This window comes from Charadrius vociferus, unplaced genomic scaffold, assembly GCF_000708025.1.
Source record: "Charadrius vociferus isolate BGI_N301 unplaced genomic scaffold, ASM70802v2 scaffold261, whole genome shotgun sequence".
NCBI lineage: Eukaryota > Metazoa > Chordata > Aves > Charadriiformes > Charadriidae > Charadrius > Charadrius vociferus.
The window spans coordinates 1114908-1177695 of NW_009646856.1; the positions used below are offsets into that span (position 1 = coordinate 1114908).

General features: G+C 38.8%; 1 protein-coding gene across 1 annotated transcript; it reads right to left on the reverse strand.

The window, feature by feature from the left end:
* Nucleotides 1–21812: 21812 nt before the first annotated feature.
* DISP1 (dispatched homolog 1 (Drosophila)) lies at nt 21813–55428 on the reverse strand. The gene is made up of 7 exons (XM_009894297.1): nt 54923–55428; nt 38705–38734; nt 34574–34697; nt 33184–33311; nt 32660–32757; nt 30490–30587; nt 21813–25462 (listed from the first exon to the last, which is right to left on the reverse strand). Exons 1-7 carry the CDS (start codon nt 55426–55428, stop codon nt 21818–21820), a joined length of 4629 nt encoding a protein of 1542 aa, XP_009892599.1. The 3' UTR covers nt 21813–21817.
* Nucleotides 55429–62788: the final 7360 nt, after the last annotated feature.

Consider the following 62788-nt stretch of genomic DNA (forward strand, 5'->3'; position numbering starts at 1 on the left):
CCTGCAAGCTAAGAGATAAAGAGGAAGGCCTATAAAATGCTTGAGAGTAGCTGTAGTAAATAATTTGGGGAAGATCCACCCAGTCGGCCAAGAATCTGACCCTGAAGAGAGAGGCAGGCCAGGCTGCAGCTGGCCAACCGCAACGCACGTGCTGGGGACCCATGCACTGCTCTGCCACCTGTGCTGTGCCCTGCCAGGAGGAAGGGTCAGCGTATACAGAAAATGTTAGTGTGTCTGAAGGATGGGTTATGACATAATTTGGTATTAGCTGAAGGGACAGAACTACGCTATCTTACTCGTGTTACAGCGCTATAAAGCACATAGCTACGAAGCCTGACACTTCCTCTGCACAACTCCACTATGTCAGCATATATGTTATGGTCCTAAAATAGTTAGAAGATAAAAGGGCTGCCCAGTCATACAAAGCCCGAGGAAGAAGAGCAAATAAGATGCTGCAGTTTTCTGCACAGCCCCAGCATACTTGCTGGCAGCTGCCAAAGGCACTAGAGAGGCATCTTTTTAGCAGAGGTGCCCAGGGACAGTCCATCCTGCTGATACCGTGGTGGTTGCCAGACTTAAGAAGCTACTTAAATCAAAATCTTAAACAACAGAACAAGGGGGTGGCAGTGACCACTTTACCAAGCTTTATCCTTCTCATTCAACAGGCAACCTGTGACACCTGCTCAGACACCACTGATTGACTTCACGGAGCAGCACCAGGAACACTGTTATTAGTAAACAATAATTTCTGACACTCAGTTACTCTCCACAGGCTCCTTGCAGTGTCGTCGGTTTACAAAGGATCCCCTGACCCACCTCAGGTTTCCACGTCCTCAGTATTTGCAAGCACTCAGGAAAGATGCCTGGCACTATAACTTAGGGATCTATCAGGAATATCTGCAGAAAAATATTTTACAAAGTAGGTAGCTGCAAGTAACCCCAATCACTAGGCTGTTCTGCCTTCTCAATTTTCAGAGAAAGGTGGCATTTCTTGTATGTCTCTTCTCCCATGGGACCAAGGCATTTATCAGGAGACTGGTCCATACTTCACATACGTGAGACACAGCAATGGGTGATGAAATCCACCAAACAGACCTTGCAGAAGCACAACAGCAGCTCTTCTGCAAAGCCTCACCCTTCCTTCTGCCATGCTGTAGATTCTGCTGCTTCTCAGATGACCTAGGAATACAGAGGTTTTAGCTTAATAACTTAACTGCTCTCTGACCTCAGCTTTACCCCTTTGAAGGAAGAAGCTTAGCAGGAGACGCTCTGGAGGGATACAGCTTGTACTCCACATATAGAAGCAGCAGCTTTTCTTTCAGTGACCCTTTGGTAGCCCTTACACTCAGGTTGGAGATCTCCCCATATCCTGTTGACTCTGTTTCATTGGCATGACAAAGCAGCACATCCTGCCTGAACCTATGAACCTTTGGCCAGACCCTCATCTTTAGTGCTCTGGGATACATGCATTAATAATGCCTGATGAGCTATCACAAGGTGCTTGATGTCACTGAAATTTGGCTTTGCAAAATATCATTCTTCTCGTGGCACATGTATCTGAAGCCAGCATCTTCCTCTAAAGCTGCTACACCACCAAGACACCATCCATAGCAAAACCCACAGGGATTTTAGACAGAAGCTGTTGGATTTGTTCTAACTTTCTGCAAAAGTTAGAGATGTATCAAGCCTCAGTTTTCAAAGTAGCATCTGGGATCGATGCAAAACTTTGTCACAAGTGGCTGAAGGTGCGAGACTCAGGCTTGCCTCCCACAGAGATCCAGATTTTTGTCAGACTAATAACTGTTTATGCAGTAGTAAATATTTTCATACTCCATCTATTTATACTCTCATGTCACTTCACAATTATTTATATTTTTTTTTAAAAATCAAACATACCAAGAAAACTATATAATTCTGTGTGTTACTTCACAGTTTGATAGAGAAAACATGACCTGAGAGGGTAAAAGTCTGAGAAGTGAGATGTGATTGCTTTAGCAGGAAGGTTAATTAAATAAAATTCCTCAAGATCTAATCCCTCCTGCCTAGCTCCCACTTGCCTTTTGTGACTACTCTGCATGTTTCGATCTACCCACTGAGAAGTGGTTGAAGAGGATAATGGTTGCAGCCCGCCTGCCCTATATCCACTGACTTTGAGGAGGATGGGAAAAACATCTCTGAAAAAATTTTCCTTCAGTACTAATACACTTATTAGAAAGAAACCCAATCAGTAAGATGGTGACTGATTAATGGGTGTTTTGGCTTTGATGAGACATCTGAGATGAGAGCCCGAGAAATGTCTAGGTGGTTGTAAGCTGGATGAACTGAGGAGGAGAAGTCTTACACAATTATGTTGTGGTGAAAGCAGAACCAGGGACCACAAGGCAGAAGAAAACAAAAGGGCTTGAAAATCAAAGGAAACCAGAGAAAAACAAAAAATGCAGAGAAAAACAAATGGGCTTCTTACATTTTAAGCAATCTAAGATCTGACCCAGTTTCATCAATAGAAAGATACCCAGGGAGTTCCATAAATCTTTTAGTTAAAAAAAAAAAGGCATTTTTACTACATCTTGAGTAGATTAATCCCACAGCAAGAAGTATAATCTTTGTTTTCCAAAATCTTAGCCCTCCTTGAGAAATTTTTAAAACAGTATTAGATCTTGATGGGGAGAATCAGATGATCTCAGCCCTGGACCAGCATCTAACTTACAGCATCCAAAATTATCAAGATTATTCTCCTGCAGATGTGGCCTTAAGCATTTTTAAAATATGCAGCTGTCTATGAATTCCACATCTAAAAAGAAGTCACAGAAAGAGACCACCATAGTGACTCACTGCTCGCAAATCTCCTTTGCAAAAAAGATGTCTCTATCCCTTCCCAAAATATGAGTCACAATTTTCTGATGTGGGCCAGAAATCTGCCCTCCAATTCTCAGAAAATGGTGTTTATAGCATTGCAGTATCTAATGATTCAGGAATTGCAAGGCCTCTTTGAGAAAGGGCTGCTACACCCAGGTTACAAGCAAATAGCATGGCCCCTGGAGAGGAGACATCCTTGTGGAGGAATGTGGGGATGAGAAAACAAAGATGCAAGGATTGCTCTTGATAAGGCACAATCTCTGTGTTTTCCCCGTGACAACGATGCCCTTCCACAGTCATAACAGGAATTCATATGGTAACAGAAGCTCATCAATACGTATTTTAAATAATTCCCAGTTTTTGATTCCTCCAGCAACTTCTTCAAAAGGTGCCTTGGCAAACAGATACTTCTGCTTCATCAGTAAATCAGAGTATCAAGCACAGAGGAAAATCAACTACCCAGGATCTGCTCTCAGTAGGAGTCACAAGTAACATCTGCCCTGGTACATTACCTTCTCCATTAGCCTTCTGAAATTAGATTTGACTTTGCCAAAAGGAGTGTGCAGGTACCCTTGTCAGCTCCAGAGGCATGAGACAGCAATGGCACTTTAATGACCCACTTAAAAGTAATGAAACAGCCATTTATCCTAATTGGAGGAACACTAATTATATCAGAAAGTGGCGCACTCTTAGATGGCAGAGTGCAAATGCTATCTAATCAAACTTAATGAACAGGTGAAATATCCAGACAGAGCATCTGTCCATCATTCCTGCAAACAGAAAAATTAGCCTGTAGGGAGCTGATCTGAGAATGGAGGTTTTAAAATGGAAGGTTAATTATGGTAGTTGAATACACGTGTTTTATCTAAAAACAAGTTCGCATCATGAGCCTCAAGGGACATTTTCCTTTTGAAAGAAATGAAGGTAATTGAAGGGTGGCTGAAACAAGGGGGAACATCCAGTGTGGAGGGCCGGGGGTGGTTAGCGGGAACACGCGAGGGACTCCCAATCTTCATTCATGGGGTAGAAGGAGGAGGTTCAAGACAGCCTTTGAGTAAAGCCTCCACTGGTGCTCACCACTGCTGCTAAGCCACAGGGGTAAATCTTATGCTGAAATGTCTTTGTTTTCTCTCTAATTGGCTCCCAGGGAGCAGAAGAGAGAGGCCTTTGGCACTGCTGCTGGGAGGGAAAGGTTAATTCCAGTATCTTCCCAGCCGGACACTTTGGAGTGCAGCAGAAGCACAGTGTACGGCCCTGAGCTGGCACAAATCACCTCACATCCTTCAGCATCAGTCCTTAAGGACAACAAAGGGGCCGCTTATGCCAAGCTCTGAACGAGATCCCATTTGCTCTGCTCTGCGTTAGCCAGGAGACCGGTGGTTAAGATGCAAGGGCTGGGAAGGGACACGAAACAAGGATGAGTGAGCAGGTCCCAGACGGTGCATCGGAGCCCAGCACTCCTGGAAGAGGAGATTATTATTACAGAGGGAGTGTAGGGGTCTTGCCTTCAGCAATCACATGGATATACAAATGCATTTGTAAGGAAGTGAGCCAGGCTTTCTATGAACTGTTCACTGACGGGGTCCCAACACCTATGGAAAAAGAACTAAAACTTTGCCACCTCTTTTAAAAAAAACCTTTAATGAGAAATAGCAGTGAATTGACAAGACTGAAACCTCTGCCAAGGAAAAAACGCCATCACAACTTGCTCCTGTGAGCAAGGTACAATGTTAAAGTCAGAAAACATTTACCCTCAAGCCACATTAGGCAGAGCCTTAAAATATTAGCAGAATTGGCTGCGTGGAAGCCATGCAAACAGCACTAGTTTTATATACTGAAGATGCCAAGTAAACACACAAGTCTTGACCAAACAAGTACTGCACTGACAGCTCAGCTAAAAAAAAAAAAAAAAGCCATGAGGGATGTAATAAAACTCCAAGCAAAATGTGTTCCCAGCCAAAAAAACAAAACAAACCCCAACAACTCGGGATAAAAAGACATTCACAGTCTCTGAATGCTTACTGAGATTAGACATAAAAGCCTCTTCAACTTATCTTGAATTTTACTTTCCTCTTAATGTCAAAGGGTACCCTGCCACATAGGGAGATGTTTGTACCCTCTCATGGGAAGCCAGAAGCTTCAGATAAGGGAGTGTCTTTGGAAGAATAGAGCTTTAAAGGCTTGGGAAGATAGCCTTTATTATCAGCCAACCCTCTATGAGGTTGGTGCGATTCCTGTTTGATTTGGCTGCAGTCTCTAGCCTCAAGTTCCTGCCCTGGCTTTTAAAATAGAACAAGATCTCTCTGCAGCTGAAAAAGGGCGAAGGGTGGAACGTGTAAATAGCAATTAAAACAAAAATCTTGTTTTTAAAAAACCCTCCCCTAAAAGATACTCTGTGCTCTTCCCTAGTGGCCAAGGCTGGCAGGCTGACAAAGCTGAACATGCCAAACAAACCAGTTCAAGTTAAATGTAACTTGCCCAGCTGTGTCAAACTGTGGACGACAACACAACCCTGACATCACCCTTCCTTGCTCTCATGATTGGGGCAAGTCAGCCGAAAGGACAGACTTCTGGACTGGGGTTCATGAGTGCTGGGGGCTGTCCTGGCTCCCCCACCAACCTGGGACATCTCTGTTGCTTTACCTTTCTGAAGTATTTTTGAGACCTATAAATAAGAAGTTTGGGATTAGATATTACTATATATTCTTATCAGTAGTTTTTGTTCCATACAGGTTGGTAAGACTACATAGAAAAATAAAACAGCTAAGCAAACCAAACTTGGTTTGAGGAATAAGAGCCCTTCATATCCTTCCTTACCATCACAGAACAGCCCCATCAGCCTTGTGCTTTGCAGGAGCTGAGCGTGCTCAGCTCCCATTTACCATTCATATTTTGTGACCTTACCTCATCTGTTTCTCAGTTTTTCACTGTGCTGTTATAAATCATTACTTTCTGGTCTCCCAGCGTTTCAATCAATATATAAAATGTCAGATTAGATAACTGGTACTCTCTCAATGCACACTAATGTAATTCCATAATGTGATTTCATTTTTCAGACAAAGAATCAGAGAAGCTATTATTGGAACAGGAAGAACTGGATAATCGATCAAGGACACTTTAAAGGCAAAATTCTTTGAGTTTTGAGTACCATATTTGGCTTTGGATTATACATAAGTGGATCCTGTGACTTCCACTCCATTTGCACATGCTGCAAACCAAAACTATTTCCAAAAGCTAAGCACATATACAATTGACCTAGGACAAAGTGCATTCACAGGATGGTTAAGTGCCAGTACCTTGGGAGATCAGTTAAGTCATGGAAGTTTTTCAGCTTCTATAATTTCTTTTTATATAGCACTAGCATCATGTGGAAGAAGTTCCACTCCGGCCCAGTGGTTTTTATCTCATTTCCAAGCAATATCTGACATAGGGGATGAATCTAAGCTAACATGTGTCTCCATGTATGACAACACTGGACAGAGATCTTGAAGAGCTGCAAGGTGCGAGATGGAATCAGCTACAGAATTTTGGGGAATAATTAAATCACTCATACAGGAAAAAAACCCACTCCAAACCTCACGATATTGGTTTGAATCTGTGTTCTAACAGAAGACAAATCCAAAGACACAGTTTTTGCCCAAGGAGACACCGAACACCTCAGTGGGGAATACAATAGCAGTTTCACCGTTCAGTTTTGATGACCTGCCTCTTTTCAACTTGTAAAAGCTTTTGCTTCATAGGGCGGGAGGTTTGGTTTAGATTTATAAAAGTCATTGCATTGCACAGTTATTCTTATAATGCCCCTAATTTCCAAGTAGTTTTGCTAAGCAAAACAGCATAAACAGTTTTTGTGTGAAACGTGGAAATAAGCAAAGAAGCAGAACTAACTATTACTGGGATAGACTAATTTAAGATTAGAAAAGGAAATTGCAAACAGAAATTAAGGTATACAGCAAGGGAAATTGGCACAACACCGTATGAACATCTTGATGAAAATAAAACCGCCCAAATAACTGCAGAGTGATATCTGATTATCTTTTTTTTTTTTACTCACTGTAGGCTGTGGGGGTGCCAGCCCTTGCAAGAAGATGTAACTTTTCCCAAGAGGAAAGAAGGAAAGAAGGTGAAGGATTCTGGAGGTCCAGGAGAAGGAAAGGCATTTTTCTTCAAATCCTACAGTGCTAAAATTAACACTAAAATTCACACTTCGCTTCAGAAACCAAAGCTGGATTTCATCTGTGGTCTCTTTGCAGAGACTTGTGTTGCCATGCCATTAACCACACGTGGCAGAGCTGAGAAGTCTGGGAAGATACTGATTTTAATCGAGTTACCTGGAAAACTCAGCGTAGAAGGTGACTTTACCTTGAGGTGACAGAGCTAAACCAGATACCTTAGACGCTGTCACACAGAGACAACTTAATGTCAGTGTGTGCCTTAAAGCAGTGGAGGTTATGTGGGCAATTTGACACAGGCATACCCGACATTCTTCCCAAATTGGAGTGAAAGACCAGCTTGTGATTTATACAAAGGGGAGACAAAGCTGCACAAAGGCCAGGGGCAGGAAAGAGATCAAAGTTCTTAAACAGAACAAGCTATCCTTATCAGATTGAGACTTATTTTTTTCATTTCAGGAGTCATTTAAAATATTAATTTCCAGCAAAAAAAATATTGTCAGAATCATATTCCTAGAAAAAAAATGAAACCCTGGATTAAAGACACTTCAGTTTTCTTGCCTTTTTTGTTTGGTTGATTTCCTTTATCACTTTTCCTCTTCTTTCACTTTTTCAGTGGCAAAATAAAAAGATTCTGAGAGAGAGAGAAAAAGATAAAATGTCAAGCAGCCACAAAGAAACCTGAACATCTGTACAAATGCTGGTGAAATATTTTGAATTGATAAGCTGTTTATGCTCTATGCAATGGTCTTCAAAATTAAAACATTGTTAAGGATAATTTTTCTACTATCATTACTTCACAAGCCCTAAAGTAACACTCCAAGTTTTACCAAGCATTTCTGACATTTCAGATTTTCCAAACTGCACTTGAATAAAATCATAGTAATAACAGTTTAAATGAACAATAATCCTCTGGATTCAGGTATCACTCAGCATCAGTTTGAAAACAAAGTGTGCAACATGGTTGGTTATTTCTTATTCTCTCTCCAGCTTATCTTTTAAAAGACAACATTTACAGGAGTACAGGGCTTACTGTTTCTTATTCCCGCTTAGTGTCCTATGCTGAATGGCAAGCAGAACAAAACTAGCACTTGCTACTGCCAATCCACGGCCAGACACAGCTAAAGACAGTAATTTCCAGGGTTGATAAGCAGGGTTTATTTCTTTAAACAGCTAAATTTCTTACATTTGTGTTTTCCTTAGGAGTTTTTTAGTTCAGCCTTGTTCTGAGGTTTTCACTTAAAGCTTGAGCCTCACAAATATTGCTATTTCTGAGAACTCCACACTCATTCTAGGACTGTGATTCTGTTAATTCTCTCCAGGCTGCTGGAAAGACAAGGTAGAACAGCAATCAGTCAGAAAGACACACTTATTTTCATCTCTCAAGCAGCTGATATCTGAGAAGAGCATCTCAGTGAGGCCCTGAGGGCAACAAGGACTTTGATTTACTCCAGAAACTGCTTTCTTAGACAAGTTGCTCTCTTGGCAAAATTTAGAACAAATTCTTGGACTATAAAGGCTCAGGGAAGGTTTTGACTTCCTGCCTCACTCGAACAAATGTTGTTTGCACTGTATTTTTTGTCACCCCCTCCCCCCCCACATCAACAACACTTAATATTTCCTGATGGCATGTCAGTATGTTGCATGTTTAAAGCCTTCATTGTTCATAATATCAATAATTATTATACAAACACAATATTGAAGAATTATTTCAAATCCTCATTAACTCCAGTACTAACAGGAAGAGGAAACTAGGGCAGGAAAAACCTGCAATTACTGTTATGCATTCCCTGTAACATCAGTCACACCGCATCAGTACACTGTCTTCCTTGTTCTTCATCTCTCTGCAGCTCGGATATCCTCTGGCAGAGCCAGCTCGGAGAACAAAAGCTGGATCAGACATTTGTACGAATAAGAATAGTATCTAATATTACACTAGCTAATGAAAAATGTCCAAAGATATCAACTGTCACGCTTCCAGGGGATAAACTGATCACCAACTGAGGTCAAGAAAAGAATAGCTTCCCCACCCTCACCCGCACAACACTTCAATGTAATTACAGTGGGAACAAAATGAGCATTTAAGCCTTTTTTTGAAACAGCCACGACTGGAAGCACTGGAAAGAAAACACTTGACCAGACAACTCACTCGCCTCAAAAATTCCTATAGCAGTATGAACAATAGAGACGGTAGCAATCCAGACCAAGGTAATAGCGGAGTTTTGGCTTTCCTCTTGAAATGCTGGCGGATGAGCCACGTATGGCTGTTTGCTGCAGTTCATGCCAACACCTTAATGAGCGTCTGTTAAGGTACTACAGTTACTCACAGCATATTGTCTGCATATCCACCAAGGACCCATATTACAGTGCTGCAGACGTTGTTTAATTCTAGTTGTCCTAATCGCTGGTCCTGCAAGGTCAAACTGCCTTCCTTAAGACCAGCAGTACTTCCTAAATCAACTCGAACGCATTAAAGTCCACTACTCAACAAGACAGTAATACACACTCTCAGAGGCGCAGGTACAACTCGGCGCAGCTAGTCTCTCTCTACACGTCCCTTTTATCTTTGTTGAGTCAATATTAAATACTCCTCTGAGTAGCTAGTTCTGTCTCTGCTTTATTTACCAGGCAGAAGAAAGCTTTATCTCCCTGCCAGTGCTGGAGATTTAACCCATAATCAGAGAATTAGGCTTGTCTTTTTATTTCATACAGCATTTTTAATAAGAATAATCATGCAATCACAGTGGAGGTGTAATTTATGAGACGGTGCCTTCTCCTGGAGCCGTGCAAATTCTGAATCAGGAGTAGTTCATACGCATATTAACAACCTGGCTCTCCCTACTTCTTCTATCTATTCCTCTCTGGTAATATCCTTGCCTTCCAGAGTTCACCTTATGTTTATCTGTAAATCCTGGAACATGCACAAAAGGCTGCAGAAGCAATACAGAACTAAAAATGCTGGAAAACCAAACTATCTGCCTTATTTTGACATTCTTTTCACTGTAGCCCTATCTGTAATATTGCAGGAATCAGGCAGATCTGTAGAGAGTGCCTAGCGTTCTTCCCTCTTGAAGGTCAACATTCATTGAAGTAAATATTTTAGGAGAGAAAGGGCAGGTGGGAGAAGATTTAGAGATACAAGAATGAAGGTTCACAATTTAAGTACCCAAGTATAAACAGGCTTTTTAAGGAAGCTCTGAAACGTGTCCCCAGGGAGTTCTGATTCTAGATTCATCTAATATCTTTTGAGAGGTTTTTCCTTGTCAGTCATCCAGAGAATGGGTATGTCTGTGCTGTGTGTCTGGTATGGTCCTACAAGAATGCAGCAGCCACAGTCATACATAGATTAATATTCAGCTTCTAATGTGGCTGAAGGTCGATCCTTTTTTTAATTTGAAAACTAAATCAGTGCCTTAAATCGGTATCGAAAATAAATGAGAAGCAGCGGAGAGCAGGCTTGAGATGCCCACCATGGCCCGAAGCATGGAGAAGGCAGGCAAGAAGGCAATCACATGCTGTCCCCTCCAGAATCTGTGCATCATTTTCAAACCCAGCTTTAGATACAACAAATCACAGTAACACAATCTGGAGGTGACAAATGAATTGGCATAATGTGGCCAGATTCTGTTTAAGGGAAGAAAGGCCAAACTTTCCTAGAAAGCTGGAAGTGAGAGATTACATTTTTAGAAACTAACATAAACCTGAGTTTCCTCAAGTGAAACATGCTGATGTGTCTCAAAGCTTCAACTGGCCTAAACAGCATAAGTAAATACTGTAAGAACAAGATTTTTTTGATTTTTTTTAACAGCCTCCTTTATGACCAAATCTAATCTGTAAAGAAATCTGGGTTTATGCCTGTTTCTTTATGTTATGTTTTTATACACAGACTTACATATATGTATATGATGATAGAACTTAACCAGAAAAACTGTTTCCGGCTAGAAATTACTCACTTAATTTCTTCTTACAAGAAAGGATGACTATAAATCTGAGGGTCAGAGAGGGTTTGTTCAAACTGAAATCAAATGATGGCTCCTATGTGTAAGTACAGAGGTGTGCAAGAAAACTGCGGATCTCTAAGAAGCAATAAAGCAATCTAGGTAGACCATCTGTATTTCCTAGTCTCTATATTTATATACTGGAAGACTCTGAACTGGAAATCCAGTATTTTAGTTTACAAAAAGCACACTAGTTTTATAACTTTTTGATTAATATGCATATCGCACACAAAGAAGTATTACCAGGTGCCCCGGGTGAGTGCTGTCTGCTGCCATAGACTAAACCCCACGCCTTTTCCTGTTAAAACCTACACAAACACACAAATGGGAACAATAGATTAGTCAACCAAATCAAGCTTTCCCAAGCCAGCGCACAGCTGATGGCTGACTGTTTGCAAGGAGATGAACTGGATTTAAAGCATCAGCATGGGGAAGGCAAGAGACAAGAGCTGGGCCAGGGACTATGGTAACCACTGGCTCTACCCTATCATGAAATAGGTAACCAGTTACACAGAAAAGGAGGTGCTCTGTCCCTAAAAGGCAATTACTGAAGACGATTGTATAGGATGACTTCCAACAGAAGTCAACACTGACTTGTGGCTTAATTTCCCATTGCAGACCACAGCACAGAGGTGTGCGTGGCAGCCACGGGTGCTGGCTCGTGTACTGAGGGCAGGATAAATAAGCCAGGCCAGAGCTTTTGTTGTCCCCGGTCAGTTCCTTTGGTGGCTAAGCAGAGCAGGGCAAGTATCTCAGGTGAGACTGTCACCACTTTCCTTTGCCTGGGCAAATAAAAAGATTCATGGAAACAAAGTAGCCCCTTCACCAAGTTTGGGGAAGGAAAATAAGGAAAAATGAAAAGAAAAAAAAAAGGAAATAAATATTTCATCTGTTCCTGTGCTTGTCCAACTTTCCCCATGCTATTCCAGTTTCAGGTTTCAATCCACTTGTACGTTAGTTAACAGGAAAAAAGAGACTATACCACATTGTTAGCCAAAAAGACATCACCGCCTCTGGAAACTTTCAGAGGGTGATATTCCAAGTTAGGTACAATTCACTGGTCCTAAATTAGGATCTTGGGCTCTCTGGATAGTCACTGGGAAGAGACACAGGTGCTTCTAGAAGGTTGCACCTGCACTGGATGTCTGAAGAAGACAGTGGGAGTACATCTCAGATTGCTATTATGCAGTCAGTAGCTTCCTGTCCCTCATTTAATGTGGAGGTTTTCTGCAGTGGGAACAGAGGGATTTCAGGCAGGACACCACAGCTCAGGATGCACGTGCTTTTTCTTAGTGGCAGCAGTCAGCTGTAGGTGCTGGTATACTTATTGGCTGCTGCATTCATATCCAGGCAGGCTGGAGCTCTCAGATCTCACTTTACTGAACTAATTCAGATTATGGCAAAACTTGGTAGCTGGGAGCCAAATTCTCAGTTCAGATCATCAATTACAGATCAGCCACTGTCCTATAGAGAAGGGATGGAAGAGATTGAGAATGAGTCTTTTTACTCAGTTCCAGTTTGTCTTCCCCATTTTACCTCCTGCTGTAGGAGAGGTTACAAACAAGAGTTGCGCCTAGTTCGGTACACTGAGACAGGACTTCAGATGCTCTGAAGCAAAAACAGACCAATCTGAGAGCTGCGATAGCTTTGAGGAAATCTACATTCAGTCGGGCACACCTAAATGTAAAAACATGAAGAGGCTGTGGCTTCCTTGCTGTCTGGGTTTCCTAAGGAAGGGTGGACCCATTTCCAGATAGCGTGGACTTGGGTGGAGGGAAGGGGGAAGACATGAACAGCAACAACATCTGACATGAACCTTTGCTCTCCTGATCTTAAAATACAACAATGTGAAACCAGAGCAAGTGTGAAAGCTGAGGACTCCAGCAGGGTTTCACATCAATCAGGCTTTTCAGGCTCAAGTGTATCAAAAAGCAGGAGTGAGACAGTAAATGTTAGATGTCAGGATGATTTCAGAGCTCTTGCATAGTCAGAAGACAAAACAGGTTTCAGTCCACAGCCCTTAGATCTCCAGTCCACCTCAGAAGCTCGTGCTCCCCCTGCCCCGTTCCCAGGTGGCAGAGGAGGTTACAATACAAACAATAGTGATCTTTGGGGAAAGGCCACTTAAATAAATGAATCCCACCAGCTCTCCTCTGCTGACAAGGGGCTCCAACAAGGCTGTACACAAGCAGCAGGGGCTCCTGCGGTGGCACGGCCTCTTTGCACGCAGCAGCGACTGCCAGGATTTGAGGAACGCAAGCACCAGGAGGGAGCTGCTCCCGGTTGCCCAAAGAGGGGGGAAAAACTTGCAGAGTAGCACAATGACAACGGACAAAAGGCAAATTTAGACCTAATATCAGACAGATAAATTGCTGGGGGTTCTTATGACTGGAGACTAATCCTTAGGGATTGCCTGGCCCAGTGCCCCCCCTGCTGCATTGGCCACCACACCTGCTCGGCTGCTTGAGATCAATCACTCCCTCGTGGTCAGAGAACGAGGCGAGATATAATAGCAGGTCTTATTCAAGCTCTGTGTCTGGGAACATAAGCTTAAAAAGCGGGCACACAATAGCATAATTGTAGCCCCTCTGAACTGGTTGGCCCCTTGCAGTATGAAAACCAGCTCTCCTCCTTTAGGATTCGCGTTCAGACACTGCAGGGAAACCAGAGCTGAGCTCGAAAGGAGAAACTGAAGACAGAACGAAGGTGGACGTAGTCTTGAAGGAAGGGTTGTGAAAAGGGCAAGTGAGATGTGGGGCACGTGTATACAAACTCGCTAGCAACAAAGTATATTGGGCTTTTGGTTTATTGTTATAAGTCAAGTGTTTTGTCTTCCTCCCCCGAGTTGTTTCAAGCAGTTTTAAAGCTAGCTGTAGGTACTTTGAATCATCTATGCATCCAGGCCTAGCATTTTGAATTTATTATTTTAAAGGCATCATGAAATACAGTCATGAAGTACTAAAAATGGTAAATGAACGCAGAGTTTATATGTCCCTACAGTACTGGACCATTTATAAAAATTCTGAAGTAATGATAAAATCAAACATCGCTTTATAATAATAAGAGTTTAAGACTGGGGCATATTATTCTAGATTTTATATATTTAAAATAAATATTAATTTAAACATGAGAGCATAGTATTTCTTTGAGAGCACCAAAACAGAAACAGATCGGGCCACTTTTTACACTTAACCAGGGTGAAGTGAAAAATTAAACTATCAATATGAATGTCAGTTACTTCCTAGCTACAAAAATCCAAGTATGTATTTGGAAGTATAGATCTCAACCTCCCTCCGCCATTACCTATAACAAGCCAGTATCTGGCAAAGGACGAACAGGCATACTCACATTCTGCTTTCACAGATGGTCCCAGTTTTGAGCTGCTCGATCAGGAGGCAGCTTAGTCTCCATCCAAAGCCCTGACTGGTGACGGCCAAATTTGCTGCACTCATCCACCTGTGAACCTACATCACAGATACCAAGTGGAACACATCAAAGTTATCACACTAAAAACTATTTGGCTGTACTGAGTTACTGGTCATCTTGAACAAGTACCAACAGCAGGTTCATGGAACGCATCCCTTTAAAATACCACTGATTTTAAATGCATAGAAGTTTACAATTCCCTAATTAAACATCAGTCACCGTTTACATTCTATTGTTCGGTACTCTGTTTAGTGCTTATCACTCTGAGACCATAAAAGTTATTGGAGTCTCAAATATTGTTGTTTATGCACCTTTTAAAAACATTTACACCCTCTGTATCATATACAAGAGTATTTCGATGCAAATAAGGATTTGGGGTATGTCTGTCTCCCTCTCCCACTCTGCCTTAACTAGCCTAATTGAAGGTTATATATCTAAGTAAGCCAGTGCACCTACTGAGCTGTCTCAAACTCTTGCATACGGGCTTGAGTATCTTGCAGTTAAAATACATTTGTTTAAGTCCCATATTGCTTCTCAGCTGCAAATGACGAAAATGCCAGATTGAGTAACACTTGAATGACAGTCTTCATTATGACACCTTATTTTGGTATCTTTCCCCAGTGCTGTTATTTCACATATTCAAACTTCTCTGGGAAGTGATACTGTCTAGAGATGCCAGAGGACCGTTTCTTGAATTCTCATTTGACAGCAGCATGCTGTTCACCGGAGACGTATGAAGCTAGGTGGTTTAGAAAGTCCTTATAGAATTGAGAAAGTAGCAGAGCTTACCCCCTGGCAAGCCAGTGTAATCCTAGCATTTTTAAATTTTATGTTGTTTTGCTTAATACTTCTGGAATTAAAGTTTCTTTGTATGAAGATAATGCTACACAAAAGAAGATGAGAGTAAGTGATTATCTGCCATTTACATTACAAAATCCGTAATGCCCATCTTTGTGAAGATTATACTCTGTCAGTCCTATGCCAAATAAAACACCTCCAAATCAGGTAACTACCTACTGCTAGAAATATTCAAACTAATGTCAGTGTAACATAGTACTCTCTTTCTGCACTATTTAGTAGTGTAACACTGCTGTGAACTGTTAAAAAGCTGACATATTATACCCCTTAAATGTAAATAAAACTTCTCTAATAAGAAAGGATTAAAGGGATTGTGCTACACAACTCCACAAACTGTATTTCAGAAACTCAAAAAAAATGGGAATCAACAAAAGTAGAGGAAGGCCCGCTACACGCAGTTTTATGAATACACGAAATAAGGTAACATTGATGTATTAATGTCACAATGAGGTGCATTTGGCAATTAACAGATTCAGTATTATGTCAGGAAAGAAATCAAGAAATCAAGCTATTAGGGCATCTAAGAAAAGCCCTAATGTCAGACGAGATGGAACCCTAACTAAGAACACAGACTAGAAGAAAGGGTGAATAAGGGTCTGGGACAGCTTTGCTGCTATGACAGCCAAGAATTCCAGATTTATCATATTGAAAAGAGCATATATTAGGAAAAAGGTTAGATTTACAGCCATGCCCTATCAAATCACTTGGAAAATATTTGGGACAATACTGTCATATATTATAAAAATAGATATTGAAAACATAAATTTTAAAAACATAGATTGAGAATATATATTTAAAGAGACTTTTTTTTGTTAGAAAAAGTGAGAGAGTATCTAGCCTTGTACTGCAGGATGGCACCGACAGAACTCTCCACTCAAAGCACTGCTAAATCCATCTTTCTGTGCTGTGAATCTTTTGGGTATTGAGTTCCTGTGCCTTCACTTGCCTATTTCTGTTCATTTTTACCTGGACCCTAAGGACATCCCTGAGTTCTGCTTTTGCACATAAACATCTCTCAGAAAATGGATTTAGGGCCAGATATTAAAGCGTATGAGCAATTTTCATGAGAGCCAAGAACTCAGCAGTTGAGATAGCTCTCTTTCTTATACCAACACAGCTCCAATAACTCCAGTTAACTTGCTTTTGATTTACACCATTAAAGCGAGAGTTGAATTACTGTCCCAGTTTCCAGCACACAGTTTTTTCTTGTAACAAAATGAAGAACTTCACCAGTGTGAGAAGGGGAGAAGAGGCATCTGATGCAGTTACTGCCCCAAACGCTGCCATTACAGCAAGGTGATTTCAGGTGACCTGCTGCTAGGGTTGGGTGAGGACAGACAACCTGAGGTGCCACCTTGTTAGTCATCCCAAGCCAAGCTGTCCTCACTTGTCATTCATTTGTTCTGAAAAGGGCTTCAAATATCCATAAACTCAGTAACAATCTTAGTACCTCATCCATATTAAGATTTAAACTATGACATTTCCTATTATTGAATACTATTTTATGCAGAAGACATGTCTTAGGTCAACTTTTTCAGGGTCTGACATTACTCAGTTTATATTTTAGTCATACTGTTTTCCCAGGATCAGGGCACTGTAATATAGTCAGCATTACTAAAGAGTCAGTTATGACTAATTTGCTCCTTTCCTAAGCCATGGAGAAATGTGCTAGAATTGCTATTAAGATAAATCTACAGACAATTTTGGTTAAGGCTTTACAAGGGTTTAAGAAAGTTTGTTTAGGCCTCAAAGCCAAGCCATCCATCTGCTCTAAAGACTCATTGCTGGAAGAGTTCAACTTCTAACACTACCGTCATTGTGAGCAGTCCGCAGCAAGAGAACAAGTGTTACCCCTGCTGCTTGTAAGAAGCCAAATCAGCACCAGTTTTAATTAACTTTAATGGTTTGGGAACTAGATCAACACACATTTTTAAATAACAGAATTTAAATAAAAGCAACAACCAGCTGCTTCTCTGGAGTATGTCTATCCGTTTGCAGGTAAAGGGACATTTATCAAAACCTAAAAAATGGAATCCAAACCCAGGTGGGACACATTACCTTTAATACATCTCAGGAATCAACTGAAAATTATGTGTCTCCAGGAAGCACCTGAGTCTATGCAACCTTCTGAAGTGGAGACCTTAGGAAAAAGACTGGAATATAAGCTGCCAAGTAAAGGGAAACAGCAAAGTCAAGAGTCCTTGGCATGTAAGACTACTTAGTATGTAGAAGTCATAGCACGGTAGTACCTAAAAAATGCAGCCTCTTTAAGCTGTGCACCATCTATTTTACAGACTCTCCAGACCTCAGAGACCTTATTCCGATAAAGTGAGTGAACCGGTGAGATACACAGAGGTGGAATGACTGATGCCAGATGGAAACTGCATACAGAATAAACAGCTGAAGGACAACAACGTTAAAGTGAGGGCAGTTCTGCGATAGCGACACTGGATGTAAATTCAGGAGTCTGCAGAGATCTGTTATGAACTCAGAGACGCTGTTGCCTTTCTTCCAGCCTCTCTCAATTACACAGACTGAGCTTTTTTTTTATGCAAAGGCAAATGTTGTTTCACACTGTGGGAATACGCAATACTTAGTGGTACAGTGTCCCAACTCACCATCGTAAATCAAATGCTAGAGGTATAGGCACTTCAGATATTATTGGCAGAAGTAAAATTTAATATAGCTTGCCAGCATGTGGAAAAAATTTAAGGTCCAATTCAATGAAGTCAGTGTGATTTTGGCCTGAATCACCCATCTGCTACCTATATTAAGCAGTATAACATTCTCTATATAAATAAAATACATTCAATTTCGATCATGTTTGACATTTCTTACCGTGCTAAATTTTTTGTCATTTGTCAACCTGTATTTTTAGAGCTCTCTTGGACTGACTGCCAGGCTCCATCTGGCAAAATCAGAGGTGTTTCTAACCCAAAGCATTTCAAAGCAATTCTCCTGCATTAGTTAAAAAAGACCAAATTTAAGTGATTGCAGGTGACTGTAAAAAGATGGATTTTAATTTTCTTAAAAAACACAAACAATGAAATAGTAACTTAAAAAAACCCTTTATGTTACTATACTGGCTACCTACCCATCTACCAAATACTTTGATTATATATTGAGCATGGTGTAATATTTTAAAGGACTTATTGTAAATGGTCATATCATTTTTTTCAACTAATCACTGTATTACCCACACAATAAATGTGACCGTAATCTGAAAAACATGGTCCCTAAGCACAACACAGACAACTAAGTTATCTGTTAAATGTAATTTTTTTCCCCCCGAGTAAAGTGAATTTGAGAGAGTTGGTCTCAGATGCAAGTCCCATTCCCAGGAAGATTCTTTATTCCTGAAGAAAGCATACTAGCAACCTTAGAGCCACAAAGAGACCACTGTCTTCCCACATAAATTCTCTCTTTCCTCCCTTGGATAATGAAAAAGATGCCACTTTAAAGACTCGCTGCACATACAGGTTACAGTAAAGTCTTTCCTAGACTTTGAAAAGGCCAAAATCTCGTCTGTTGTGTCCCAAGCTACATGTGTCATCACTGCCAGAACAATTACCAAATACTCTGCCCAATTTGCTAAATACCCCAGCATGGATTCTCCATAGAAATAAAGCTCTACATCCTCCAAAGCCAGGACCTTGTCGCTGTACTGAGGAAGCGCCAGCCACTGCCAGTGGTAGGGCCCTTAGCCCAAGTGGGCAGCCTACCAGAGAAGCACCACACTTAACCAACGTGGTGTGCACACATCCAGATCCACTATGTGATCCCAGTGCAAGGGAGCACCTCGGTGACGGCAAATCAGTTAACGGAAATTAGAGTATTCTAGGCTCACCAGCTTCCCTTGGGACTTGGCAATCATCGGCAAGTCTTAGAGAGATGTCTCAGTAGGATGCAATGGTCCTTGTTAAGATTTCCTGGAGTGGAACAGGATCCCACCTCTGCTCGCCTGCTGCTAGTAGACTGTAAAAACTTAATTATGAATATTTTCTTTTTTCTCTCATGAGTTTTCTGGAGATAGAGTAATGCACAGCCTCATCAGCCTTCAACAGTCACTGGAACCAACTCCTATTCTCTTCCACTCTCCAGGAGTTGCATTGGCTTGGATCTTACAGTCTCTGCATGAGTTGACATAGATGCAGCCCCCCCCCACACACAGTACTACACACGTAAATATTAAACTTATCTATTTCAATGACTGCTCCTTGTCCAGCTAAGTGATTTGGAAAGAATAAAGCAGTTAGCAGGGAGGCAAAGTCACAAAAGGCAAATACAACAGCGACACTGTTCGCTAGCCAAGTATATTAGCTCATTTTACTCTTTTCTAAGAGTACATTACATCACAACTCCTTATCTGCCCTATTTTTTTAACTGTATCAGCTTTTAAGAACATATAAATCATAATGAAAATTCAACATTAATCTTTATTGCTTACCTCACTGTTCTGAAACAGTTATTAATGTAAGCAGTCAAAAGGGGGTTCCTCATACAGCGTGCAGTTGTGGAAAACTGGCTTAGAAAAAAAACTTACTTTTGAGCTCACCAGCTCAAAATGTCCTACGTTCTGCAGATGCGTTAGGTGGGGACCTCCCCTAAGGCCCATGTCTCACAGGCACAGCTGTGAATGACAGCTGATGTGACTGGCACTACATAAGCATTACACACTGCTTTGGCAAGGCCCGAGTGCAGGTCAATTAAACTATCATAACATCGTTCTTATTCCAGGACAATTTATTGCTTAGCGTGTTACATACACCCCTCACAGAAACTGCACTCAAGCAGGTGCAATGATCAGGAAGAAAGTTGGACAAAAGCAACAGTGCAGTTTATTTATTATCCCTTTTAATTTCTTTCGATTCTAGAAAGTCTTAGCTCTTTATAATTAATGGCCTCTGGTGCGCAGAAAATCCTTGACTTGCTCTCATTACAAACATTTAGAAAGAATCTGGCTCTAAATTGAGTTTTAAAAGAACTGAAAGTGAATTTTATTTTACATCTAAGAAAGAATGCTGCTCTTCTGACACCATGTAAAACCTTTTTAGCTTTTTCTGTGCAGTTCAACCTCATATTCTGTTCCAGACACTGGGATATATAAGCACTAACATCGCTACTCCCAGACAAACCAAAGCAGTTTGTCATACGTTACCCATCTTCTACGTCCCTTCAACATGAACATTAGAACAGAAAAAGCCAGGCTGTTCCTCCAGTGATTCGTAACACACCAAATACGTGATATCACATCAGTCCATGAAATCTACCTTCTGTTATCTGTGTATGGTAAATCAACATAATCAGCATAACCAAATGATTACATGAAGAGAGATTTGGCCTTAAGGTGCATAGCAATTATGACATACTACACAGCTCCAGCTTTCAAATGCGCTCTCCCTGAACGATGAGACCAGCAAGTATTCCCATGACTAAACCGTAGCTGTCATTTGACTAAACCCCGTAGTTACACAAACACAATGTCTGAAAGCCAATGTCTTGGTTACATGGTTTAGTTCTGTATTTGTAACTACATTGTGGAACTTCTCTGGGTAAGAAAACTCAGAACACAGTATTTTAATTTACGTATTTGAACCTTTTGAATTGACTTAATCTGATACTACAGACAGTAAGTCTAGAACATGTGCATGAATTATGTCCTTCTCCACAGCAGATTTACTTCTAATTTCCATACTTAGTGGGAAGAAGTTCCATATTGCAAGGCACTTCATGCTCAATTTTATAATTCCTGATTTTATATACATACATATGTCATACACAGGAATTATACTTTTCTTGTCATCACTGAGAAGTAAATAATGGTCACTTACTCGTTTCCACCCACATTCTCTGGTATCTAATGGTAAGTCTACAGAGTAACTGCCTGAAAGGGCAGTTTAAATGTGTTACCGCACTATATACGCAGACACGCAACAATGGGAGTGCGAGTGCTGTTGACCTAAAGAACTTTTCTTTAGATTTTGTTAGGGTAAATAGTTAAAAATATTCCCCAAACAGGCTACCCTGCAGAGCTAGTCTTTCAGTCAATCCTGAATGAACACACTTATAGTCCTGCCGCTGATCAAGGCGCACACAAGCCTGCCAAAGCAGCAGTAAAGGTAATTGATGTACTCTGAAAACACGGCGATCTCACTTCACCCCAAACATTACCAATCTGGCAAGCCCCGGCTTCAGGGAAGGGAGAGTTACTTTGTAATGCTTTATTTCTTGAGATGGTTTATAGGGTGAATTCAAACCCTCATGCCCTGGGACAAAAACTAAATTAAGTATAATCCAGTTTATGAGTTACAGCAAAAAAACATTCTGGACAACATCAGGTTTTACCACATGTAACGGCTTTATGAAATGTATAAATGTTACTTCTTTATAAAATACATTTTTCATTCCAAAATGCAAATTATAATTCATATTTATTCAGGACTTTCCTTTTTAGCATTTTAAACTTATTTTAAAAGAAAGACACAGGATTGCCAAATTAAAGATTTCTTATAGTGTTTTTATTAACAAACTTTCATTGGAAAGTTCTGGGCGCATTAACATAGGAGGCACATTGGCTTCGATGTTTGGCATTTGACAGTCAACAGAATTGCACTTCACTGCGATAGCCTTGCTACAACAGTGTGAATTTTCACGGCAACCCTCGTAGCGAGCCTCTCTCACTGACCTATTCAGCAGATGTTTTTTATCATTTTGGTCAGCCTTCAAAACCCGGTCATTCTGCAAAGAACGCTGATCTATCCTGCTCTCAGCTTTCTTTTTCTGCTTTGACAGAGAGGCTTTCTTGCTTTCAACCCCGTTCGCTTCTGTACCACCCTTTTCATCACACTTGTCTGTCTGCTGACAGAATCCCTTTTGGTTATTTGATACACTGTTCTCACATTCAGAGCAATGCACTATTAGAGGTCCTGCGTTTCGGCAGAGAAACTGTGAGGAGCTCATCACCTTTGGAAGAGTTCTTACATTTTCCTCTGGGTTTTGATGAGCATGTGAATCTGTCCTATTTATTCTTTGATGTGCCTGAAACTGCTGCACGGACTGGAGGAAAAAATTTTTAGGCAGAGAGTTCTGCGTCATCGTTCTTTTGAGCCTTCCTTGAAGGCAACTGCAGTGGAGGACATGCGGGACTGGGTGCACGTAACCTTCGGCGGCTTGCTGTAAAGCGTTTATAGGAGCTACAGAGCTTTGGATCTGTACAGTTCCCGACGGAGGAGAACACTGGTAACAGAAGGTATCACTTAACTGTTGACATGAGTGCGGACTCCACTTCACTGCCACTTGCTTATAGGCATCAGGACAGCTACACTGCCTGTTCTGAGAGAAAACTGGGCATATGGCGTGTTGGTCAATAGATGTCTGCAGCACAGCTGAACTAGCAACGTTTTTTATGCTTTTACTCACTTCGCTATTATAGGCTGAATGCATAGGCATACATGTGTTTTGGGGCCTGCTACTGAAGAGCTCTGAGCAGATATGAGTTTCTTCATAAGTCACTTTCTCTGCAGGGTTACAGATACCGGTTTGTGACGCCAGAGGCTCGAGCTCATAGTGCTCATGCTCCATTTCTGGTTTTTGACTTCTGGAGTCCAGCTGATATTTGCTAACAGAATGTGATTTATTTTGACCTCTGCCTCCTTGGGCTCCTGAAAACGTCTGAGAGAAGGCATTGCACCGCAATTTTTTTGGTAGTGGGATCTGGCCACAAGTGCCCTGGGGTCCAAGGCATCGGCACATGCACTGGAAGAAGAATGTTGCGAAAGTCCAACTAATGCACATTATAAGCATCATAAAAGTACCAAGCTGCGTGTATGCCAACACTGTAGAGGGCATCATCATGGCTCCAGCTACAAATGTAGTCAATGCAGCCATCGCAATAGCAGAACCCATACGGCTTAAAGAAAAAATTACTTTTCCCTCTCGGTCAGGGTCAGGGGCTAAGCGATAAGCCACTCCATAATGAACAGCAAAGTCTACAGATAAGCCAACAGCCACCGAAATAGTGACAGATTCTAACACATTTAGCTCCCATCCAAGAAGAACCAGAGAACCTACAGTGACAAAAATAGTTCCAGCTATTGAAACTATTGCATAAAGGCTTATAATGATATTCCAAGTTGTAAGAAGCATTACACTAAATGCAACAGCAACTGAAAGACCCATGGCAATCAGAGTACCATCAGAAAGACTGTCCTGAAGATCATAAAATTCAAGGTTACTCACAAACCAACCATTGCTAAGACCTTCAGGAGCAGAACTAAGCTCGCTTGAAATCCAGGAGTCCACCTCTTTGTAGAACTGATGCATTTTCTCATAAGCTAGCGTGAAGAGGTAGGTGCTTTGGAACTCCAACACCACTGCCCTGATGGTGTCATTTAAGTCAAAGCGAGGCCCTGGGGTTTTACTATCTAAATGGTACCCTGTGCTTCTTTCTAGCTCCATTATAGCTCTCTTGATACACAATTCAAAAACTTCTTGTTTGTATGGAAAGCTCCAGTGGCTGCAGCAGGGGTAAAGAGATGGCTCATCACAGTCTTGATTTTCCATCCACTGCTTAAATGTTTCAATAAAGCAGCTTGTGAAGTCTTGTTCTTCAGTCTGATAATAAAATGTTTGATTTCTTAACTTCTGACAGAAACGTAAAATCCAAACCTGTGAAGCTGGGCTAGCGATGTTAAAACTGCTATCTAGTTGCAGCTTTCCTTTACTTTTAGGGTTTAAAGGATCACCATTATCCTTGGGTGTGACACCCCAGATTACTGTAATTGGCATGTGGAGCTCTTCTCCATGGTGGACACGTTCAAACATAAAAAGCTTTTTGTATTCTGCATCATATCGTTCAAATGGGTGAGAAGACCTAAATACCTGAAACTCAGAGAGCTCCAATGACGGCAATTTCATCTTTGGATTTACACACACAATATATGCTCCACCAATTGTTAAGGCAAGGAACCAGAAAAGCCAAATGTATCGAAATTTGATAACAATGCATGGCAAAACTTTTTCAAAAAATATCCTGGATGCTTCTGAAACTGAAAAAATAATCTTGTGGAACATTTGGCACAACGCTGTCCAGCAGGTTTTGTTGCTGTATACCCTCTGCTGAGGTTTCTTAAAGCAACTGAAAATATTGAGAAGATACCGTTCATGTAAAACAACTACAGCAGGTAGCCATGTAACCATCAAAACATAATTCACCAAAATGGCAGTGCCGGCATAAACACCGAAACACCTGATTGCTGTGATATTGCTGACATAATTAGCATAGAAGGCAGCAGCGGTAGTAAAACTCGTGACAAACATGGAAAGAGCAGCATGCTGCAATGTGATGCTCACTGTCTCAGAGGTTCCAGCATGAGGTTTATCAAATTTTGTGTAGTTCCAAACATCACATAAGACAAAAGCATCATCCGCTCCAATCCCAACAAGAATAATCAATGCAGTGAGATTCATGAATGGAAAGAACTCAAAATTAAATACTACCCGATATAGAAAATAAGAAATAATCAAGGAACTAATTATTGCAAACATAGTCATCAGCGTGATAAACATGGACTTCGTGTATACACACATAACTAATAAAACAATTACAATGGCAATGGCAGGATACACAGTATCCATCAACAGGTAATCTTGAAACAATCTATGTTTTATTCCAAACTCAATCCCTGTGACGGTTGTTACACCATCAGAAGCATTCCAGTTCTCGAAGTTATCTAGGTAAATACTCATCATGCTTTCCCCTTTCTCAGTAGGAGAGAAAAGCATGCTGTATTTTAAAGCTGGTAAGACGTAGTCAGCTGTCTTTGGGCTTAGAAAATCCTTGTCCACTAGATAGTGAAGGATCTGGTAAACAGCATTGTACTTGGTACATTTGCGAGGCACGTTTGTACACTTGAGTTGGTCCTTCCTTTTGGCATTCATATCCCAGCAGTCTGGCCCCAGGGTTCCATTGTAGTAGTATTTGGCACATGTGCGAAGCAGCTTTAGAGTGTGAGAGACATCCCGCTCTACAATTTTTTGACACGATGACCTGTTGTTCAGAATAGCGATATAGTTGCCCAGTGTCCAGCTGGGACAGCACGAAGCAGCAGTGGCTCTCTGGCAGAGATCACCAAACTGGGAATGGGATCTGATCTGTATAAAGACAGGCAGGGCAAAAAGTCCATTTTAAAGTAATAGTCTGAATTACTAGAAACATTCACCCACAAAAAAAAAAATCCCAGTGATGAAAATTCAGCTTACAGTCCTTTTATGTTAACGTTCTAAATTCCTATTTCCACACACAGTTTTTGATGAGCATCCTCTTACATGCAGCAGACTAAACCAGCAGTAATTCAGTACACAGACTTCTCACAGCAGCATAAAATTGGCAGAAACATTAAGAATATTGCAATTCTATTGTTTGAAGTTGCACTGAGGTTTTTTTCCAGACTGAGGACTGTTAACTCTCTTCTATTAGCTCACACTGTCATCCTGAAAACAAACAATCAGCCATACATCAACGAAGTTTCATTCTGTTTGGAATCACATACTGAAGTTCCTAGAAGAGGCAAGGACTTACCATCCAGAAAGAAAGGACGTGAGAACTTTATGATGCCTTCCATCATCTGACCTCTCTTGTACAACCCTCACTTTATGAGTCTTTTTTACTCTTGTACAGCGGACAGACATTTCCCCCAACCAGGTCAGCCTGCTACCCATGCTCTGCGTGTCCCCGAGTCACGCAGGACTTCCAAGGCAGAAGCACAAGGTAATGCCGCTGTGGCATGAAGCACCCCAATATAAGCTCTGCTGCACAGAGACAGCGGTCATGCCTCTGAATGCTGCACCCACTGAGGGATGAAGTCCCAAGAGTTGAGTCAGGAGTGGAGTGGAGGAAAGTGCAGCAGCAGCAAGGCCAGAGGAGTCACACGGGCAAGCAGGGACCAGTGGCAAGTGTGGACAGGGCACAAAGCCGGGTCATGGGGGAGGACTGCTGTTGTCAGCTCAAGTGACTGCCCAAAGCCCAGGAACTCCTACCAGATGCTTTGCGAAAATGACAGCAATTTTAACATTTTGATCAAGGAATCTCCTTAGCTAAATGAGTGTTAATCCCTTATGTGGATATTCTCACTTCAAGAATATTTCAGACATAGCTGAAGCCAGTAAGAGCACAACTTAGCTAAATCGCCACGATCACCATAGGCAAAATTGAAAATGTCTATAAAACAGAACCGAAACTCTTAAATAACAGTGTTAGATCAGGGAAAATAAGGAATGTAAGTCTTAAAAGCCAGAACTTCTGGCTTGTTATATGTGACAAATTAGAATTAATCCTTCAACTATTTAGATATATGTAAAATTTCAGTCTAAATCAGGTTACATAGAATGAAGACATAATAATACAGTCACATTAATAAAGCCATGTGCTTAAGAGTTTACAGGATTGTGCTGTGAAATCATTATCCATGTATGCTTTAAATTTAGGTGATCTGAAATATACCAATTGACTTTTCTTTTTCTTTTTTTTTTTAAGCAAAATTGCACAGGTTAATTATTAGCAATCCTTCATAATGCAGACAAAAAAATCTGCACTTGGGGATTGTCAAGGCAGTTATAAAAGCTTTAATATGGACTAAATTTTGTCAACCAGTTTCTGAACAATAACAAACTGGCATTCCAAAAACCCAGGATAATTCACATTTGATTGTTTCCAGATAAAAACACTCACTCATGAAAACTCAGGAAAAACTGAACAGCCTACTAAATAAAAGGAAGCACTGGAATAGCATATCTGTATTTTTCATGGCACATCTCCAGTTAATCCGATGAGGATATAATAGGCAAATTGGGAGGAAAGGATTGTATTGTCTTCTCTATGTATTCAAGTTCAAGATAGGACAATGAGGTTTATATGCTGTTCTTCAACACTTGCTGCAGGCCATAAACATTCACTGGTAACTGTTGCCAAAGATAAAGTAACATGAGCTGGCAGCTGGAAATTAGAAATTAAAACCCAAAATTTAGCTCTGGATCACTCATTAAAATGCTACATAAAAAATTAATATATTGTAGCACTGGGCTTTGTTGGTGATCCAAGGGAATTGAAAAGGCCATTTTGTTGTTGCCAGACTTGGTCTGCCACTGGCAACCTTTTAATTTATTTTGGAACAAGTAAGGAACCTAAGCTGCACAACCTGCCACATGCTGTATCTGAGGACAGACTTGCCCGAATGGATCTACGCAGTGACAGAGAATCACAAAGACACTTTTTGGGGGAAGCAGTCCAAAGACATCATTTACCGTCTTTGAAGTTTATTAAATAACTGTTTACAGTTTATAAGGAAAACATTCTGCAATTAACAGGTGAAAGAAAGGGCTCTTCTTATCCAAGCAGTAAAAAATTTGAACACCTCCTGTAGCTATTTTGTATATAATGTCTCCATGAAGATTATAGGACTACCATATGCTAAACAGCTGCAGGATGAAGCCCCTAAGTGTCAGTAAAATATATAGTTAAAGTAGTTATCAGCAGATGGGAATACTATTAACACATAGGGGATATATTGTTAGCTCATACTAAAGCAAATAATAGTTGGTGCTGAAATCCTGCTTATCACGGGAAAAATACATAAATTCCATTTGAATTTCCAGAAAATAATGTCTGATTTTCCTGCCTTTGAATAGAGAAAGCTTTGCCACCTACTTCAACAGAATTCTGGCCCTAAACAAGCATGAATTCAAACAACAAAAGTAACTACAGCCAGGAGAGCCTGTAAGACCAGAAGGTCACTAAAGTCATCAATTTCTTCTGATAGCTGCAGTGCAAGTCGGCATCCTCTCTAGGGACTGGCTGCTAAGTTCTGCTAGCAGCCAGAGGTGGGGTATATTGCAGCACTTCGTGACTTCTAAAAAGTGTCAGAAGTGCTTAGAAATGGTTAGTGTTAGAATCGTTTAGACATGCTATTTGTAAGTAACAAGCATTAAAAAAAGATAAAATAATGAAAAAGGCTTCAGCCCTTTCTGAGCCCTGAGTATCTGATTTTTATTATTATAAATTTACATACATGGAGCAGCAATAATTGCAAAACCTAACCATTTCAGTTTGTTTTGTCTACTAACTAGCTAAAAATCAATGCTGCTATCATGATGCTCTGTCGTTCTGCTCAGCTGAGATGTTTACTATATTCTTAAATAAATACCAAAATTACACAAAAGATCCACAGAAACATTATCTGCATCAATAGTCTTTACAAATATCTACACAACTGTGGGTGTAGCTGAAATAGCCACCATTTAATTTTCTGAAGTGTTCGTATTTCAAAGGAATAGCTATTTTTATGGATACAAGATGTGTGATGCTTGTTTTTTGAAGTAAAGTAGTTTCATCCTTCCCTCAGAAAGTAAAGCAGTATTTGAAATAGTACATTACTATCAAAGTGTGCATATAGAGAGGAAAAAAAGAAAAATTCCTCAGGACTAATGCAACCATTACAAAGATTATTCTTCGAAGGCAATTAACTGTCTTTATTCTATTATACAGAAATATTTTTCCTTTTTTATCCAGACTGCATTGCTTTGCAATGACCTATACTACCTGGGATTTACCTGCATCAGCTGTCTATGTGACTAAACTTCTACAGCTAAATGCAGAGATTAGCATCTCCTCCCTAACTCTCCATTTTTACTCCTGTAAAAGGTTATCCTCTCTCCCCTGTATCTTCTGATTGAACTAGTGATACGATTACTCCCTAGCACAGTTCATTCAAAACTGAGCTGGGTTAGGTTAAATACTGTAGTTTGCTCACCTGCCTCATTCTGATTGAAAGAGATAAAGGGTAATCACATGAGCCATCCTGTCAGTGCAATAATCTCTGATGGGGAAATAAGGAACATTTCATGAGCATGTGAGGACAAAACCCACTTACACCAACAGAGGCCAACCAGGCCAAAATGCCTCTCAGACTGCCAAGGGAGACTAATTATAAAATGTTTCACTACGGCTCAACTTTTTAAGCAAGCAAGTGCCAGCTGCTAGGGAAAACAGTTTGGGAATTCACTGAATTAACACAGTTGTCTAAAAGGCAATGATAAACAAATCTAATAATGAAAATATTCCTCATGAAATAAATGTGGTATAATATGAAGTTAATGGTTTATGATTATTTTTGTTTTAGAGAAGAAAAATTTGGAAATAAACAGATTGTTATTAATAGAAGAAAACCATATTGCTTTATTTCCATACGAAGTCACCAGTACACAAAAATGTATGGTTACTCAGCAGTTCAAAGGAAAAAAAAGTGTTCATTTCCAGCAAGTGACAAGCTGGTATTTTACAAATGTACCATCTGAATGCTTAGTTTATTTTAGCCTATGTCAGTTAAATTCCATCAGTTGAAATCGGATATCGATTTCAATCGGAGTGCTAAATTATCTTCTAAACATGCAAAAGAATCTATGGCAGTCTCTGAAGCTGGCTATTACAATGGTTCCTTTGACTATGCAAGGTACTGAGTACAAAGAAAGCCAAGAAAAACTACAACAGGGACAGACAGACAAGGCCAAAATGTCTTCTTTCATTTTGTCAGTTTTAAAGAGAAAATTAATACTACTCTGAAAGTACCACTATCCACATCTAATTAATTTGGCTGTATTTCTAGCTACTGCATCTATATTCCTTTGATGTCCACCTGCTAACCTATTCTCTTTTGACCTAAAAAACCCAAACCAAAACAAAAAACACCTGAGTGACCCTCTGTCTGTCAGAGAAAACTGCTTATGCTAAGAGGATGCAGCCAGTTCACCTGAAGATAAAAAAGCAAGAAAAATGGAATTGTTTGCTGGGAAACAAGAAGAAAAAAACCTGGAATAATATTCTAAGAGGAAACACACAGCAAAAATTAAGATACTCCTTTCTGCAAAGAAACTCTACAGCCATCCTCCTCCACCCAATTCTGGATGGCATCAGCAGCAAAAACAAATAAATTCCCCTATATAAGCTGATTGTAGAAACTGAAAGTTGATTTTTAACTTCGTCTGCATGCTGACTGACCATTTGAAAAGGATGTGAACAACGTGAACTCCTCTTATATGCTACTGGATGGCAACGGGCAGCAAAATGAAGTTCCAAATACATGCTTCATATCTGCAAGTTAAACAAATTAAACACCATCTTTACTTACCCTCAAGTTATCTACATTGCACATTGACTTAATTGCATTCAAATTCCATAAATTCTCTCCTTCTGTTGATGTAAACACCACTCGTGAATAGCGATCACCTGAAATTACAGGAGGGGGTTTTTATAGATTATTTGGGTGCGTCTGGTATCAAAGACTGAGGCAAAATCCCACCATTCAAATGACACAGATTAAATCTTTGTCAGGTCATGGGAATCCACCTCCTTTTCAAGATGAGGTATTTATCTGTAAGACTCAGTCCACATTAAAGTTTCAGTTTCCTTAAAGTGCTTATAGTAAATAGGCATCTTCTATATTATATACCACTTAGAAGCTCTACAGACTTCTATTCAAGCAAACCATCTTCTGAAATATGACAAACAAATAAAAATCAAAAGATCTAATCAGCAAACTATGAAATTCTTGGCACAGCATAATGGCAGTGCACAGATAATAGTAATCAAAGGCTGATTTAGTAAGTCATTTGGGAATATAAATAATAATTATAAAGCTGTTTCTACAAGAATGTTTTCGCTTTAGAAGCAAATGACTGCAGTGGAAATTGTTGTGATATCCTTCAGGCCATTTTTAAGAATTCTACAGTTTAGACACATACAGCTTAAATTACAAATTAAATCACACTTATTAGAAGACAGCTTTTAGGAAAGGAAATAATTACTTAGTGGCAGTGAGATCTTTATGCATAGCTAAGGAAGGAAACATACATTCAAGCAGAAATATAGGGTACTGCATAATGCAATATAGTACTTTGGAGTATTGTAATTAATGTGATGTTTCTTAACCCAAAAACCAAAAGGCTGATTTTTTCCCACTGCTGTGAACGTGCAGAATTTTTGCCTTTCACAAGACTGTAATGAAAAGACGCAGAGGTAGTGCTTTATGATCTCTGACCGTGCCTTCGGATCGGGGAAACTGAAATCCTGAAGCAGACAAAGGAATGACAAATATGGGTCAAGAGGAAATCAACTGTTTTCTTTACATAACGGACGGGCAAACTTTCCCATAGAAGCACAGTTCCTTCATGACTGCCACAACTGAGACTATGCAGAAACAGTAGTGGAAAGAATGAGAGTGAGACTATGCAGAAACAGCAGCAGGATAAGAGGAGTTAATTCTGCTTCAAGCTGTAGTTAATGCTCAGTAGAGTTTTGAGTACATTTCCTCTTCCTTACACGAGATCTGCTCCATCTAATTTGGTTCTGCTCACAGGAGCAGAAATGACAACCTTGCTCACATCCTCTCACTTAGATGTAAGATCATACTGTAATCAGGGGAAAAGAAAATAAAAAAAACGTAAATCTGTTTTTCACCCCAGTTTTTACTCAGTTTTTACTTGCTCTCTCAGATCAAGTAAAATAAACAAATAATTTCACAATTATGTTTTTGTGCTCTGTTATCAGTCCTCACATATTGAAGTAGCTGCAAAAGAGCCCAGGTCATTATATGAATAAAGGCAAGATCTACATCTTGCTCTCTGCCAGAACAGGACTTATCAAAGTTTTGCAGTATGCCTTGTAAAAAGTTAATAAAGACTTCTTTGTCTTTCCTGTCCTCTAGTTTAACTTAGACAGTTTCATAAGCCTTCAGTACTTTAAGGTGGGTTTTGGTTTTTTTTAGTTTTGTTTCTTTGAGAGGGGTGCTTTGTTTGGTATTTTGGGGGGTGTGTGTGTAGATTTTTGTGGGTTTTTTTTCCTCCTCAACCAACCCCTAAATTCTGGGCAAGATATGTCCTGTGCATATCTTTTAGGACATATACAGGAAAAGTATTTTGATTTAGCTCTTTTCAGAGTTAAGTTGATGGCACACATGATACACAACTGCTTCCCTAGTGTGAATTAAGTGGTAACTCTATAGTCATACAGAAAACAGTGCTTTTACAATGATCAGCATTCCCAATAACTAATAAAAATCTTTATAAGAAATGGAACCATTTTAAGCACTTTAAGTTGAGATGCTTCCTGGGAAGAATCGATAGAACACAGCATTTCAGCCCAATTTCTTCAAAGACTTGTTCACACAGAAAGAAGGTACTTATGATGAATATACTAAGCAAAAAATATTTTCCTAATAAGGCATACAATATACAGAAGAGGTCAGAAATCATTCAACTGGCAGAAGGTTTTAGCTTTCCTTACATCATTTCTCCACTTACTTGGAATATCACAGAAAAAGGTATCCTTGTGGAAGTTCCAGTCTGCTTGCCTCTTCTCTCTTTCATAGTGATCATCTGACCATCTGTCATCCTGATGACTAAAACCGAATAAATAGTTTTACTTTACCAAAGCAAAGAGATTGTTAAAAGGAGTATCCAAACAAGCCACACATCTTAACAGCTCTTACATATGAAAAAACCCCATATTTTTACCAATGTGACTCTGGTATTCAAAAACCTAAACATTCATTGAATTTTTTGTTATTATAGACTTCAAAGGAAACTACATTGAGACCAGTACTGAAAATTCCCATAATTCAAAGAGATGACTAAAATGATATGTTCCTTTAAAGAGCTTGTGCTGGGAAATATCTAGTTCTCTCTGAAAGGCCTTAAGAATTGTAGAAGACCAGATTCAATATTTATATGAAATCAGTGGCAGTATATATAACTTCAAAGGGTTTTAAAGCAAGTGCTATGTACACACACAAAAAAAACCCAATAAAATGCATTTTAATACATACCTTTTAGCCTGTTCATCTGCATATTTGAAAGGATAGTTTGCAAGCGTTGCTTTGTAGCCTGTGTTTTTCACCATATTATTCCATGTGACCAATCTCTGTCCTATGGCTGTCCCTCTTGGTTCAAAACCCTAAGACAGAGCATTACAAAATTCCATTAATACTTTTCATTCTTTAGCTCAAACAGGAAAGTGGAAACATGATCAAAGTGATGGATAGTTTCCATTATGAAGCATAGTTTCTCCAGGCATCTACTTTTAAAGGTAAAATGCTTTATGACAGGTCAGACACAATAATGACCAACACAATAGAGTGACAAGGGATTAAGAATTCTTGCACGTACTACTTCTCTCCCTGAGAAGTGATGCTAATGTAGTTTACCAAACGTTCAACACTTCGTTTTCAGAGCAAGGGTGTCCTACAAAGTCCTTTTCTGTATCTCAGTTATCACTCTTTACTGACTAAATATGATTAAAAACCACTCAAGTATATCTTCTCTGTTTCTCCAAGAACAAGGCAGATCTTTAAATACTTTTGAAAGTGACTTTGAAACAATTTTAATAACTTGGCTGTTCTCAAGAAATATACATTACATATAGATATGTACAGATATATGCTACTATAACATAAATAACAATAACTTATAGGAACAGTATATTTTCATTTGAAAATAATAATTTAATACAATATTTTCAATAAAAGTCCTGAAAGCTACTCATGGGTCAGATGGCTCATAAAAAGTAAGAAATGAACACAGTATTTAATAGAATCTGATAAAAATTACTTTCAGTCTTTCAATATGGATATCATTTCATCCCCAGAAGGCACTTAGAATCCCCTTTCCTTTAACAGATCCTGGCCCTCACTCTTTGAAACCTGATTTAGAACGTATGGTCTGTTGTACTCTGCTGTACATCTAAAACTGGGATGAATTTACATTAATCAATGTACAGCAGTTTTGTTGAGGGACATAAGAGCTTTCAATAGCAAAATGCAGAAGGAATTTAAACTAGTAGATAACACTCTCTGATGGCGACTGCATCTTTGTATCACTGTTAGCTGCTCCAATGTCAAGATTTAATACATTTTTATTTTAATTATATGAATTACAAGGCTCTTTACCACCTCATTTCTTTCGTAGATTCATTAGACAGAACTTGCTTCTGCAAGCTGACTACCAATTGAATCTCTCTGGAAATTGATTCCTAAACAGATTCATAGTACAGAGAACCTTTTCAGGCACGTAAAGAGTCAGTTTTTTCCCCTGGGCAGATCTCAGTTTAAGAGGAATGTATACATTTCTGCACTTGCATATGCTGTTTACTGATACCACTGAAAAAACAGCAAGCCAAAAATACTTATTTGACAGTAGAACTGATTAATATTTACCTACCAGCAATGGATCAGAGAAATCTGGAAGATCTGGAACTAATATTCCAACCAGTGCACATACCACTATTAACACAGTACACATGCCCAGGACCACCACGGGCCAGTCGGCTATCAGGGCAGCATAGCTATATGGAGAGGAGCAGAGAAAAAGATGTTACAGAAATAAAAGTTTTGCACAAAATTAAGCCATGATTTTCTAAAGAACCATGTTGAAACACTGACCTTTTTTCTTGTTTTACTTTCAGGAAATTAAGCTAGCTATCACACACGGATGGAAACTGTTTGGAAACAGTTTATTTCTACAATTTTTTTCTTCTTTTAAAGTAAGAAAACACCCCCCCACACACACTTTCTGTTCTTACATAGAAAAGCTTTTAATATCAGACTATTATTTTTCCTTCCCAGGATTCTGACAAAAATGCAGGCTTTATCTTAGATTTTCTTTGGGCTGCTACAGAGGTGATTAACTATGGGCTACTGAAATAGATATTTCTGTTGTTTAGTAAATGTTCAGTATTTAAAACTGGCACAGCAATAATTTACATAAAATGTGTTACATAAAAAATGAAAAAAAATATGTGAAGTGAAAACTGTTGTTTAAGACTAAACATATTTTACATAAATACTTTTTCCTTTACTTTATACGTAACTTTTAACATGGGTATTACCCATGGTTGGGGACCACTAGAAAATAGACATTTTGTTACAAATTTAATGATAGAAAACAACACGGTTTCTTCTTTGAAAGCTTAAGCTTTTTAAAGAATATAGCAGAGAGAGAAAAAATCAGTTTTAAAGTAGAACCCAAAAGAAAACATTTTTCTCTATATATAAAACAGTCATTAAAAACATTACTCAAACCCTATATACTAATGATCCATAAAATCTGTTGTAAATTCAAAGGTGCAAGGGAGTTGCAATGTGATACCTAAATTAATCAGCATTAATTGTTTAATCTTCTAGTATAACACTTATCCTTGGATTTTAACTCCTACTTAATTCTAAATTTTAAGAGTGCAAGAATTTTTACATGCAAATCTAATTTTCATCATTTTCATAAAATATTTTTGTGTTAAATTGACAGAGAAGTATCAGAAAATAAAATGAAAAATAGAAATCTTAATTTCTTTATTTTTCATACAGTAAAGACTTGAATTTGTAGAGTTTATGTTTCAAGGGCACCATTGTCTAATCTTGGGAGCAAAGAGAGTACAGACAGTCCCACAAAGTTTAAAAGGCATTAGAAAAATAATTATAGGCTACGAATTGTTCTATACTGATAGTCTGGGTACACACTAAAAATTGACCAAGAATTATTATTTCCTCCGCAACTCACATGCAACATAACATGAAAGTTCATAGCAGAGCAGTCTCTGTACTTCTTTCTACTGTTTTAAAAGATTATAGTTCTTTTTCAGTTTGAAAGCCACCCGTTATCTAATTCAATTACCAGCTCTACAGAAATTTTCTGCCCCATTGGTAAGAAGGGAGGTAATGCCCAGCTCCTCACTCCAGCAATAGCTTCCCAGTTTTCTAACTGTAAAATCAATGGCAGCGACCAAACTTATTGCTGACTTTCCACAGCATGTGGAAATAGGTATAGTCTAGGGGTCCAAGTACAGGTTTAAGGAGCAAGGAAGTCCAAAGCACTGGGTGTATCTCAATTTCCCATTAGGTAAATGTGGAATAATTCTTACATTCTCACACAAGAGGTTAATTAGCAAAAGCCTGAAAAGCAATCTTAAGTGTAAGTTTTATTAAAGTGAATCACAAAGGGGCAGCTTGCCAAATGAGCAATTGTACAAAGTAGAAGTGAGGGGAAGTAAATGACCTAATAGAATTTTCCTATTTATAGGACTAAATGTTTTCATAAACACCAAGTACTAGATTGACTAGCTATTAGAGACATTTGCTCTGAAGTCATAAAAATTACAACCACAAGATTTATTTTCTTATTCATCACTAGTGCCAGATTTACCCCTTTGATATGTTCTCTCTACACTTCTGTTCTCAGCTGAGCAGCTCTTAAATTGGTTAAATTCTTCAGTCACTAGCTGTGAAAGAAACTATGTCCTAGGTGAAGTGTTTAACATGTTAATAAGCCACGTACAGAGGTGCTTGTTTACACCTGCAAATATGTCCTGTTTCTTGTATCACATGCTGAAATTCAGACAAGCAAAGCTGACCTGGGCTAGAACACAAAAAAGGATTAACCACACTACATTTTAATTTTATTTGTCTGAGCATCATTTGGTGCTGCTGAGGGCTCTGGCTCCAACCAAGTTGCCTATAGCCAGCCTCGATCCCCACCCATCATAAGTGGCTAAACAGATGGCAGTCATTTTATTTTTCACCCATTAAAAAGCCATGAAATGAGTTCAGCTACTTGTCATTTTCTCTATGAAAAGTAAGCCACTGCCCTGACTTAAGATTCTGCGTAAATGACCTCTTGCTGATAATGGCTGAGTACAGGAGGAAAGCACTTAAATCAATTCCTCAGTGAAGGAATCACATTCAGAAAGCACATCCTTAGTGCTAGGCACATCCTTTAGTACTTTCCTAAATCCTGCTTTTTGATGCTTAATTAAAACTACAGTTGCTCAGTGAGCTGGGCATATGGCTACGCTGATACATTGTTGTTGGTTTGTTTTTTTTTTCCTCCAAACTATTCAAGCACTAAATGATGAATTCTCCATAACTATGACACTGACTGAAATCTCTTTTTTATGTCATTTCACACCCTGCTTTCAATCTAGTTGTTAGACTGGGGACACTGCTGTAAGCTGCCTTGTACCATGAAGATACGTATAGTTTTCATTAATGTCTTCCCTTCCGATGTTTTTCACACACCTGAAAAGAGTTTGAGGTTTTGGTGGTGGTTTTTTTTTCATGTTTAAAAAAAATCAAAAATGCTTAGGAGATGCAGTAATTAACTCAATCTATAGTTATCTCACCCATTTAGCACCACAAAAGACTTATTTCAAGCAATTTGCTCCAAGGTGATCTAAGAGCTCAGTTGCTTTCTTAAGAAGTAGAAAGGGAAAAAAAAAAAAGATAGTGCTCCACTTCTCCTCCTCATTTTAAGTTATCGCTTAACACCTGGATAGTTTTAAACTTTTCAATTCAGCACATATATGCAGACATAATCAGGTTAAACCACTACCCACTCTCATATAAAGAGACAGAAACATACCATATATAGTTTCTATATCATAAAGAGGTCAATATGAGCAATATATATTTGGGTTGCTGAATTCTTATTAACAAACAGATTTATGTGACTCAAACCAGATATTTGGCAAACAAGCTTGTGCTTTACTGAAGGCAAATTGTAACTGTTGTTTTCTCTGACCCTGCCATTCTTCAGAGCATATGCAGTCCAAACCTAGTGTTCTTGACTGTGTGGGGTTTCTGGTTTTAGGAAGAAAAAAAAAAATCACGATGAAATTTCTGAACTTTTCTGTCTGGTTGTCTTATCATTATTGATGACACAACTAAGCTGCTTCTCAGACTCACCCTTAATAAAAAAGGTACTGAGTCACGGGGTTTTTATGCTTGTGCAGAAAGTGGATATACATGCAAAGAGAATGGCAGGGACTGTAGTAAAAAAATAACATAAAATATTTGCAAAAAAAACCCCACCTCACTGAAATCTGCACAGATTTTAAAAATTGTGGCCCAGTATACTATCTCCAAAAGCCTATCCAAAAGAAGCTATTTACAGAAAGACTACTTATAGGGAGCACAAGAGTTTGGCCACCATCTCTGGTCTATCCCCTTCCCGGTCCCCCAGGATTCACAGATGTGTGATTAGAGATGTTAAAGAGCTTGTCCCAGGCTCCTGATTTCAGTGTTTGCTTAGGGACCCATCGTAGATCAATTCTTCTAAGTGTTGTTTGAACTTGCTGACGATACTTGCCTCCACAATCTCCTGTGGCAGTTTCAGAAATTCACTACCCGCTGCATAAAGATTACTTTTCGTTTTTAAAAAATCTGTTTTAATTTGATTACCAACTATTTTCCTCGAACATTCCTTGCTCTTGCATTGTGTGGGGAATAACAGTTTTGCCATCACCTTATCTACTGACTTTATGATTCTGCAAACCTCACATGTGTCCGTATTAGACCTTACCTTTTTGGTAACTTGAAAGGTCTGGCTGGCCTAGAAGGAAGAAAAAGAGAGTAATTGAAAATATATGAAATATACATGCACATGCCAATTTGTTTAATTCTTCCCATACATGGATAAGCAGCTAAATTATAAAAATCAGATATCTTAGAAGATGAATTATTTTAAAAGGCATACAATCATATCCAATTGAGGCTTTGCAAACAAGTAATTCAGAAACTAATTACAGCTACAGACAGCTGGGTTTTCAAAAGTGAAATCTTATGCAGCTGATTTTTGGGATTACTATTTAAGAGGCTTGCAGTTTGCAACAAGAGAGCAAATAAACTACCACAATAAAAATTCAGTACCATTGAAAATCATGACAAAGTTTGCATATGATGGAAACACACAACCAAAACACATTGCAATGATGGAAACAGACAACCAAAACAGACAACCAAAACACACTGCAATTCACAAACCTTCTTAATTGTCCTTTGTAATTCAGATACAAAAAAATTTTTGGACATAAGTTCTGTCTTGTCATATTGCAGGAAACAGAATAACAAAAAGGTACCTTTATAAAATAACTTATCTATGCAAGTTTTTGTTATTTGTTAAAAATCTAATACAAACATCATTACCTCGATTACTTTGATCAGGACATCACAAACCCAAATGCAAACTATTCATATCTGCCACTGTTTAGGGAGCACTTCATTTTGTTAGCTATTGGATCAGTAAGTTTCACATAAATCTCACTTTAAAAAAAAATTCCCATAACGAGTCTGTAAGTCCTTTCAAGAATTTCCTGTCTATGACTGCAACGTACAATCACTCCAATGATGGAACCATACTATGGCTTCAGTTAAGTTATGGACTTGTTTTACCATCAAGGACATATTTAATATTGTTTCTTTAAAAAGGTATCAAAACCAACAACTTAAGAAACAGCTGATTGCATAAAATAGATCACTTAGTACTTCTATATTGAGGTCTCCAAAAGAGTTAAGATTTGCATACTTTCACACCATGGGATTTCATAGAATCGTCAACGTTGGAAGGGACCTTTAAGATCATCGATTAACAGCTCCAACTTTGGACTCCTCAGAGATTTTCACAAAAGTTTAAAGCTTAAGTCAGCGCTCAGGAATGAGAGTTTCTGTCCTTTAAAGCATAAGATTCAACACACTGGGTTAAAATTCCAGTCCTGGGGAACCAAAATGTTCTGGCATCATCATCTCAAGGTAGTTGCAGCCGCACCCATGCTAGGTGACGGTACTGCTTAGACTGTATCTATTTCTAACTCCGAGCAACTGTAAAGGTAAAGGGGAAATAATCCACATAAAACAGCCTCTAACACCATGCTCTGTTACACCAAAGAAAAAGTATAATCCAATGCAAACCAGCTCTAAACGCAGTAACAGGCCACTTCAGACATATTCAAAGCCTTGCTAACATGATAGCAAAAGGGTGATAAAAATGTAATTGACAGCATAGAGTAATATACATGTGACCATTACTGTTTTCCCTTTCCTCCGCAGGGAGGATGGAAGAACTAATTAAACTAGCAACGCTAAACACTGATGCTAAGCCCTCTTTTACTCTTCATCTTCATTCATGATGTCTCTCAAGCAACATAGCACATAAATATAACTATGATAGAACATTCCATCAGGAAATATAAAGCTAATATATTTATTTACTCAAGAAATATAAACCCATATTAATTTAACTGTTATAAGAAATAAGAATTGTATAAAAGCGAATTTCTATCGGCAGTAATTCACTGCTGTGAACAGAACTTACAGAACTTACTAAAACTGAATCTGAAGTTAGTAGTAACAGGACTCTGTATGAAGAGAAATGCTTAAACAGACAAGCCCTTTCATGGACTAATTCAGCACTAATACAGCGCACGAGCTGAATGCATGCCTCCATGCCTGTATGACAAAGAGGACAAAGCTAGAGTCAGGTAACAGATTTTTTGTAATTGCAGCATTCACTCTTGGGTTTACAGATTATAGAGAAATACATCCGCATATATTTAATGTTAATACGGTGATTCAAACATGTATTTCTAGATTTTTTTTGTACAGATTTACATTTCCATATACGTTCAGTCACTTGTGAAAGCAAGTGCCATTTTCATCTGTGCCATAATGGACCTCACCATACAACTATGGTACAACCAACAGCCACCCAAGGACAACAACTAGTACAGGTTGCTGTAATTCAGGTTTATACTGATTATATAAAGGTTTATAAGACAATTCAGGTTTACGTTGGCACACAAAATTGCCTTCCATACCCTCGGATGATCATTAGTGTGATTTCCATGACTTTATAAAGGGTTAGCTGGTTCATCCAGAGTGCCATGTCCACATCACTACACAATCCCACAAATACAAGGGTTTGGTTGGACAGTGAGGTACAGAACTGCCACATAATCATCTGAGGTCCTCAAAAAGCTGGTGAAACAAACATTTGTTGGGAAGGACCAATGTGTAATTGATATTGTTCTGGGGACGATGCAGGTACCTTCTCAATGTATCTTCTTGTACATTCACCCTTTCCACAGCTCTCCCAGCATCTTCTGCTGCAAAACCTTAATAAATGTGCACGTTTTAAATCTCTCTTTTCAAACTTCACCCTGTCTTTCATTTATGTCTCTGCAGCCATATGTTGAAACAGATTTCCTTAACAGAATGGAAAATTTTAGACAGAACTTTCAAAAATTAACCGAGGCTAATTTGGTTTATACAAAAGAGGTAAAAATATCAACACGACCCTTCCTCACCCTCCCCCTTTCCCATCAAAACCAAACTACATATCCCTCTGTTTCCTCCACCTGCAAAATATATTCAGTGCTGAACAAATGATGATGATTAAGTTCTTCAAAGTTAGGGAGGGTTAAAGGTCACACCTGCTATCAAACTGTTTTGTTTCGAAAAGCATGCATTAAAAAAACCTGTGTACACTCGGGTGAATTCCAGCAGTGTAACCAATCCCTTGCAGCTGTTGTGATGACTCTATTATATCAGTCAATAGGAAAAGTTATCCCTGAAAACTATGCCCAAAAAATTCTTTAGTTATGCTCTAAAATACAGAAATGCATGGCAAAACCAGATCTGTCCCACTTAATTAACACAACTGTGTCTAATTTTTTTAAGTATTATACTTCCAGTTAGCCAGCTTAAGAAATGCCACTAACCTCAAAAAAAAAAAAAGTCTAGACAGAAAAAAAGAATCCTTATCAGTTTTCATGAGAAAGAAATGGTGAATTCCATAATTGTGCTGGGACAAAAGCCAAGCTGATCTGCGTATTAAATTACCTCTGTACTGAGTTCTCACAAGTTTGATAGTGGAAAGTGACAATCACAGTTGTTTGTGACGGAACTAGCACAACCAAGTTATTACAGAAATTACAGTCACTGATTAAAATCTAATACATTCTATGCACCAAGGGGGGAAAAGGGAAGGGAGAAGAAAAAGACAGGCTCTATTCTACCACCATTTACTGCAAGTCTCAGCCCTTATTTAACAGATGCTTTGCTTCATCCTGTCCTTTCCTAATGGCAAGTTCAGACTGAGCACCATACAATTAAGAACTACACAAAGAAAGGGTAACTAGATTGGTTAAAACCCCCCGACATTTCTTAATGTGAAATGTATTTGGTGGACCAGCCTCTTTCTGTGCAATATGGTGAAAAGGAGGAATGGTGTTTTTAAAAAGGATTACTATAGCATCCAAAAGTTTACTGTAGGATATAATGAGTATCAGGAGGACGGATCAGGGCACCAGCTTGGACTAGACTACTACAGCTCCAATGCTCACCTCTCCAGTCTAAATAAGCACTTAACCTCAGCATTTTTACCAATATTTTGAACAGTGAGGTAATAGAAAACATTTGTCTTTGTGTACTTACCAACTTGAATAGGGGCACTTCACACAAAAAAAATACTATTGTTTTACACATTTTTCAATCTGAGAAAGATGACAACTACTGCTCTAGCTTCCTGAAGGGGAACACACCATGCCGCTCAGCCACATCCTGCCTTCAGGTTCTCAATGAAGCCAAAGTTTCCTACCAGTTACAGCACTGAATGAGTTTTCTCATGAAAGTTAATAAATTGACATGGGTATAACAGAGAGGGGACTTTGGTCCTAATTTCAAGAACAACAATGAAGAGGCAAGCTTTTGGAAGTCATAAATATTACTAAATCTGGTTCTATAACCTTCATGTCACCTGGACATTACATGGCACAAACAATGTTTCATGAGTTATGAAGTCCCAGCTGAATGGACTAGAAGCACTGTTAAAAGCTACACACCAGTCTTTGCAACCACTTTTCCCTACTTCATCGCAGGAACTGGTCTTAGATGAAAAAGTACTGACTGCTGATAAATGTCACCTCTCAGCAAACGCAGCTGAGATCCATGCTTGGTGACATTTGAATATGAACAGTGGCAGCCAACCATAATTTCAGGGCTCAAACCCAGGAGCAAGCATAGCATGGAAATGGTCACTGACAGAAACTTGACAGATCAGGAAAAGCCCGATTTTCCAAAAAATTATTCAGAGAAAACTAACTGGTCAGATAGCTGGTCTCCTTCATTTTGGCACTGAGCTGCAGAAAATTTTGAAAATAAATGCATAGCTTACAGCTATTTATCATAAAGTAGTAGTTACAGGGCTGTAAATGATCACAAATAGCACTGCAGATAACACAGCAGCAGAAGCAATCATGACAACTGCTCCAGCAAAACGGGATCCAGAAGAAATGAAAATTGTGGACATTGCAGCAGGTCTGTAACACCTACAGTTTCTGGCAGTATAGACAAACACCAACTGTTTCACATGATCTTAATTCTACTTTCCTTGTGCAGGTATTCATAAAAGAGATGTATTATTTCTTTCGATACAAATAACATCGATATATCATCTCATATCATCTCGAAATATCATCTCGATACAAATACATCACATTCACAAAAACACATAGCGTATTTGTGACATAGTGTACTCTTTATGACACAAACTGTATCTTCTTTCCGAAGCACCTTGTATAACACAGGTATCTAAACATACTGATACCAAAAAACTAATTCGTATAAAGCCAATAGCAGAAAACCTAATTTTGCACTCTTGCCTTTCACTTAAAAAATTCACTTGAGTAAAAAATGTTAAGTTACAATAAATAGCTGTACTTACTGGGAAAAAAAAAGCCAACAATATAAAGACTCCCCTGTCCAAGGATTATGAGGTGTTTAACCTCAATGCTTTACTTTGCCAGAGGGAAGCTATTCCCTTTGTTGGTAGATCTGGTTACAAGAAGCGATAAAACATAGCTTTTTGTCATTATTACACTCAAGGATAAGCTAAATCCCTGCAGGATAGAATGAGATATGCATCATATTGTACACCTACCATTAGAACATACAATACAAACTAAATCCTGGCAGAGGAAGAAAAAATCCTCATGTTTTCAGAATGTCATTGACCCATGAGAACAATTTGAAATGCTCTACAACATCAAGCGAGCTTTTGCTGCTATATCAGGTGTACATGCTTTATCATTTTAACAATCACTACAACCACTCAGACAACAAATCCAACAGATTAAGTTGCCAAAAAATTTTTTACAAGCCTCCCAATTTATTTTTTCACTATGAAGTGTAGAGTTTTCCTTGATTCTAATCATGAAGTCTCTCTAGATGTTTTTTAAACATGTAGTGTTTATTGTATTTGTCTGCACTTAGCTTTATTTATTTACATCTATAAAGGAAGGATGTTGTAAAGATGACAATAGAATTTACTTCACTGATAAGTTGCTTTTTTTAAGGTTTTATTGAAAGCAAGAAAAATGCCAAGAATTTTCTTGTTCTCTCCCATATAAGATGTGAAGGAACAATGCAAAAGGATTTTATGTTTTTTCTCTCTAGATTATCAAGGTGAGATGATCTGAAACTAACTGCTATTTCATCCCATTAAAAAGTGTGAAATCTCAATGTTGCAGCTTTGCTTAACCTTATATTTATTTCTAAGACTATTCTTATTCAGAAAACTAAGCAACCACTTCTTTGTAGTAGAGAGACCAAAAATCAATATGCTATTTGGCAACTGTATGATAGATGTCAATTCACATTTTCATAGTTGAGATACCGAGCTTTATGAAGGTTCTTGTCTGTTCTTGTATTCTTACCTACCTCTTCAGTTCCACCTGAGGATCTGCTCTATGTTCACAGCAAGTATGAGCAAATAACATTGTCTTTCTGCAAGGAAAGCAATTGTAAGGAAGGTGTTAACAATCATAAAATCATTGTCCAAGTGATTCTTGTTCTAACTGATTTACATTTAGCATAACAGTGTATGCTTTACTGACCTACAGTATGCACACTGAGTAAAACTAGATTCCTTGAATATCAGTGGCAAACCCTATTTACTTAACTAAGCCAAGGTTTTGCTCATTTTCTTTCTGCTATGAAATCAATATTAAACTTTTTCAAACTAGGTGAATGAAGTAACAGGGAGTTTCAACATCTCCCCATCACAAACTTCCGGCTCATGCCAACATACAACAGGAACATACGTTTCCATCAAGTCAAAAGAGATAGGAAAAGGTCAATGCGACCATATTGACATCTTATGCATACATATTTTCATTTGGAAGTTATTTTGATAAGTTTAGTACCCCAGTATGATTCATTATATGCTAAAATTTAAACTCCCATAAATTTATAGCATGCAGACGACTTGAAATTGAAATGCTCCCATAAACATCTCCAAGGTTTGGGGTTTGTCCCCCACCTTTTCCTCACTGCTCCATATGGATGGTATACATGCAGGAACACATGATTTACTTAGAAAGTTTTCAGTTTAAGGTTCCTTAGAACCTCATTTTTGCAATACTGACGTCTATTGCCTTCCCTCTTTCATCTTCAACAACTGACTAAATACTATCAACTTCTAGGAAAGCTGGCTCTTTTCCTCAATAGCATCTACCTGGTCCACTTGTCTTCAACAGGAAGTAAACCATCTTCTCTGTAGGAAAATCTGACGGTTCATGAAGGAGCCAAGTATTATACACCCTACAAATATTTTTCTTGTATTCGTCTTTGCCCAAGCTTTTCTGCAACGAGTGTAGCCACTTTTAAACACAGTTCTCAAACTGTCAATAAGAAAACTGCCCTCAAACATACCTAAACTAGCTTGTCTCAGCTTTAAATGGCAAAGTTTATACATAATTTAAAGTATATTCTTCTTCAAAAGGTTTAATTGAAGCCGTGTAGGTATATTCCTTTAACTTCTGACGCACTAAGGGCAGGACCACATACAGTACTGCTTGGCAAGTTAAACAAAAGTTCTGAACTATCCAAGACAATAAAAAAGGCTTAGTAAAATACCACCATGAATCATTATTTGAAAACAAGCCAACAGCTAATTTGGAGCAGACTAATATTATTTCAAGATCCTTCACAAGTCTAAAACCATTAGCCTTTCTTCTTTTCTCGGTAATTACAGTGAAATTAATAGATATGTTCTGGGATTTAAATGATGACTAGAGTAGTTTTCAGCATTTTTACTGGCAAAAAGTTTCTTCCTTAGAAATATTTTATTTCAAAGCTGGTTTTATTACACTTCCCAGTTGAATGGAGCAAGGCAAGGTCATGGTCACATCTTGTATTTCTCTGACAGACAGGAAATTAACATGACCCAAGAAATCACAACATGCACACAAGAAAAACTCCATCCCATGATACCAAAGAGAATGAAAGATATGTACAAGAGCACCTATTTTTATCAAGGTATTTCTCCACAAAGGCTGAAATCCATGTTCTTATAGGCATTAATGACCGACATTAAGCATATGTAAGTTTGACTCTGGAGTAGGGAGACTTCAGACTGTCTTGTATCACGCTTCAACTGCTACACGCTTCAGTCTTCCTTCCTGTGCAGATGTAAGAATTTGTGAATGTAAGTCACCGGGGGTTCATTTTTGCTCTCAGAAACCCTCCTTTGACCAGAGAGCTTTTTTGAAGATTGACTACAGCCCTTACAGTTTCTCCAAAATGTAAGACTGACTATGGGGACAAATGCTAGTTTTTCTCTTTCTACATGTTTAATCTCTTGCAGCAAATGAAAATACTTTACTTAAGCAATTTTGTTCTAAATTTAGCAAAGTGTTTCACTTTGAACATACATTGCAGTGTTGAGCTGCTGTTCCAATGTCTGTGAATTTAGTCACTTAGAATGTAATAATTTTTGAATGATATAAAACAAGCGTGTATTCAACACAATTAAAAGATTTAAAAGGATTTACTAAGTAATTAAACAAAGAAGGCTCTTCAGCTTATGCTGACATAGATGAAAAACTGCACATATATAATGCAACACCACCTTCTGTACCTCCTGAGATTAAATTTGTTTTGCTTGCTCAGGAAGAAGCAAGAAAAAAGGGAATATTTACTGAACATTTAAAGGTTTCCAGTATTCTAGCTAAGACCCCCAAAAAAGCACTGCAAGGTTAAACAGACCATAAAACAGATTTAATATAATCAAAACCGTTCCATAAGAAGTTAGCAAAAGTTCATCCACTTGACTGAATAAACTAAACATCCTACAAATTGGACATGTAACGCAAGAATTTTGCGGAAGGGTATCCCATTATCATCACAGAAAATACTGGAAAAGTGGGAGAAGTGATGCATGTAAGCTTTTCTAGTCCAGCACATAAATCTATGTATGATTTTATTAAAAAAAAAAAACCCAACAAAAAACCACACCCTGATTTCCAAATAGAGAGGCCAGGCTTTCTGAAATCTGACCAGCACTTAGGATTTCTACCTGTAAATTCCCTTACCTGTACTGGTCTGTCAGTGGTACCATCTCATGTCTATTTTCCACTAATAGTCAAGGCTTTAAGAGATTTCTTTATTCAGTAAATATCCTGGGCAGAAATCTCACAGCAATCTTAGTGTAGCAAAAGTAATGCCAAATTGCTCAGGTGTCCTGTGTATTTCCTTCTTGTGTTGTGTTTGGGATTTTTTTTGTTTTGTTTTACTATTCAAGCACCGCTGACTATTTAAAAGCATGCATATCAATTATTACTCACTAGGAGACGAAGAAGATATTGCAATATCATCAGAGAGCAAGGCCAAGTGATTTTGGAAGGAGCTAGAAACAGATACAATTATGGTAACTTACACAGAGCTTTCTAAAGTCAATGTTCCTCATTCTGCACTTCCCCCCCATCATAAGAAAAACTGAAAACTTTTAAGAAGTAGGAATACACCAATCTTTCAAACCCCATCTCTTAAAGAGTGCTGAAAATCTGGTCACTGGCCGCATTTAGTTTAGACTTTTGCTCTTCGTTGTCTAGTGTTGTCTTGTTTCACATCTGAACCTTATCACAATCTACCATTAAATGAAAAGGGTATGAGAACAACTATACACTGTCAAAGCATTCCAACAAACTGCTGTCATTTTAGCTGTTCTGCCATGTGGTGGGTTGGGTTTGTGGTGGTTTTTTTTCCCCCTAAATACGTGTATGTAAACGCTCAGTTTTGAAAGTAATCACAAAAAACACACCAATTAGTCCTTTCCAAGAATGAACACAGCTGATGCCGGTTTTCCAGTCAATTTAGTACAAAAGAAAGGACTCATGTTTTTTACCAATTCCCTCCCATTATCAGCTTTATGTTGTCTGAACACTGCAGTTCAAAGGCCCAGCAGATTGCAAGTTAAGTACTAGCTCTTCTGTTGTTCAAGGAAAGGTGAGGGATACAGGGCACGGGAAATCCATCTTCAAGCAAACACAGAACCTGGAGTTTGTAAATGGCAGAGGCAAAAGGTCAAAATTCGGCCAGGCTGGTACTCAGCTGCACTCAGACCAGAGCAGGAACCTTCCAAGTCTCTCTTTCCTATTGCAAAAATGCTTGCTGCAAAGCAATCTGAAGTCCAGACAAATACTAATGCTTAATTAGTACAATTAAAAGCCTGCAAAAATCCCTTGGACTGCCTAATGAACAAGATGATTTTTTTTTCTTTAAGTGCATTTAATATTTTTCTAGGCATGTTATTTTTAATTTGATCAGCCACTGAATTATAAATGGCTTTTCTTATTTGTATTCCAGTCTCTGCATGTCAGCCCTTTGCCCTTTTTCCAGTCTCTGCATGTCAGCCTCTGTGCAAAACTAATAGAAAGTGCAGCATGTTGTTTGCATAGCCAACAATGCACAATAATCATCATGGGAAGAGTAAATGAATTAATAAAACCAGAATATACCTCTTAAGGTATCACACTCAGGGACAATGTAAGACTAAAAGAAAAAAGAGTAAAATGAGCAAAAATGAGAGAGCACAGCTCAGATTATTGGCTGCCATGAAAAATTATTTCAGAGAAAGAAAACAAACCCGTTTATCTGTTTAATTGCAGGGAGAGCTCTTCTTCCACACGTGCACAACAGAGAATCCCACATTTGGACTCAGATTCAGAAGGATGCATGAGACTGCTATGCATTCCCTTTCCTTTCTTCAACTACATTAAAACCCCCAAGTATGCTACCGGGCTGTTAATGCTGCGACATGAAAGGGAGTATCGAAGTTTGTGGTTCCCATGTGCCTCCAGCCTCTTCTTTCTGGGAAACCACTGGACAAAGAATTCCTATTTTCGCATGGAATAAGTGGCTTAAATAAGAATAGAGTCAGAAGTTGTATTGTTTCCGTAAAAATTACCAACACACAGGAACTCCTGATCTACAGCATGCATCAAGGTATTTGCGACATCTTGAACACTGAACGAAACAATGGTAACAGCTTTTGCCTTTTAGTTGCTAAAGGTTGATAAAAAGTTTCAGAAACAACCTTCAAAAATTTGACTTAAAGGATATATATTTTTTAAAAGATATCTGTTTTTAATCTTCCAAGGGAACAGGACTAAATCTCTTTTATTAATCTATAGCACAGTATATGCATATGTATTTTGTACAAAAGACATTAGTACACATTTCATGTAAAAAGCAAAAACAAAAGTATCTTTTAGTGCAGCTAACACAGCAGAAGCTAACAATTTTCAAAATGGAAAATATTTAGATAGGTGGAAAATACTTTGTTTAAAAAAAGTCCATGTAGGAGTTCTTAAGAACAGTTAATGTTGCTGAAATGAGAATATTTGAAAATATTGTACACACATGTACACATATAATCAGCTCTGCAAGCCACGCAGAATGTACTAGATAACAATTATCCTTTTCCTGGAATCAAGTAGGGAGCTGTTTCATAACAAAGTCTTGTTATTAAGATTGGTATTTGGCAAACATTCCTTGCTTTTTGAGAAAACAAGAGCTTTTTATTTCTTTCTGGTTCTAATTTTTATGCCAAGTAACTAGAAGGTAAATATAAAATGGGTAAGAGGCAGCTATAATGTTCTATCCTCACTTCACAGCTTTTTCATTTTTATAGATCTCCTTTTTAAAGTACTAATTAAAGTGTAAGTATTCAAGTATGTCTGTAATAGTGTTTAAACTGTGTGGCACAGAACTCTCTGAGATATAGCAGAACTCAGAATCCCAGAGCCATCACATAAATCTGCGATGCCAAAACAGTTCAAAAGGAGGCTTAAATCTAATGGAAAGGAAGATGTACAATAAGTCTGATGATATTAACGCTTTACCTGTTTCCTGACTCTGAAGTACTATGGTTTTTGCCTTGCTGAGAATATAAATTGGTCTAGTAAGTGAAAACTTTGAATCCAGCAATTCAAGCTAAGATTTGGGAGGTAACACCTCCAAACTAGGCTGGTGGGGGATGAGGAGCAATTTACAAATATCCCAGAGTCTTAAATGTTAGCCAAACCAATGATTCTGTGAGGCTTTAAACTGTCTCGTCATCTCGCTTGAGATGCCTACATGTTCACGGAGAGATCATCCCACACGTCCTTTTATTCTGTCTTTTTTACCAGAGAGAATTCAGATGCTTTTCAAAACAGTTCTTTACCCATCTGGTTTAACAGTATAGTCCTGAAATGTAAATAATGGTAGGCGATACAGAGCAGGTCTACGCCCACTGAAGAGTACTTCTCTGAATTTATTGGTTTAGTATTGCCAAAGAAGTGCAAGCACTACATGCACTGGCAGTTTGCAGCAGTCTCCTCATCAGAAGTACCACTGATTGGCTCTTTCAGAGCTCCCTCATCTCTTCTCCCCTACCTTTTGTCTGCGAGACAGTTGTCCTCTAAACTGTATCACCAAAGAGAGATTCCAAAAGAGTTGGCATCAAGACTTGCAAGGATACAGGGAGCTTTTAACTGGTGTTTCCCATTAAAAAGTTCACATATAAGTCTGAGAGAAGCAATTCAATTTGATACCAGAGACAACAGCCATACACAGCACTGTTACCCCACGCTTTCCACAACCCTGAGACTACTTACTGAATGATTTTTGCATATTCTTCCTCTTTTGTTCCTATTTACATGCATACTTTCCTATATAAACAATAGATTTTGAAAAATGCCAGGAATGATTTTAAGAGTCTTCTGGTTTTACATTTCTTTACTGTAGCCTTTAGTTCTGCTCAAACATGCAACCCTTCATTATTTATTTTATCCTCCTTGCATCCCACTAAACATGCTGCTGGGCTGCACAGTTTTACTCTTCCCTAGTGACTCCTAACTCGGTGCTTCCAGTTGTCAAGCATCAGTCTTCATGCTTCTTCCACTTCTTCAGATTAACAGCCTTACTTGGCTCTTCCTCCCCATTTCTATCATCGACTCACTGAAGATTGCTGATGATTACAGAAGCAGATGGCAGAAAAGGAGGGGCAATAACTACCCACCTTCCAGTGGCTCTAAGCCCTACCGGTTTCTTGAGACACGTAAGTGCATTCAGACAAAAAGGGTTACTTCAACATAAGTCCTCCAAAGGGGCAGGGTGGAAAAAAAAATAAAAATCTTTCAATAGTACCTGAAAAGAACAACTAATCACACCATGCTCCAAACAGGTAAGTTTAGAAACCGTTTGTCAGAAAGCAAATCAAGTGCCTGGACAATTGCATTCTGATAGAGACACAACTGGAATTTCCCAGGGAGCGTTTGTGTGGTCAAGATATTATATGCACTAAAAAGAGATATGAATATGCTTGAATGAACTACTTCTTAAATATATGCACAAAATAACACAAAAAAACCCTTTGCTCAAGATCTTCCAACCTCTGCAAATACCTAAAAGTGATCAGAATCATTATGACCAACAGTGAACCTACTTTACCTACTTTTACAATAGAATTTTTTGCCACAATCACATTGTAAACCACCAAGCACTAAAAATATTTTCTTTCATGCTACAAGCTTTTTTCACCAATCTGAAAAAGTTACCGGTTGCCCAGACGTTCAAGTTGTGGTGTATAGATGACATTTCCATGGAATAAACTTCAAAGGTGAATACACTACAAAATTCCAGATCCAGCCAGCTTTAAGAGGATAGGACAAGTGTGGCATTTTTTCAATCTGTCTTCTTTATACACTCCAATCCACAATGATATACCAGAGCCACATTCCTTTAATATTAGGTCACTGACAAATGTTAAGCCTTGGGCTTCAAAACCTGACAAAACCTGTTGTGCTGAAACAATTGGTTACCTGCCCAGAGCTGTAATCGTTAGTGATAGAGTTTGCAAGAGAGTTTGCCACCCTCTAGCTAATCACTTCTTCCCCCCTTAAACTTAGAACTATAACAATATTTGAATGCAATTCTTAAAAATGCAAAGTACCAAAATGAAAGCTAGTTTGACTACACATGAATTTAATTACGTATTTTACGAAAACCTGCATTTTAAATAACCCTGTTAAAACATGGACATGTTACAAAGCTGGATGAGTCCCAATTAGCCTTGTAAGAAAAATATCTGGAGAAGAAGCTGTTGTGCAGATTACAGGCTCAAAATACAATAAAATTAGGGTGTGGAACAGAGATCATGTAAAAATATCACAGACCTAAGTGTTACTCTTCTGTGTACAGAAGGTTATCTGAGCATGTAAAAAATGAATTCACATTTACCAGCTATTCTCTTTAGCACTGCAAAATAACTGTCAATGAGACAGTTTGCTTCTTCCTGAGCATGTATCCATCCAGCTGCAAGGTTACATCCAGTTGCTCCCTGTTTCTACCATCGGTAGACTAACATTTACACATGTTATAGAATATTCAGAGAGAAAAGAAGTCTTTGGTTCCATGCTAATAACACAAGTGATACCTTCGGATGTATGCATTGTCCGTTAATGCAGCCACAGCCAGTTTAAGGAGTTAAAATGCATACAAGAAGTCCAGCTTCCCCAACATGGCATGGGACTCAAGTCCTATTGACCATAGTTTAGAGCTAAAAGAACAGTTAACAGCAATCAGAAGCTACGTGGCTTTTAGAAGATGGACTCATTTAATTTGCTGACCTATGAGGAATATCGCAAGCATCTTTTTTTCTGAGAAAATTCAGTTGCCTTAGCTAGAAGCAAGTCCAGAAAGGAAACAGTAACCACTCAATTGGGATGTGTAGAGTATGCTATTGGATATAGTTGAGTTAATAAGTACAGGTGCTTTACAGGTCAGATTGTATCCTTATTTTGACTGCTACCAGGAAGACAAACATTTACCATAAATTTATAATTTACAGACATTTATGTCCAAATATACACCATGGTGAGGAAGTGCAAGATGAAAAAAAGCATCTTGCCTCAAGATCCAAATCAGAGCAGTTCAAAGTCTTTGTCTTTGTGAAGTGCTATGCACCATATCTGGAAGAACTTGTCACTGTTGTTTTTTCTAGACTAAGAACAGAAACACAAATCATGGATCACATTTGTTCCCTTCCTCAAGACTACAGAATACAGATGAAGTTTAACAGTACTGCTGCACAGGGAGAAAAACAGTGAAATTAGTGCACCCATTTTGGCAGTTTGAAAAGTATGACTGACTGATTTTGTAATGGCTCAACCTCCCGTATACCTTTGCATACAAAATTACATAAAAGTTTTCATTTTTACTTAACATTTAAACAAGTATGGGGTGGAAAAGAACATGTTTGATTGTAAGCAGTTCCAACAGCTAAGATTTTTTCCATTTGTAAGAGGAATAACTGGCACAGGAAAGCTGATTTGCACTTTGCATTATTATCCTTATTTTCATCTGCTTTCACCTTAAGGAAAAAAAGCTTTATTCACTTTGACTTTTTCCACATTACATATTTGTCCCAGTCTGCTATTCTCAGAAGTTTAAAATTAGTTCATGGATTTCATCAGGACAAAATCATTGCAACTGACTGAGAAATCCTTGTAGCTCCAAGTTTTTGAGCAAGGATGCAGATGTTGGACAGCACAGAGAAGGGTAGATTTTATTACCCCAGCGAAAATTCATCCAGTTTGGCTGAATGGCAACTCAGAAAAAAATACCGTTGCATAAAAGCTTTAAAGTATCTTACTGCAATGCGGAATTTGATTTTCAGAAATTGCCTCCTGGACTGACTGATTTTGCCCAGGACCAGCAGGCTGCAGAAGATCCTCCTTGTGACTGTTACTCCTTGTAGCTGGGACTACTGTTCCTGGAACTCCAAAGCTAACAGATATAAAGAGGCACGTTCATATGAAGTGGAGGATAGAAAGGATTAAAACGTGGAACAATCCAACATTTCTCAATCCGAGCACAACTTTAAAATTTAGCAGATACATACACTGAAAGACATGGGGACAACTCACTGAACCAGCCAACCCGATAAAGAAAAACTGCTTACAAATAGAATTGTTAGAAGTATTTTTCAATGCATGTTTTTGAGGAATTATGAGGTTTGATTAGACTATGCAAACATGCCAGTTTTCTGTGTTTTCTTAGATACTCTGTACTGGTTTGTTTCACACGATATAGGTGTAAGCTCTGTCTTGTAAACGAGTTTAAAAGCTTCTAAGGAATCCCCAAGGAAAAAAAGGCCTTCCTCCCCCCGCCCCCTCTCCCCCCCCCCGAAAGAACTAATTCAGGAATACTCATATAGCACAGCAAAACTAGTTTTCTGACTTGGTTTCTTGGGGGGTGTGTGGGGGGGTGTTTGTAGTGCATCAAAGATTAACCTCTGAAAACACTGGGGAAGAAATTTGGTTCATCTTCCTTTTTGATCTTCTGCTTTTCTAAGAAAATGAAATAGTGATGGTAAAAGGCTACCCATATTGAGAACTAACAAATAATGCAATCTGCTTACCTTATCCTGGCTATATGCTGCTGCACAGGCTGATGCTGAAAATGGTCAGGCCACTGATGGTGAAGGCAGAAGGATGGGGAGGGCTGAAGACAGCAGGCAGGCTGATATATGGGGGGGTGTTTTTGGCAAATAGATGCTGAATACTCAGTATGTGGCTGCATGCAGCACGAAGTCATAGGAGATGGTGCTGAGCTGCCAACCACTGAATGACATTCTTGCTTGTTATTATGGCTACTTAAAGAATGATGGTATGGACAGGGGTGGCAGCACTGCGACAACAACTGCTGAGTTCTTTGGTTGTCTAAAGGCAGAAAGGATGGTTTGATTGTACCATTAAGTTGCAGGCAGCCATTGGGACTCGCTTTTGTTCTTGGTGTTTCCTTGGATGGGAGTTGTTGGACCGCTACATCTCCGTCATTAGCTGCGGCAATACCTGGGCCAGTAGCATTTGACAAGATGCTGCCGTTGCTCAGGACCACAGAGTCACTGACGTTACTCATAGCCATGCTCCAAGTTCTCAGTGGATACGTGATGTTCCTGAAGAAACAAATAAAGCAAAGTTTACAGAGCTGTGGTGCTTTCAGATGCTCAGAAATAACTTTAGATTAAAATAAGTAAAGCTCCTCTCTCATCTTCACGTCTCCCAACACAGTGAAATAGAAAGGAGTCACACACACACCCCAACAGAGATGTTTTAAGTGACTTTCAACTGTTCAAGAAAAATTTAAGAGTGAAGCTCAGTGATGAAACCAAAATATAAATAAAATGAATAGACATTTGACAGTCTCTGGCTCACAGCTAATAAGTAATGGTTGATATACATGGGAACAAGATCATTTTGCACAGGGTTAAGTAACAGCCACTATTTACAAAAACAGATTTTGGTACAAACTGTGTAACCATCCACACCTTGCACTGCAATTTGCCTGTGTGCTTTGAAAGCCAGCAGGAGACAGGGTCACACTGTAGAGATTGTTTAGTAATCATGAATGGGCTGGTTTCAGTAGCCTCCTTTCCTATCTCCAATTTCTACTGAAATTAGGCAAATTTGTATTTTTGAATAAATTATTTTAAAATGCCTTATTTAAATAAATCAAGCCACTTCAGCAGATATCTGTCAAAATGTCTGGATGGTAGACTAGGTCTTTAGCAGAAGCTCAAATGAACTGTTACGAATACTAAAAAGATAGGATATAACCACATGTTTTTCCCAAGCTTAAAAAAAATAATCCCAGGATTCAATTACTGTTGATTGAGAAGCTCATGCTTCCAAATGACATGTATTCCAAAGGCAGTTAAGAAATGCACTGTGCTGTAAATAGAGGATATTAAAGATTTTCTTCTGAAGTCTTGTCTTTTTCAAGCAAAATGTAAATAAGTGAAAACTATTAACACTGGAAAGGTGACTGAGGAGCTTAGTTCAAAATCAAAACTTGTCTGAGGTGCTCACAGCAGCCAATTTCCTCTGCATTAGCTATAACTGTGTGTTAATAAGCTTTGAAAATAAGTTGGAAATTATTATTTTGATAAATAACACAAAAGGTCAAACATCACACTTACATAAGAATTGGTTTCCCAAGTTACATGGGGAGGAGGGAGGAGGACAAAGGAGAACAAGGAGGAAAGGCCACTAATTATGTACTATTTAGAAGAATAAATCAACAAATGCTTAAAGAATAGAATCGGTTAATTACAACTGCTGTGGCTAACAATGTTAGCTTTTTGATACTGAATTTAATCAACAACATTCCAAGTCTAAATTGCATGGTTTGGTTTACAGACACTGAACTTTGCAGAAAGACACAACATACAGATTAAGACAGATAAGCGAGGAAGTTTCTAATTCTCTTTCTTCCCAGATACCTTTGCTGAGTGCTCACAGAGCTAAGCCTGCCCAGCCAGCTGAGCTATTTAATTGCCTGAATGCTAATTCTGAGCAGAAAGTGCTTTGCAGATTGGAATGCTACCCCCGGCAGTCCCCCCGTGCAGCACCTCCCCTAGACATAGCTAAATCCTTCACTTCTGAAACGAAAATTAATCCTCTGCTATTTGTTCTAGATCATGTGCAGAGCCAGATGCCCTGGGAAATCACTTGCATTTAGATAGCCACACAGAACAGAATACGCTCCTTGAAGAGCATATTTTTTCCAGCCTCCAATTCCACACATTCCTGCCGGATACCCCCTCCCCTGGCCCAGGCAAGTCAAGCCCATGGAGGAGAGTGAATTCAAGTGTCTGCCTAAACTTCATTTCAGTCTGAAAAGACATATTAGTTATGTGAAATACCGCTGTGTTTGAACAGTTTGGTTTTCTCTTGTACTGTAGGCAGCTTCAAAGCCTGCTGAAGTGGACAGAGCGAGGGCGCTGGACATCAAGGCAGAGAAAACTCCTCGTGAGGCGTCTGGCAGCATTTTAGGAATTTCTAGCTGCTTATTTTCACGTTCACTCCCAGAAGAGATAGGCTGCACGATGATGTTGTTACATTTCTGTTTCTAAGTTAGACACATCCACATCATCACTTGAAACTGCTGTACAATGATCAAAGTGACTGTCCCACAAACTACTATTATAACTGCAAGTATGGTATGGACATACTGCAAATCTCTAGGCCCTTCAAGAAGACTGATGCACTATCCTTTTGCTTCAAACCCAGAACATCTGCAGCGTGTAGCAATTGAGATAATATGACATAGTTTTTAGTAGCTGTTTCAAATCACTTTATAAAGGAAACCACACATTCACGCGCAAGGCGCACATGTGCCAAACAGAGACACAAACTAACTCGCCCCCGCAGAAGCTGGGCAACCCCACTTGGACACACAGGCTTGGGACCTCCGGTGAATCTGTGCCCTCGTAAAAGCTGACATGGGAATTATAACTTCTGTTGCATCCAGCCCAGCAGCCTCCATTTAATGTGATCAAAGATAAAATGCTTTCTTTTCAACAGATGTAATATCTACCTGCATGCCTTTCAGTTTAACCACAATCTTTAGAAAGACTCTTTAGAAACCAGTAAATTCAAAGAAAAGCCAAAGATCATCATCATCAGTACCACAACATATAATTCTGCCTCTGCTCTCCTTTTGAACAAGCTATAAAAATTTTATCAGATCAAGCTGATTCTTTCTTTCTTCCTAAGCCTTGAAAAACTATTGAGTTCTGTCCATTTTCATGGAGTCTTTGAGAAAGGCAATGGAAGCACCTGCTTACCTTGAAGTTCTTTCAATGCCTTATTAAAGTAAGCAAGACTACTCTGCATGCATTTTAATCAATCACAGTTAAGAAGAACTGGGACTCAAACCAATTCTCTAGCGTATGAGTTGGGCTGTACATTTTCATTTGGTTTGGTAGCTTTTCCTAAAAAAGTGTAAGATAGTTGATGTCACTTGACAAGTTTAATGTTATCTGAGTTTTGTTTCACTTATGTTTGAGGGTATTAAAAATTATGTACTATGATATTTTATTTGTATCACGCTCTATACAAGTGATTGCAACTCTACTGACAGCAAAACTTCACCTGCAGCTGTCACACCGAAATATAGATTATATTCTTATCTCTCTGCTGTATTTTGTCTCCTCTGCCCCAACTGCAGGGACTGGGAACTTACTGAGAGATGTAATGATGGCCCAAGGAAACAGTTAACTGAGAATCTCTCCTTTAGAGGATGCACAAATAAGCCAGTTAAAATGCAACAAGTAAAAGCACAGTAAGATTTTAATAACACATGGATGTGGGAAATCAAAGAACCTGTTCATCATGAAAACAAAATGTAAAAATAAGAATCTTTGAATTCTTTCAATGCTGGAACATTTCTGCTGCATTTCTCAGACTGCTTTAGGATTTGGTATTCTCCTCCAACAGAGTGGGGTTTTCAGACTCACACCAATTTACATCTGAAGGCTTTGAAGCAGTAGACAGGTATTCTGAATAATGAGGTTGTAGATAATATAGGTTTTAATACAGGCAGCCCTACTTAACAGAAGATTAGATACAGTGAGAAGAAGTGCTAACCTACATGTTTAATACATCACGCTTAGGTACCTACCTCTCTAGCTGGACACAAGGTATTTTAAACATCAACATCTATTTAGAAATTATGCCAGCTGGACTGCTAAGGAAAGAAAACTAGAATTATCTTTAATTACTGCACACTTGATAACAGTAACTGCTAAGAAAGCACTTTAGCCATGCAGTTCAAAACAACAGCTTGGAAGAGTGTCATATCTGGAAAGTACCACAGTCTGTAGAGGCAATGTTACTTAGTGACAGTTTTATGGAGTAATCCCTCTATTATTTGTAGAGCTAACAATGAACACAGCTAACCCAGCAGACATCTGCCATCTGCATTGCAAGCCCTTCAGGAAATAAAGTAATGCTGTACCACACAAACTATGTAGGATTTGGTGTTCCCTAACTAGCGTGTTCTTTTTAGGCTTGGATTAAGTTCACCTGTTCCTTTGGCTGTAACTGAAAGAATTTTTCTTTGCTTTAAAGTTTCTTAAAAAAAAAACAACACCAAAAAACCCACCAGACTTAAAAAAACATTTGTTCAACAAATCCCATCTGGACTCATAATGCCTGCAATTGAGTATGATAGAAGTGCAAATTCAAGGGGGAATGATGTAGTGGAAATTTAGTATAACCTAATATACAGATAATTTATAGATCTTTAGAAGACGACAGAGAAGAGCTAAGCGTTGAGGGTTGTTTTAACCATATAAGAAAAAACATTTGTACCTTGCACTAAAACAGAACTAAACCGGTTATAAGATTTTACATTTTTCATTTAAGGTAGGACAAAACTCAAATCTCATTTAAAAGTTATCTAAAGCCTTTCAGCTGGAGTCAGCATCATGCCACTCAGCCAGCAGAATCAGTCCTGGTATTCTGGACCTTGCAGACCTGACAGCTACAAAGCGTTGTGGGTCTGAGATGAACACGATGTCTGAAGTAACAAAAACGTCTGTTCATGTCAAAAGTTCATGTAAAACAGTTGGATTCTAAAAGCAGTGCATTCTTGAAATAAGCAATGTTTAACAATGCCAGTGCTACCTATTAAGTCTCCTTCCAGATGAAATATGATGACCTTGTAGTCCCTTAAGACACTAAAGTTTTTCAATGTGGCAAATGGGTTACATGGTCTGAATCTGTAAACTCAGTTAAATCCTCTCCAGACTTCATCTGCTGTGCCAGCCAGTGAGTGCACAGCCACTCTTAAGGAGGGCTTTCTCCTCCTTCACATCACCAAAATTCTTTGCATCTTTTCTTTTTCTCAGTGCTTGCAGGAGTAACAGGTGGTGCCTGGTGTTTGATACCGGATTTTATGGGAGATGTCTAGTTATCTATCATTGCAATGGTCTTTAGCAAGTCAAACAGCTTTTTAATGTTTTATGGTTGCTGATCTCCATTTTGGCTCTCAGCTAGACATTTTTCAAATTCTCTAGCTCTTACTCCTATGTGTTCATATGTGGTGCTTGGTTTCTCTCAATACCCTGATTCTTGCTGTTCCATTTCAGCTGTTAACCAGTAGTCTTCCCTGAAAAGCTTTCACTATACAAAATATAGGTGCTTACTAGAACAAGCCTTCCCTGTCCTTTCCCCTTCTTTTTCAAGTATTTAAGGTGTATTTTTAAAGTATGTATTTCATCTTCAAGAAGATTCTCTAATTCTTATTTTATCAGCACACCAATTTAGGTGATATACTCACGAATGCACCTGCTTCACTTTGAGGATTGATACAACGTAGCTCCTATTTTTGAGAAATGCCATTATGGTCAGTTTATTGTCTATAAACATCTATTTTCTCAACTAATGTCTCCCTGCTAATGAGCAGATTTTCAGCAATCTAAGTTAGTTTTACCACGCAGTAGTAGTTAGAAGACAATTATGAAGTAGAAGAGATTTTCGAAAGGGAAATTTACCCTCCTCCATTTTGTAGCAAGTGTTTCAAGAGCCAGCTAGTCCTTCCATCCCTCCCAGGAGCCCAAGAGGTAGAGAAGCTGTCCTGTCCTGAACCTGAGACATGGTGAGTTCATTTCTCGCTTCGCAGGCTGGCTCGGGCATTGCAATTCCTGTGACAGGGAATTTCCAGACGTCACCTTGCCAGGACTACAGCTCATGCTACAGATGGGCACTAGCGAACCAGTATTGCCAAGCTGGCAGATGAACTCGCCCACCAGTAACAGCTGTGGGGTGAGGGAGCTGGGAAAGACTGCAAAGAGTGGGGAAAAGAGTATTCTCCAGGACTTCAGAAATAGATTTTGCTTTGCTTTTAAGCTAAAGTTTCTTCTCCTGGCACAAACAGTAAAACAACAGCAGACCATTTACAGAAATCATTTGCAGGAGTTCAACTAGAGAAATCAACTGCAGTGCTTTAACTACAAAGTCTTTTTAAAGTCAGAATTCACAATAAACAAACTACAGATAGAAGCAACAACAAGGAGACCTGAAAATTCTCTTCTGCAAGTTTTGTATTAATCTAAAATTTTATTAAAAGAAATAATTAAGCATATATATGTAGGGGAAATTGGAAAAAATGTATTAAGACAATCCAAAATGGTTTCTAATACTCTTGAGTTTTGGAAAGAGGTACAGGTACAAAAAGAAATGACTGCAAGAATACACACTACTTTGAGGAAAAAAAGGTGCATAGTTCTGGAAAGCAGATATACCTCAGCACAGTTTAAAAGCATACAAAGCTGTTAAAAAAACCAATCAAAACACTGCTTGCAACTGCAACATTGTCATCACACTAAATCGTATTTACACAACTTACTGACTTTCGATGACCACAAGAAAGACATTTAAGTTTTGTAATTGCAAATATTCTGATCCAAAATACCTCTAATCCTGCTTACACAGAGGGGGTGAAACAAAAATATGCCTCTTTCTGAATGTAAAAGGAGTTACTCACATTGAAAGTTCCACAGGTTTTTACTTCATCATGCTGTGGGATTAACATTTAAATTATTACAGCTGTAAAGGGACACAAAAGCAATACTCTTTAGCATACAGCTCCAGCTATGCCTACCATCATCCTGCCTATATTAGTGTTACGTAAGAGGTTAAGAAGCCTCTCGACCAGCTGTTTCGAAACAGTTTTTGTTTTCTGTCCAAATTTAAAAGCTATGTTTGAACATCTTTAAAGAATCTGTTACCAATAATAGCATTTTTTCTTCATATTTTAATAGAAGCACTAATGTAATTTTATAACTACCGCATATTAAACAAGCAAAACACTTGGTGAGAATGCCAGGGCACATCAAGCAGGTATACACCGGCTGTCATACCTATTTGATAAACACAGACCATTCTTTGCATTTAGCTACAGAAAATAAAAGAAAGCGGTTTTACACTAGCAGTCCAACAATCATTTTCTCCGAAAGCTAAACACGCGAGAACAGACTTTTTTCCTCTTCATTTCCAAAGCGTATGTTGGTTTTAAGTCTTCTATTTGCTGAGCCGCGCTCTGAAGGCCAAATGATAAACCCCATATACCACTTCTACAATAGCACATCTGTTGAAACGGCTGGATCTGGAGTCGGGGAGGGGTGTTTTCCTCTCTCACCAGCTCTTCAGCCCTACCAGGGTCCAGTCCCAAGCTCTCCGGCATTACTCCCCAGCTGTAGTCTTTTACAAGCCCAGGAGTCTACTTGCATTACAAAGTAGCATAGTAGTGTAAATAAACTGAAGGTACACAATAGTCTTAGTTAAACCTACATCCCAACGCTTTCCCAAAGGCCGAGTTGTTTCAGCTGTAACCTAAGATACACTATGGGAACGCACGGCCAGATTTGGAGCAAACCGACATAACACCACTTACCAGACCCGAGCCGCAGAAGCAGCAAGGAGAAAAGCAGCCCCCT

Excerpts from the sequence above, each read along its gene's own strand:
- DISP1 (XM_009894297.1), bottom strand. The coding sequence starts at position 55,428 with ATGGCTATGAGTAACGTCAGTGACTCTGTGGTCCTGAGCAACGGCAGC. Across the intron at positions 34,698-38,704 it reads CCTTTCAAGTTACCAAAAAG|CTATGCTGCCCTGATAGCCG; the intron begins GTAAGGTCTAAT and ends CTCTCCATATAG. Across the intron at positions 30,588-32,659 it reads CTTTTTCTGTGATATTCCAA|GTGATCGCTATTCACGAGTG; the intron begins GTAAGTGGAGAA and ends CTGTAATTTCAG.